Below are 72,089 nucleotides of genomic sequence, written 5' to 3'. Positions count from 1 at the left end.
GAGAATGTGAGGTGATTGGTGCTTGGTGTGATCACGTGACCTCTCTTGAGAATGTGAGGTGATTGGTGCTTGGTGTGATCACATGACATCTCTTGAGATTGTGAGGTGATTGGTGCTTGGTGTGATCCGTGACATCTCTTGAGAATGTGAGTGATTGGTGCTTGGTGTGATCACATGACATCTCTTGAGAATGTGAGGTGATTGGTGCTTGGTGTGATCACATGACATCTCTTGAGATTGTGAGGTGATTGGTGCTTGGTGTGATCACATGACATCTCTTGAGATGTGAGGTGATTGGTGCTTGGTGTGATCACATGACATCTCTTGAGATTGTGAGGTGATTGGTTCTTGGTGTGATCACATGACATCTCTTGAGATTGTGAGGTGATTGGTGCTTGGTGTGATCACATGACATCTCTTGAGAATGTGAGGTGATTGGTGCTTGGTGTGATCACATGACATCTCTTGAGATTGTGAGGTGATTGGTGCTTGGTGTGATCACATGACATCTCTTGAGATTGTGAGGTGATTGGTGCTTGGTGTGATCACATGACATCTCTTGAGAATGTGAGGTGATTGGTGCTTGGTGTGATCACATGACATCTCTTGAGATTGTGAGGTGATTGGTGCTTGGTGTGATCACATGACATCTCTTGAGATGTGAGGTGATTGGTGCTTGGTGTGATCACATGACATCTCTTGAGATTGTGAGGTGATTGGTGCTTGGTGTGATCACATGACATCTCTTGAGATTGTGAGGTGATTGGTGCTTGGTGTGATCACATGACATCTCTTGAGATTGTGAGGTGATTGGTGCTTGGTGTGATCACATGACATCTCTTGAGATGTGAGGTGATGGTGCTTGGTGGTCACATGCATTGGATGTGAGTGATTGGTGCTTGGTGTGATCACATGACATCTCTTGAGATTGTGAGGTGATTGGTGCTTGGTGTGATCACATGACATCTCTTGAGATTGTGAGGTGATTGGTGCGTTGGTGTGATCACATGACATCTCTTGAGATTGTGAGGTGATTGGTGCTTGGTGTGATCACATGACATCTCTTGAGATTGTGAGGTGATTGGTGCTTGGTGTGATCACATGACATCTCTTGAGATTGTGAGGTGATTGGTGCTTGGTGTGATCACATGACATCTCTTGAGATTGTGAGGTGATTGGTGCTTGGTGTGATCACATGACATCTCTTGAGATTGTGAGGTGATTGGTGCTTGGTGTGTATCACATGACATCTCTTGAGAATGTGAGGTGATTGGTGCTTGGTGTGATCACATGACATCTCTTGAGATGTGAGGTGATTGGTGCTTGGTGTGATCACATGACATCTCTTGAGAATGTGAGGTGATTGGTGCTTGGTGTGATCACATGACATCTCTTGAGAATGTGAGGTGATTGGTGCTTGGTGTGATCACATGACATCTCTTGAGAATGTGAGGTGATTGGTGCTTGGTGTGATCACATGACATCTCTTGAGATGTGAGGTGATTGGTGCTTGGTGTGATCACATGACATCTCTTGAGAATGTGAGGTGATTGGTGCTTGGTGTGATCACATGACATCTCTTGAGAATGTGAGGTGATGGTGCTTGGTGTGATCACATGACATCTCTTGAGATTGTGAGGTGATTGGTGCTTGGTGTGATCACATGACATCTCTTGAGAATGTGAGGTGATTGGTGCTTGGTGTGATCACATGACATCTCTTGAGATTGTGAGGTGATTGGTGCTTGGTGTGATCACATGACATCTCTTGAGATTGTGAGGTGATTGGTGCTTGGTGTGATCACATGACATCTCTTGAGAATTGTGAGGTGATTGGTGCTTGGTGTGATCACATGACATCTCTTGAGATTGTGAGGTGATTGGTGCTTGGTGTGATCACATGACATCTCTTGAGAATTAGTGAGGTTGATATGGTGCTTGGTGTGATCACATGACATCTCTTGAGATGTGAGGTGATTGGTGCTTGGTGTGATCACATGACATCTCTTGAGAATGTGAGGTGATTGGTGCTTGGTGTGATCACATGACATCTCTTGAGAATGTGAGGTGATTGGTGCTTGGTGTGATCACATGACATCTCTTGAGATTGTGAGGTGATTGGTGCTTGGTGTGATCACATGACATCTCTTGAGATTGTGAGGTGATTGGTGCTTGGTGTGATCACATGACATCTCTTGAGATTGTGAGGTGATTGGTGCTTGGTGTGATCACATGACATCTCTTGAGATGTGAGGTGATTGGTGCTTGGTGTGATCACATGACATCTCTTGAGATTGTGAGGTGATTTGATGCTTGGTGTGATCACATGACATCTCTTGAGATTGTGAGGTGATTGGTGCTTGGTGTGATCACATGACATCTCTTGAGAATGTGAGGTGATTGGTGCTTGGTGTGATCACATGACATCTCTTGAGAATGTGAGGTGATTGGTGCTTGGTGTGATCACATGACATCTCTTGAGAATGTGAGGTATTGGTGCTTGGTGTGATCACATGACATCTCTTGAGATGTGAGGTGATTGGTGCTTGGTGTGATCACATTGACATCTCTTGAGAATGTGAGGTGATTGGTGCTTGGTGTGATCACATGACATCTCTTGAGATTGTGAGGTGATTGGTGCTTGGTGTGATCACATGACATCTCTTGAGATTGTGAGGTGATTGGTGCTTGGTGTGATCACATGACATCTCTTGAGATTGTGAGTGATTGGTGCTTGGTGTGATCACATGACATCTCTTGAGATTGTGAGGTGATTGGTGCTTGGTGTGATCACATGACATCTCTTGAGATTGTGAGGTGATTGGTGCTTGGTGTGATCACATGACATCTCTTGAAAATGTGAGGTGATTGGTGCTTGGTGTGATCACATGACATCTCTTGAGAATGTGAGGTGATTGGTGCTTGGTGTGATCACATGACATCTCTTGAGAATGTGAGGTGATTGGTGCTTGGTGTGATCACATGACATCTCTTGAGATTGTGAGGTGATTGGTGCTTGGTGTGATCACATGACATCTCTTGAGATTGTGAGGTGATTGGTGCTTGGTGTGATCACATGACATCTCTTGAGAATGTGAGGTGATTGGTGCTTGGTGTGATCACATGACATCTCTTGAGAATGTGAGGTGATTGGTGCTTGGTGTGATCACGTGACATCTCTTGAGATTGTGAGGTGATTGGTGCTTGGTGTGATCACATGACATCTCTTGAGAATGTGAGGTGATTGGTGCTTGGTGTGATCACATGACAACTCTTGAGAATGCCTACTTTAGGTCTGAATTAAAAAAAATAAAATGGATCTATAGATATATCTGTATATTATTATTATGGTTGTTGTCTTCTACTTAACACTGTTGTTATTATATTATTATCACTATTGTTGTTATTATTATTATTATTATTATTGTTGTTATTATTACCATTATTATTATAGTAATTATTATTATTATTATTATTATTGACCATCGTTATCATTTCTATTAACACTGTTATCATGAATTAATGTAGCTCCAATTTGTTCAATTTTGGACGCCAGTCTTGGATTTCTGCTGTACTCGTGGCTTTTGTATCCAAGACTGACCCAAGCTTCTTATTTGGTATTCCAGGAGCAGGCACAGCATTGCTAGGCAAGGAGGCAGCCATGGCCTGTACAGTGGCCGTGGAGGAGGTCATAGGTCAACACTACAACAGTCAGATACGGGAACTGGTGGACGATGACCCAGTATTACACGCAGACCTGCTGGAGGTAAGGACTCGTCTTACCCAAGGACACAATGCCAGGGCCAGTGGTTTAAAAAAATTTTTTATTTTATTTTTGCTTTCCTTGTCATCCGTCCAGTCCCTGATCACACTCAATAATGCTTGGCTTTGACCTAAGATAAGATAGCATTCTGATCATTCAGTGCAATGTCGTTTGTTCTGTCTGGAGTACCTCCATAATGGCAGATAAATCGAGTGAAAAGGATTGGTCTAGTTGACACAATAAGACATATTGTTTTTGTTTTTAAGGGTTTTACCGCGCTTGCAACACATTAACTCACTCAACCCTAACACCGACTATATCCGTTGTTTACCACTTTCACCCCATGCCTATTTATTACATTTTTCTGAGACAAATTACAGGCGTAGTATCAAAGTTAATGTTTTTAGTTTTTACATGTTAATGATATTTGAATAAAACTATCTATGTAAATGCTCATTTTTAATTGTATTTTTCCAATTTTGAAAAGTAGCAAAAATCTCTAGGATTGAGTGAGTTAAGGTCATATAAGCGCCAGTAAGGGGGAAGAAAATCGGATAGCAAAAAGATGAGGTCTGAGGATTTGAGATGGCCATTGGATACTTCAGTGTCAATGAAAAGGCATTTTGTATGCCGTATCATCATCATGTCTTATATAGGTTTTACATTCAAAGGTCTCTCGAGTGTAAAGCAATGCCGTCCGTGTAGGGAAATTATTCTAGCCACCAAATGATTGCATATTTTGCCCTGTGTCCTGACTCTGCCCTATTCCATGCCCTATTCCATCATCACAAGATTAAAACAACTCGACCCATAAAATGTCTGACGATTGGTTGTAAAAATAGAACAAAAATAATAAATATCAATACAGGGCTAATCCATGCCAACGTTTGTTTTGTTTTTAAGGGGTTTTACGGCGCTTGCAACACATTTAGGTCATATCAGCGCCAGTAAAAAGGATGAAAATGGGATAGTAAAAAGTTCTAGAATTACAATTAAAGCACCCCAAAAAAGGTAACACAAGGGGAATTTGTTCAAATAGGAAACAGATGCAGATTCCAAGAGCACACTGTCAATGTACTTAGTTTGAGATCACCTAAAAGTCTCATCCAGACACAAGCACAAATCCCACTAAGAGGAATACACTCATATGTTTACAAATCATATGTTTACAAATCATATGTTAAAAATGAAAAAATAACATTACATAACAGAGAAATCATTTACAAGGAAAAATATATTATCTCCCAAAACTATAACTATACATTCGACTGTTTTCCTCCCAGCCAAGGACTCTGGCCAGGGTCAGGACAAAACCAAGTAATCTCATTCCAAGACAAAGACAGAAAGCAATTGAAAAACAGACATGAGGATAGTAGACACAGCAGGGACCTCCCTGTCCGCTATGGGAGGTCGGGAACCCCAGCCAGTAATCCATGGTAGAGTCATCACAGTGCTGGGAGTACTTCAATTGTTCAGACCCCAAGGTGGTAGTTTAAATTGGATTCAATAGTCTGCTGTCACGTCGCCCAGCAATGGCGAGCAGCTTGGTTCTAAACAAAGAAAATTGGTACTTTTTATTCTTCATGCTGGCGAGAACTTTTCATATGTCATGTAATCAGAATATATAAAAGTCAAAACATGATCAGATTTATAATGCTTTTCTCCTCTGGATACGCTTTTATGCTCATCGGAGAAATATTTCATAAGGACGTCCGCCATTGTTCTGATAGTTTAGAGCCAGTTACTAAGTTACTATGCATCATTACGAGGGAAGTGACGTCATGACTGTTGAAGCCAATTGTCTTTGGACTGTACTGTACCGATGTTTGAAGTCAATCTGCTTGCATAAAGTACAGAATGATGATGAAAAATGATGATATAGTAAAATTGTCTATCAACTCTTAATTTTTAAATTTGTTATTCCCCAGTTTTAAATCAGAAATGGATACTATGGTTTTGACCATTTGTTGAAGACAACCAATCAAATAGGTGGACATTTAACTACGACTCGTTTACTTTTTTCCTTTTAGATCCTGAAAAGATTTCGAGACGATGAACTTCACCACCATGAACTTGGCCTAGAGAATGATGCGGAAAAGGTGAGTCTTTGACCTTGACCTTGTACACTCGGCCTTGGAACATTGGGTGTCTTTTGTCAACTCAACCAACAATGTCAGGCTTAGGTTCAACGGTTTTCCAGATGGGGGGGGGGGGGGGGGGTAAGGGTATGTTTGTAAAAAATTTTCTTTGGACAAGAACGGATTGTGGGTCAAATTTTTAGGGGACGTTGGATGTTTCATTCCAGCCAACCACGGTAAGCATGGAGGAGATGACAATCATGATGATAGACTTAACCAATCTGCGAGATACGAATGTATTCATACAACAGCAACAGTGTGTCAACCTCTAGTTCATTGCTAGGTTCAGACTTGGAATAAAGATAAATATTTTTTTTTTTTTGTTAAAAAAATCTGACTAGTTTATTTCTCTGTCCACAATCAGACCTATTTGACTTCCAATGAAAATCCGGATCAAAATCAGACGTTGCAACATCCATGTACACCCTGTCACTGATAACACCATGTACACCCTGTCACTGTCAATTATAACACCATGTACACCCTGTCACTGTCAATTATAACACCATGTACACCCTGTCACTGTCAATTATAACACCATGTACACCCTGTCACTGTCAATTATAACACCATGTACACCCTGTCACTGTCAATTATAACACCATGTCGACCCTGTCACTGTCAATTATAACACCATGTACACCCTGTCACTGTCAATTATAACACCATGTACACCCTGTCACTGTCAATTATAACACCATGTACACCCTGTCACTGTCAATTATAACACCATGTACATCCTGTCACTGTCAATTATAACACCATGTACATCCTGTCACTGTCAATTATAACACCATGTACACCCTGTCACTGTCAATTATAACACCATGTACATCCTGTCACTGTCAATTATAACACCATGTACACCCTGTCACTGTCAATTATAACACCATGTACACCCTGTCACTGTCAATTATAACACCATGTACATCCTGTCACTGTCAATTATAACACCATGTACACCCTGTCACTGTCAATTATAACACTGTTTGTCTGCCATTGACTTTTGGATAAGATAAACTTAGAATGAATTCTTTCACTTCCTCCATAAATTAACTGACCAGTCACCGGTGATTTGCATGGTGAAGAAGACCAAAGGAGAAGAAACAAATATGATGCAATGTTCCTGAAAGTTTGCAGAGCATCTTGTGAACAGTCTCAATGTTGCTCCAAATCTTGATTGCAGCAGGTTGGGTGAAGTGACTTTGATTGCCTCCCTTAGATGGAGGGATATTTAGGTTGGCTTTGTCAGTTTCTATTTCTTTATTTCTCCAGGCACCCATGTACAATGTGCTGTCATCTGTCATCAAAGCTGGTTGTAAGGGAGCTGTCTGGATATCGGAGAAAATCTAACACTCACAGTCTCTTGTACTCAAATTGTTTGTGTGTGTGTGTGTGTGTGTAAATATGTGTGTGTGTGTGAGAGTGTGTGATGCACTTGTCAACTTTAACCTGCACACAAGTGCTTGAAAATGAAGTGAGGGGTCAGAGGTGAATACAATAGTGTTCTTTTATTAAAATAAATGTCATGGCCTTTCATGGCTAGAATAAAACTGTTTTGTGTGTCTATCTATGGCCTGACCTTAAACTGTTTTGTGTGTCTATCTATGGCCTGACCTTAAACTGTTTTGTGTGTCTATCTATGGCCTGACCTTAAACTGTTTTGTGTGTCTATCTATGGCCTGACCTTAAACTGTTTTGTGTGTCTATCTATGGCCTGACCTTAAACTGTTTTGTGTGTCTATCTATGGCCTGACCTTAAACTGTTTTGTGTGTCTATCTATGGCCTGACCTTAAACTGTTTTGTGTGTCTATCTATGGCCTGACCTTAAACTGTTTTGTGTGTCTATCTATGGCCTGACCTTAAACTGTTTTGTGTGTCTATCTATGGCCTGACCTTAAACTGTTTTGTGTGTCTATCTATGGCCTGACCTTAAACTGTTTTGTGTGTCTATCTATGGCCTGACCTTAAACTGTTTTGTGTGTCTATCTATGGCCTGACCTTAAACTGTTTTGTGTGTCTATCTATGGCCTGACCTTAAACTGTTTTGTGTGTCTATCTATGGCCTGACCTTAAACTGTTTTGTGTGTCTATCTATGGCCTGACCTTAAACTGTTTTGTGTGTCTATCTATGGCCTGACCTTAAACTGTTTTGTGTGTCTATCTATGGCCTGACCTTAAACTGTTTTGTGTGTCTATCTATGGCCTGACTTTAAACTGTTTTGTGTGTCTATCTATGGCCTGACCTTAAACTGTTTTGTGTGTCTATCTATGGCCTGACCTTAAACTGTTTTGTGTGTCTATCTATGGCCTGACCTTAAACTGTTTTGTGTGTCTATCTATGGCCTGACCTTAAACTGTTTTGTGTGTCTATCTATGGCCTGACCTTAAACTGTTTTGTGTGTCTATCTATGGCCTGACCTTAAACTGTTTTGTGTGTCTATCTATGGCCTGACCTTAAACTTGTCGGTATATAAGGCTTTTAATTGAAGCAACTTTTACTCAGTGTTTCTCATCAAGGAAATACTAGGCCACTGTGTCATGTATTTTTTTTGTTTCTCATCAAGGAAATACTAGGCCACTGTGTCATGTATTTTTTTTGTTTCTCATCAAGGAAATACTAGGCCACTGTGTCATGTATTTTTTTTGTTTCTGATCAAGGAAATACTAGGCCACTGTGTGATGTATTTTTTTTTTTCTGATCAAGGAAATACCAGGCCACTGTGTCATGTATTTTTTTTTGTTTCTGATCAAGGAAATACTAGGCCACTGTGTGATGTATTTTTTTTGTTTCTCATCAAGGAAATACCAGGCCACTGTGTCATGTATTTTTTTTGTTTCTCATCAAGGAAATACCAGGCCACTGTGTCATGTATTTTTTTTGTTTCTCATCAAGGAAATACCAGGCCACTGTGTGATGAATTTTTTTTGTTTCTGATCAAGGAAATACCAGGCCACTGTGTCATGTATTTTTTTGTTTCTCATCAAGGAAATACCAGGCCACTGTGTGATGTATTTTTTTTGTTTCTGATCAAGGAAATACCAGGCCACTGTGTGATGTATTTTTTTTGCTTCTGATCAAGGAAATACCAGGCCACTGTGTGATGTATTTTTTTTGTTTCTGATCAAGGAAATACCAGGCCACTGTGTCATGTATTTTTTTTGTTTCTGATCAAGGAAATACCAGGCCACTGTGTCATGTATTTTTTTTGTTTCTGATCAAGGAAATACTAGGTCACTGTGTCATGTATTTTTTTTGTTTCTGATCAAGGAAATACTAGGCCACTGTGTCATGTATTTTTTTTGTTTCTGATCAAGGAAATACTAGGCCACTGTGTCATGTATTTTTTTTGTTTCTGATCAAGGAAATACTAGGCCACTGTGTCATGTATTTTTTTTGTTTCTGATCAAGGAAATACTAGGCCACTGTGTCATGTATTATTTTTGTTTCTGATCAAGGAAATACCAGGCCACTGTGTCATGTATTTTTTTGTTTCTGATCAAGGAAATAACAGGCCACTGTGTCATGTATTTTTTTTGTTTCTGATCAAGGAAATACCAGGCCACTGTGTCATGTATTTTTTTTGTTTCTGATCAAGGAAATACCAGGCCACTGTGTCATGTATTTTTTTTGTTTCTGATCAAGGAAATACCAGGCCACTGTGTCATGTATTTTTTTTGTTTCTCATCAAGGAAATACCAGGCCACTGTGTCATGTATTTTTTTTGTTTCTCATCAAGGAAATACCAGGCCACTGTGTGATGTATTTTTTTGTTTCTCATCAAGGAAATACTAGGCCACTGTGTGATGTATTTTTTTTGTTTCTCATCAAGGAAATACCAGGCCACTGTGTCATGTATTTTTTTTGTTTCTCATCAAGGAAATACCAGGCCACTGTGTCATGTATTTTTTTTGTTTCTCATCAAGGAAATACCAGACCACTGTGTCATGTATTTTTTTTGTTTCTCATCAAGGAAATACCAGACCACTGTGTCATGTATTTTTTTTGTTTCTCATCAAGGAAATACCAGACCACTGTGTCATGTATTTTTTTTGTTTCTCATCAAGGAAATACCAGACCACTGTGTCATGTATTTTTTTTGTTTCTCATCAAGGAAATACCAGACCACTGTGTCATGTATTTTTTTGTTTTCTCATCAAGGAAATACCAGGCCACTGTGTCATGTATTTTTTTTTGTTTCTCATCAAGGAAATACCAGACCACTGTGTCATGTATTTTTTTTGTTTCTCATCAAGGAAATACCAGGCCACTGTTCATGTATTTTTTTTGTTTCTGATCAAGGAAATACCAGGCCACTGTGTGATGTATTTTTTTGTTTCTCATCAAGGAAATACCAGCCACTGTGTCATGTATTTTTTTTTTCTGATCAAGGAAATACCAGGCCACTGTGTGATGTATTTTTTTTGTTTCTCATCAAGGAAATACCAGGCCACTGTGTCATGATATTTTTTTTTGTTTCTCATCAAGGAAATACCAGGCCACTGTGTGATGTATTTTTTTTGTTTCTCATCAAGGAAATACCAGGCCACTGTGTGATGATTTTTTTTGTTTCTGATCAAGGAAATACCAGGCCTGTGTCATGTATTTTTTTTGTTTCTCATCAATGGAAATACCAGGCCACTGTGTGATGTATTTTTTTTGTTTCTCATCAAGGAAATACCAGGCCACTGTGTGATGTATTTTTTTTGTTTCTATCAAGGAAATACCAGGCCACTGTGTGATGTATTTTTTTTGTTTCTCATCAAGGAAATACCAGGCCACTGTGTGATGTATTTTTTTTTGTTTCTCATCAAGAAATACTAGGCCACTGTGTGAATGTATTTTTTTTGTTTCTCATCAGGAATACTAGGCCACTGTGTGATGTATTTTTTTGTTTCTCATCAAGGAAATACCAGGCCACTGTGTGATGTATTTTTTTTTGTTTCTCATCAAGGAAATAACCAGGCCACTGTGTCATGTATTTTTTTTGTTTCTGATCAAGGAAATACCAGGCCTGTGTCATGTATTTTTTTGTTTCTGATCAAGGAAAACCAGGCACTGTGTCATGTATTTTTTTTGTTTCTGATCAAGGAAATACTAGGCCACTGTGTTCATGTATTTTTTTTGTTTCTGATCAAGGAATACTAGCCACTGTGTCATGTATTTTTTTGTGTTCTGATCAAGGAAATACCAGCCACTGTGTGATGTATTTTTTTTGTTTCTCATCAAGGAAATATCAGGCCACTGTGTCATGTATTTTTTTTGTTTCTGATCAAGGAAATACCAGGCCACTGTGTGATGTATTTTTTTTGTTTTTCATCAAGGAAATACCAGGCCACTGTGGTGATGTATTTTTTTTGTTTCTCATCAAGGAAATACCAGGCCACTGTGTCATGTATTTTTTTTGTTTCTGATCAAGGAAATACAGGCCACTGTGTCATCTATTTTTTTTTGTTTCTGATCAAGGAAATACCAGGCCACTGTGTGATGTATTTTTTTTGTTTCTCATCAAGGAAATACCAGCCACTGTGATCATGTATTTTTTTTGTTTCTGATCAAGGAAATACCAGCCACTGTGTCATGTATTTTTTTTGTTTCTGATCAAGGAAATACCAGGCCACTGTGTCATGTATTTTTTTTGTTCTCATCAAGGAAATACCAGGCCACTGTGTCATGTATTTTTTTTGTGTTCTGATCAAGGAAATACCAAGGTCACTGTGTCATGTAATTTTTTTGTTTCTGATCAAGGAAATACTAGGCCACTGTGTGATGTATTTTTTTGTTCTCATCAAGGAAATACCAGGCCAACTGTGTCATGTATTTTTTTTGTTTCTGATCAAGGAAATACCAGGCCACTGTGTCATGTATTTTTTTTGTTTCTGATCAAGGAAATACCAGGCCACTGTGTCATGTATTTTTTTTGTTTCTGATCAAGGAAATACCAGGCCACTGTGTCATGTATTTTTTTCATTTCTCATCAAGGAAATACTAGGCCACTGTGTCATGTATTTTTTTTGTTTCTCATCAAGGAAATACTAGGCCACTGTGTCATGTATTTTTTTTTGTTTCTCATCAAGGAAATACTAGGCCACTGTGTCATGTATTTTTATCTTTCATTTTTTCCACCAATTAATGTTTATTAGGCACAAGCAAAAGATCCCAATTATGTAGGATACACTCAATGTTTACAAAGTAAAGTATCACAACTAAAAACGAAAACAGAACATAATAGAGAAATGATTTGCAAGGACAACAAATATCATCTCCCAAAACAAAAGAACCCATGGAGAATAAACTTTTAAAATATGAGCATGGGTTTTAGTTTGGGGGGGGGGGGGGGGGGGGTGAGAGGGAGTAACGGGGCTCTTTATTTATTTTGGGTATTCGTGACTGATCTTGAGGAGGACATAGATGTGGAGTTGCATTGCGCAAAAATCAAGGAAGTCTACAAACAAACTTGTCACGAGGTATTGGGGGTAAAGAAATCGGAACATAAAGAATGGATAAGTCCAATCACCTTGGACCTTATTGAAAAGAGGAGAACAAGGAAGGAACAAGTGAATGCAAGTGGAACAAGGTCTTCAAGACTGGATGCACAAGAGCAGTATCGAGCCACAGCTAAGGCAGTCAAAAGATCTGTGAAGAAATACAAGGAAGCATTCATGAACAGACTTGCAGAGAAAGCAGAAGCAGCACGACAGGAGGACACATGAGGATCCTTTATCAAATTACCAAGACACTTGCTGGAAAATATGGGAAACCAGAGGTACCAGTCAAAGACAAAGATGGGAAAACTATTTTTGGAAAAGAGGCTCAATCTAAGCGATGGAAGGAACGTTTCAACTGCCTTCTGAACAGACCGCCACCAGACAACCAGCCGGAAATTTTGCCTGCAAGGAATGAGTTACCAATTAGCTGTGATCCACCATCGATAGCAGAGATTATGGGTGCCATTAATAAGATGAAAAGGGGGAAAGCTGCTGGACCAGACCAGATTCCACCGGAGGCTCTAAAAGTTGATGCTGAAACAAATGCTGAGGCCCTGCACCCACTATTTGAGAGAATCTGGAATGACGGGATATTCCCAAAGGATTGGAAAGAAGGACATCTTTTCAAGCTTCCAAAGAAAGGGGACCTCAGTAATTGTAATCATTATCGAGGCATCACTCTTCTTTCTATCCCAGGAAAGGTTTTCAACCGTAATATTTTAGAGAGAATTAAGAATGCAGCAGATGCTAAACTGCGGGACGAACAGGCAGGTTTTCGGAAAAACCGTTCAACCACCGACCAGATTGCCTTTCTGTGAGTCTTAGTGGAACAGTCTATAGAATGGAACTCTCCTCTTATTGTCAACTTTCTGGATTACAAGAAGGCGTTCGACAGTATTGACAGAGCAACATTGTGGAAAATTCTGGCACATTATGGACTCCCTGAAAAGATAGTAAACCTCATAAAGGAAATGTATGAAGGATCAAGTTGCAGGATTGTACATGAAGATCAGTTTACTGACAGCTTTGAAATTAAGGAATGCTTGCTCTCACCATTCCTGCTCATCCTTGCCATTGATTGGCTAATGAAGGAAACCTCCAAAGGGTGAAGAAATGGGATACAGTGGACCCCCTGGACACAGTTGGACGATCTGGATTTTGCAGATGATTTGGCTCTTTTGTCTCTCAACCAGGACCAGATGCAAGCAAAAACCACAATTATAAACAGCCTCTCGGAATCAATTGGTCTAAGAATTCACCCTGCAAAGTCAAAGGTCTTGAGGATAGGTACGCGTCAAAGGGAGCAGATCAAAGTAAAAGATCAGGAACTTGAAGATATAGACACTCTGCTATCTCGGGAGTATAATTGACAAGGATGGAGGCACGGAAGCAGAGGTGAAAGCACGGAGAGGAAAGGCACAGGCTGCATTCACATCCTTGTTTGTTTTTGTTTTTAAGGGTTTTACGGCACTTGCAACACATTAAGGTCATATCACTGATATTATCAGCGCCAGTAAAAAGAAAGAAAACGGGATAGTAAAAAGTTCTAGAATTACAATTAAAGCACAAAAGAAAAGGCAAGACAAAGGGGAATAGGTTCAAATAGGGAACAGATGTAGATTCCAAGAGCACACAGTCAAAGTACTTAGTTTGAGATCACCTAAAAGTCGTATCCAGACACAAGCACAGGTCCCAACTAAGAGGAATACACTCAAATGTTTACCAATCATATAATATAATATGCAAACTAAACATAATACAATGCATAACAGAGAGATGATTTACAAGGAAAAAAATATCATCTCCCAAAAGAATAACTATATATTCGACTGTTTCCCTCCCAGCCCAGGAACTCCGACAAGGATCAGGACAAAACTAAGTAATCTCATACCAAGACAATGACAGGAAACAATTGGAAAATGGGTATGGGGGGATAGAAGACACAGCATGTACCTCCCTGCCCACTATGGGAGGTCAGGATCCCCACCCAGCATTCACATCCTTGAACAGAGTTTGGAGAACTAAAGATATCTCCCCCTCGACTAAAGCTAAGACTTTTCAACTCAAATGTGAAGTCTGTCCTACTGCATGGATGTGAAACTTGGAATGCATCACAGGCATGTATAAGGAGGGTACAGATTTTCGTAAACAGGTGCATGCGTAAGCTACTCAGAATAAAATGGATGGATATAATAAAAAATGAAGAAGTATGGAAAAGAACACAGCAGAAACCAGTGGGAGAGGAAATAGGAAGAAGACGGTAGAGGTGGATTGGACACACGCTCAGAAAGAATGACTCCACTATAACAAAGAAAGTATTGGACTGGAACCCTCAGGGCAGAAGATCAAGGGGAAGGCCACGGGGAACATGGAGAAGAATTAAAGAAGCTGATATACAGAGAAAAGATAAGACATGGAACGAGATAAAGAAGTTAGCTCAATATAGAGAAGGATGGAAACTGTTTGTCTGTGGCCTATACCCTGACCCAGGGTGAAAAAGGCAATGATGATGATGATGATAGAGAAGGATGGAAACTGTTTGTCTGTGGCTTATACCCTGACCCAGGGTGAAAAAGGCAATGATGATGATATGATAGAGAAGGATGAAAACTGTTTGTCTGTGGCCTATACCCTGACCCAGGGTGAAAAGGCAATGATGATGATATGATAGAGAAGGATGAAAACTGTTTGTCTGTGGCCTATACCCTGACCCAGGGTGAAAAAGGCAATGATGATGATGATAGAGAAGGATGAAAACTGTTTGTCTGTGGCCTATACCCTGACCCAGGGTGAAAAAGGCAATGATGATGATATGATAGAGAAGGATGGAAACTGTTTGTCTGTGGCCTATACCCTGACCCAGGGTGAAAAAGGGAAAATGATGATGATAGAGAAGGATGGAAACTGTTTGTCTGTGGCCTATACCCTGACCCAGGGTGAAAAAGGCAATGATGATGATATGATAGAGAAGGATGGAAACTGTTTGTCTGTGGCCTATACCCTGACCCAGGGTGAAAAAGGCAATGATAATATGATAGAGAAGGATGGAAACTGTTTGTCTGTGGCCTATACCCTGACCCAGGGGAAAAAGGCAATGATGATGATATGATAGAGAAGGATGGAAACTGTTTGTCTGTGGCCTATACCCTGACCCAGGGTGAAAAAGGGAAAATGATGATGATAGAGAAGGATGGAAACTGTTTGTCTGTGGCCTATACCCTGACCCAGGGTGAAAAAGGCAATGATGATGATATGATAGAGAAGGATGGAAACTGTTTGTCTGTGGCCTATACCCTGACCCAGGGTGAAAAAGGCAATGATGATGATATGATAGAGAAGGATGGAAACTGTTTGTCTGTGGCCTATACCCTGACCAGGGTGAAAAAGGCAATGATGATGATGATGATAGAGAAGGATGGAAACTGTTTGTCTGTGGCCTATACCCTGACCCAGGGTGAAAAAGGCAATGATGATGATATGATAGAGAAGGATGGAAACTGTTTGTCTGTGGCCTATACCCTGACCCAGGGTGAAAAAGGCAATGATGATGATGATAGAGAAGGATAGAAACTATTTGTCTGTGGCCTATACCCTGACCCAGGGTGAAAAAGGCAATGATGATGATGATAGAGAAGGATAGAAACTATTTGTCTGTGGCCTATACCCTGACCCAGGGTGAAAAAGGCAATGATGATGATGATGATGATATGATAGAGAAGGATGGAAACTGTTTGTCTGTGGCCTATACCCTGATCTAGGGTGAAAAAAGACAATGATGATGATGATAGAGAAGGATAGAAACTATTTGTCTGTGGCCTATACCCTGACCCAGGGTGAAAAAGGCAATGATGATGATGATAGAGAAGGATAGAAACTGTTTGTCTGTGGCCTATACCCTGACCCAGGGTGAAAAAGGCAATGATGATGATGATAGAGAAGGATGGAAACTGTTTGTCTGTGGCCTATACCCTGATCCAGGGTGAAAAAAGGCAATGATAATTGGTGACTTTCCCCAATCTATGGTGTTTCCAGTAATCTTGCCTCCTGGTGACTTTGTTTTGTTTTTAAGGGTTTTACAGCGCTTGCAACACATCAAGGTCATATCACGCCAGTAAAAAGGAAGAAAATGGGAAAGTAAAAAGTTCTAGAATTACAATTAAAGCACTAAAGAAAAGGTAAGACAAAGGGGAACTGGTTCAAATAGGAAACAAATGTAGATTCCAAGAGCACACTATAAAAGTACTTGTTTGAGATCACCGAAAAGCCTCATCCAGACACAAGCACAGGTCCCCACTAAGAGGAACACACTCAAATGTTTACAAATCATATAATATACTATGTAAACAAAACATAATACAATACATAATAGAGAGATGATTTACAAGGAAAAAAATATCATCTCCCAAAAATTCAACTATACATTCGACTGTTTCCCTCCCAGCCAAGGACTCTGGCCATGGTCAGGACAAAACTGAGTCATCTCATTCCAAGAAAACGACAGGAAACAATTGGAAAAAGGGTATGGGAGGATAGAAGACAGAGCATGTACCTCCCTGCCCACTATGGGAAGTGACTTTGTCAATTGAAAATTAACACTGAAATTATTACCAACAACAACAATAACAACAACAACATGTCCATTTGAAGTAACTGAATAATAAAATCAAAAAATTCTGACAAAAGAAAAAGAAAAAGGAATTTAATGAAAATCACAAGGGAGAGAAATGTGAAGTAAAACAATGAGCTGTAGGGTATTACATGGATTGCGCTCATGATAGCCAATAAATAGTTAAAAATAAATAAGCATCTAGAAAAAAAATGTACAGTCATAAAATATGGAGCTTGTTGTAAACCCATGGCTGATTCAAACCAACTATCGTGGTCATGAATATATGAATATATTATATTGGAATTTATTGACATAATATACACAGCCGCACTGCCACACACACACACATGAATTATAAATAGGTAAAGTAGACCAAATGGTCAATTGTAATGACAATAGGGCTATCCCACATTATAAGAAGATTTACCAAAAGTGACTTGAACACCAATTTTCACTACTCTCTTTGTTTTTAAGGCTTTTACGGCGCTTGACACTTGCGACACATTTAGGTCATATCAGCGCCAGTGAAAAGAAGGAAAATGAAACTCCATGGGGAGATAATTAATTATTTTCAGATTGAAAAAGCTCAACCTGAAAACCCAGACGCTGTGACTGTGAGCTGAATCAAACTTGGCTTGGACATTTTCTCAACATTTGATGGGATGGACGTTGTTTCCTATTAACACAAATGTTAGGTCCAATTAACACAGTCCACCCTTGCCCTCTACCACAGTGCTAGTCACTCTCCCAAGAGATTTTCAGTACATTTTAAAATTGGAAAACAAAAATACTCAGTTTACTGAATCTAAAATAAAAATGACATATCGGTACATATAGTCTTATTCAACTACAAATATCATGCAAAACTTATAAACTGTAGAATTAATAAAATGCATATATATATATATATATTATATATATATATATATATATATATATATATATATATATATATATATATATATATATATATATATATATATATATATATATATTGTCTCAGAAAACTGTATATAAAGATGGGATAAAAGTAAAGCAGTCCCAGTCAGACAATTACGGGGATGGTCGGTGTTAGGGAAGAGGGAGTTCAAGGCCAAATGACATACTGTATGAAATAGGAAATATTAGGGAAGAGGGAGTTCAAGGCCAAATGACATACTGTATGAAATAGGAAATATAATGATAGGTTAGAAGGACGTGTCCAATTGCCACTTGTCAGTAATCGCAGACACAAGGAAATGACGATTACTGACCGGGTGACCTTTGACCCCCACTACCATCCAATCATCGGGTAAAACGATGACCACCATTTTGTTTTATACAAATAAATAAATGATCAATCGATTCATTCTATCGTCAACCAAATATACTCTGTGGCCAGATAGGACTGTATGATGAGGTTTATCGGTCCAATTATTTGGACGGCCATTTCAAGGGACCACAATGCTTTGGGAGGTCTACACAGCAAAATATCAGAAGCATTTTCTGATTTATGGGTGTAGTCTTTTGTGTTAATTTTGTTTTATTCTTCAAACAGGAATTGCCATCAATCTCTCCTAGAGATCACCTGGTCGGTATGGACCATCACAGTTGTTGTGTTTGTTTTTAAGGGTTTTACGGCGCTTGCAACACATGCAGGTTATATCAGCACCAGTAAAAAGGAAGAAAATGGGATAGTAATAAGTTCTAGAATTACAATTAAAGAAACCAAGAGAAAGTAAGACAAAGGGGAACTGATAACAAATATGGATCAGATGTAGATTCCAAGAGCAAACCACCAATGTACTTAGTTTGAAATCACCTACAAGTCTCATCCAGACACAAGCACAAAATCCAACTAAGAGGAATAAACTCAAATGCTTACATTATACATTCAAAATAACAAATATAATAATACATAACAGAGAGATGATTTACAAGGAAAAAAATATCTCCCAAAACAATAACTATGCATTTGACTGTTTCCCTCCCAGCCAGGACTCCGGCCAGGTCCAGGACAAAACCAAGTAATCTCATTCCAAGACAAAGACAGAAAGCATGTTGGAAAACAGATATAAGGGGATAGAAGACACAGTATGTACCTCCCTGCCCGCTATGGGAGGTCAGGATCCCCACCCAGCCACTTAGAGGGATACACTCAAATGTTTACAAATCATATATAATATGTAAACAAAACAATACAGTGCATAACAGAGGGATGATTTACAAGGAAAAAAATATCATCTCCCAAAACTCTCACTATACATTTGACTTGTTTCCCTCCCAGCTATGGTATCCAGCCAGGGCCAGGACAAAACCAAATAATCCCATTCCAAGACAAAGACAGAAAGCATGATGGAAAACATAGGGAGGATAGAAGACACAGTAAGTGCCACCCTGCCCACTATTGGAGGAACACCACAGTAATCAAGTGACTGGGACCACCAAGTTGATAGACTTCATGACAAGTCAAAATGAACAAGATATAATATTACAATAATAAAAAATAACCAACCTTGAGCAGAACCCACCATTTCCTGTCTTACATCAGGTCACCATGACCTGACGCATTAGGACTTTGGAAATTATGTTTTTTTAAACCAAAAAAACAACAAAACAAAGTAAGTGAAAATCACTCACAACACAGCCATAGAGAGACTCCATTCACAAACCGTACCAGATCCCCGAATAGTTGACATCTGGAAGACAGGAGGGGATACGATTTTGGTTTCATGAGGATCTAGTTGACCACATACAATATATGACACAGTTGCCATGACAACAACCACCATGAGGTCATACACAGATCATACCAATGCTTGATGACACAGTTGCCATGACAACAACCACCATTAGGTCATACACAGATCATACCAATGCTTGATGACACAGTTGCCATGACAACAACCACCATGAGGTCATACACAGATCATACCAATGCTTGATGACACAGTTGCCATGACAACAACACCATTAGGTCATACACAGATCATACCAATGCTTGATGACACAGTTGCATGACAACAACCACCATTAGGTCATACACAGATCATACCAATGCTTGATGACACAGTTGCCATGACAACAACCACCATTAGGTCATACACAGATCATACCAATGCTTGATGACACAGTTGCCATGACAACAACCACCATTAGGTCATACACAGATCATACCAATGCTTGATAGTTCAAATTAAATCAAAAAACAAACCATTGTGCCCAAGTAAAACATTTCAACATTTCAGCACCCAAAAGTTTCATATCTCCAATTTTTGTTTCCAAACCCAAATCTTCAAAATCTGGCAGGATTTTATTCTCAGGCCGATGGCCAGCATTGACTAATTTGTGATGAATCAGACTTTGTTTTTAAGGGTTTTACGGCGCTTGCAACACATCAAGGTCATATAAGCGCCAGTAAAAAGGAAGAAAATGGGATAGTAAAAAGTTCTAGAATTACAATTACGGCACCCAAGAAAAGGTGAGACAAAGGGGAATTGGTTCAAATAGGAAACAGATGTAGATTCCAAGAGCACACTATCAAAGTACTTAGTTTGAGATCACCTAAAAGTCTCATCCAGACACAAGCACAGGTCCCCAACAGAGGAATACACTCAAATGCTCACAAATCATATAATATAATATGTAAACAAAACATAATACAATGCATAACAGAGAGATGATTTACAAGGAAAAAAATATCATCTCCAAAAACTATACATTTGACTGTTTCCCTCCCAGCCAGGGTACCCGGCCAGTGCCAGGACAAAACCAAGTAATCTCATTCCAAGACAAAGACAGAAAGCTAGTTGGAAAACAGATATAGGGGATAGAAGACACAGTAAGTACCTCCCTGCCCACTATGGGAGGTCAGGAATACACATTCCATCAGGGACAAGCTATCCACAAGATTGCGTTGCCAAAGATGAGGTCATGAGAAGGGACAGTAAATCTGACGTGATCTGTTCACACACGAATTGATCCTTATGAGATGGTCATGACTGGGTCGTTGAGAATAACAAAGCACACACACACACACACACACACACACACACACAATAGAAGTCATCAAATTGTGAAAATTAAAACAATGACAATGTCTATTTGAACCAAATATCCCTGAAGTCTTGTGTATGCATAACGTTATCAACATAAATGATTCCACATTCCTATCTGTAGAAATATCACAAATAATAAATAGTCCAAAAGGGTAGTTGCTGTTGTCCTTTCATATTATATTATTTTTCTTGAATATATGACAATTATGATACATTGTTTTAATTTTTTTTTTTCTTTCAATTCAAATTATCTATCTTGAAAATAGAACACTCGTTATTACATTCTGCTGAAGGTTTTTTTCCCCTCTATTTTCTATTGTTTTATTATGTGTTTGCAATGGATGTTTGACATACAAAAAGGACACGCCCCTAGCCAACCATTGGACGTGAGCTAGTAACAACCAATCCATCACAGAATGGTCCCACACACGTGTAACAACCAATCCATCACAGAATGGTCCCACACACGTGTAACAACCAATCCATCACAGAATGGTCCCACACACGTGTAACAACCAATCCATCACAGAATGGTCCCACACACATGTAACAACCAATCCATCACAGAATGGTCCCACACACGTGTAACAACCAATCCATCACAGAATGGTCCCACACACGTGTAACAACCAATCCATCACAGAATGGTCCCACACACGTGTAACAACCAATCCATCACAGAATGGTCCCACACACGTGTAACAACCAATCCATCACAGAATGGTCCCACACACGTGTAACAACCAATCCATCACAGAATGGTCCCACACACGCGTAACAACCAATCCATCACAGAATGGTCCCACACACGTGTAACAACCAATCCATCACAGAATGGTCCCACACACGTGTAACAACCAATCCATCACAGAATGGTCCCACACACATGTAACAACCAATCCATCACAGAATGGTCCCACACACGTGTAACAACCAATCCATCACAGAATGGTCCCACACACGTGTAACAACCAATCCATCACAGAATGGTCCCACACACGCGTAACAACCAATCCATCACAGAATGGTCCCACACACGTGTAACAACCAATCCATCACAGAATGGTCCCACACACGCGTAACAACCAATCCATCACAGAATGGTCCCACACACGCGTAACAACCAATCCATCACAGAATGGTCCCACACACGTGTAACAACCAATCCATCACAGAATGGTCCCACACACGTGTAACAACCAATCCATCACAGAATGGTCCCACACACGTGTAACAACCAATCCATCACAGAATGGTCCCACACACGTGTAACAACCAATCCATCACAGAATGGTCCCACACACGTGTAACAACCAATCCATCACAGAATGGTCCCACACACGTGTAACAACCAATCCATCACAGAATGGTCCCACACACGTGTAACAACCAATCCATCACAGAATGGTCCCACACACGCGTAACAACCAATCCATCACAGAATGGTCCCACACACGCGTAACAACCAATCCATCACAGAATGGTCCCACACACGTGTAACAACCAATCCATCACAGAATGGTCCCACACACATGTAACAACCAATCCATCACAGAATGGTCCCACACACGCGTAACAACCAATCCATCACAGAATGGTCCCACACACATGTAACAACCAATCCATCACAGAATGGTCCCACACACGTGTAACAACCAATCCATCACAGAATGGTCCCACACACGTGTAACAACCAATCCATCACAGAATGGTCCCACACACGTGTAACAACCAATCCATCACAGAATGGTCCCACACACGCAACGATTCAAATAAACCTTTAGGATTCTAGAAAGAAGAAGAAAAATATGAGCAAATAAAATTCTACATGGTAGAAATGTTTTCATCAACCCTATGAATTCATGACTTCATTAAACCGGTCTAGTAAACAAACACTCACACACACACATACGCAATTCTTGTTTACAAAAAAACAAAACAGGCAAAGTTTTAAAATGAAATGCAGAAAAATCCACAGACTAAATTGACAAAATAATACAAATATTCCGTAGACACAAAATGCTTGTGTCAAACTCCGCATCCAAGTCAAAGCCAAATCAAAATGGCTTCCGGATAACCACATATTTCCTTCAGTCTATGAGTTGAGAAAAGCAAGTGGATCAGACACTTGTGTTGATAATAACAAGAAATGAAGGGAGTTAAAAAGTGATAGAAGGCAACAGAGAATAAAAACGTTTGGGGAGATGGGGAGATGAACCCACGAATGGACGGTTACAACACGTCTCTCTGGCCATATCAAGGATGCTCTGAAATCGGCGCCTTCCACAACTCCACAGAATGGAGGGATGCCGTAACACTCAATGTCAAGGGTTCAATTCCTATGTGGTCTAGTGGTATGACACTCACTTTCCGATCTGAAGGTCCTGGGTTCGAGCCTTGCTCTGTGCATAGTGGAAACCTTGGAAAAGGCTCTTTAATCACATTCTCTCACCGTACTCTGGTGTAAAATGAGTACCTGGCCGTTAACAGCTTTGTCTCTGTCCGAAAAAAATTGTAATATCGCCTCACAGATGTCACGTCCCATCCTACATGTTAAGTGTTGCTATTGGCCAGGGACCAATTGTAAAGGCTTGAGCACGTTTAGTGGATATTGCGCTATATAAAAGCTCATTTAACTCCTATCACCAAAAAATGTTTATTCTCTATTATCTCCTGGCATTTCTCTACTCACCTCATTTCATGTTCGAATCAATAGTAGGAGAAATCCTGTCTGAACCGCCGTTATCTATATATCCATTGGCGACCCCTTCCACCACCACTTCTCTGACAACCCCTACCACCAGCAACTACCACTACGTGCTACCAACCATCTATACACTACCACCACCAAAGATCATAGAATACCCCTCATTCCGACTAAAGTCACCAACATTCTCATACAGAGAGTAGCATTATTAATAATAGAAATACCTTTATAATATCTGGATCAAAAAATAAATGGAATACATACATAAATTAAATGAAACTTTTAACCTTGTTTTCTCCTAATACCACTGAATTGACCTACAAATCATAAATAAACAAGCACACACACACATATATATGTATACATATATGATGATTCAGCCAAAATCGAGGACATCGGTAGGTAATACTGATTCTCCCATCGTAATTCAATAAATACGATCATAATAAATAACAATGTTATGAAAAATAAACATATAGATAAAAATCTGATATATAAAACGGTTACATTGAGAGACGACTAAAAATCCTACAATAAAACATCATGTAATATCAAGCGTTTACCAAAATCAATTCTTACATCCCCTACACATATGGGCAGCCCTGAAAAATACCCCTTGACACAGTCGAATGACACATTGAAAAACAACTTCATTACTCAGTGTGCTGATGGTGACACAAAAGTGAAAAAAAATGAGGAAAATTTTGAAGGATTGATTTTGTAAACTTCGCCGAAGTCCCGGGTTTGAGAGTTTTTGCCAAGATGAGAGTCATTTAAATCGATCGATATATGAAGGACGACTTTTCTGGCCTAATTTTTAAATATGTGTTTTTCCAGAGAACCGCAGCACCGTCATTGAGATGCTAATACATCTTTGATACTCTAACTAACTTGTGAGGAATGGAAAACTTAGGCCAATTTGTTCCAGCACACACATCACGTCTCTCACTGCCAGTACATTTGATTGGCGGAGGGGACATTCCTCCCATGACCACCGAAACCCTTTGATTTCCACGGATCTAAAGTATAACCATCAGCACGGATAACTACTTGTATCCATCATTATTCTATGTTTATCCAGTTTTAAAGGTTGTGGAAGCGAAGATGAATCAAAATCTAACCAAAATTAAGACAGACTAATTTTTGTCTGTGTCTCCAAAACGACCCTTTGTATGTTCCGAAGGCACAAGCCACCAGTAAAACACAAACGTTGTCAGAATGGTTATAGTTCTAGTGACACATCATCCACATTCCATCCGGTCTTCATCACAAAATGACAAGGTCAATCATTGGAATCGAACCTCAACCACGTCGATCCAGTGATACGGAGTTGATAGACAGCTTGTACCATGTCCAAATTTCCACATTGTATGTCAAGCCAACAAAACGGGTCAAAATACTTTTCTGCCGTCTGGAATTTAAGTGATGTTATTATTGTTTTTGTTACTGGATGAGGAAGGGTTTTAAGCCCGAAACATTCCACGTTTGGTATTTTGTTTTTTCACAAAGATGTTATTTAAATTGCTGTTGATGACTTTTGATGAAAGGGTTGTTAGTTTTTTTTGTTAGTCAACTGTGTCAATACAGCCCCAATGTCTGGCCACATCTGTGTGACTCTTTCTATCTGTCAGTGTGTTTAGGCTTGAGCATTCTCCTTCTCCCTTTCCTTCTCCTGGAGATATTGCATAATCTTCATCTCTTTCTCCTCTTTCTTCTTGTTACGTGTCTTGTATTCCAATCTGTGGGGTAGAAAGGTGGAAGGGTTGTTGATGATGTCGATGATGATGATGATGATGATTAGGATGATGATAATGATAATGATGATGATGGTAATGACAATGATGATGATGATAATGATGAGGATGATGATAATAATAATGATGATGATGATGACAATGATGATGGCGATGACATACACACACACACACACACACAAACAAATGCCACAACATACCTGTGTTTGATAATCCTTTCAATGATAATGGCTGTGGTCAAATCATTCTTACTGTCAATCATGTGGAACTTGCCTTGACTTTTGGGTTCCTGTGACATCACAGAGTAAAACAATACACATCATGTAACACGCATGGATATCATCAGCATTACAAGGAGAATCCCTAGACAAGATAACAGAAAACCCCATTGACAGATACGCCACAAACAATTCGAACTGCTTCAAAATCCCACAGACAAGAACACAAAACTACAGAAATTCTTTCTTCATTAGAACTATCTTGGAGTGGAATGGGCTGGATGAACTGGTCATCATGGCACCACACCTAAACGATTTCAAGGCCCGACTGACATGGGCCCGCGCCCAATGAGGACGCCACTGAAATACAACCAGACCATTGGTTTCTTCAGCGCCAACCATACAGATACCATACAGAAGACTAGAAGAATGTTTAGCGTCCCATTTAGACGTACAGACTTTTCAGACACGGTCCGACGGATGTCGACAAATTGTGGATAATGGACCAAAACTCGTGAAAACTGAGCGTGTAAACGAGGAATTTCAATCAATCCGAACAAATGTGATAATGGACCAAAACTCGTGAAAACTGAGCGTGTAAACGAGGAATTTCATCTCATCCGAACAAATTGTGGATAATGGACCAAACCCATGAAAACTGAGCGTGTAAACGAGGAATTTCAATCAAATCCGACGGATGTCCACCCAAGCTCCGGATGTCAGGAGCTGCCTGATATTTTCCTGTCTTCGAGTTGATGGTTCATCGAAGTCTAGTGGGTGATTAGTTTTCAAGTCCCTCTTACTTCACACTATGGAAGGGGGTCTCTCTCTATTGAGTAAGTGAAGTTTACGGCACTATGGAAGGGGGGATGGGGGGAGGAACCACACACAAATACACACAAACACACAACGTTTCCCAAGATTGACAATGGAAGTACAATGTCCCATATCCGATGCAATTAACTGCCTGTCTAAACGGAACTTCTCGATTCACATCTATCACGTCTCATCTATGTTCGTCGAACCATGTACGAAGGCTATACGTCTAAATGGGCCACTAGAGATGAGTGTTCTATCCTTCAATCCCATCCACGACTTCCTTCACATTTACACGGTAGCCTCACCAGTTAAGGAACAGTTATCATTAAGCCCTGCCTACATTTTTTTTTCTAACCCTCCTGTCCATACAAGTCATTGGGTGGCTGGGTCTTTTACATCTGGCGGAAAGTACTTTGATACAGGCTTACATTTTATCAAAATGGTAAAAACAATCCATTCAACAGTGTAATAAAATAAAAGTCTCTTTATTCTGCCGTTGTTTTTAAGAAAACATGTCTGATGTTCTTTGTCTAGAGTGTGGGGAAGGGGGAAATCTATCAAATGATATACATTTCACCATATTTGTGTAGTGTCATTTTCAAACTGGTGGGGGGACATTTTCATTTAGGGGGCTCGTCTTAGTCCCTCCCCAATTCCAGGATATCACCCCCCACTATTCCAGTGAATCACAGACAAAACACTTACAGCATAGGGATCCGTGCCGTCCACGTCTGGGCTGATCTTGGTCATCCCATGACAGACTATGTCTACCTGGAATAGACAACAGGGGAAGGAGGGGGGGGGGGGGGATGTGGTGTACAACGGTTTTTATCACGACACAAGCAATGTCAGACACCGAGTATAGCAAGTCATTTCAAACAAAACAAAAAATGAATTTGTGTGTGTTTCACTTTATAAAAGTTTTTAATTATCTGTGATTATTTAAATACACACACACACACACACAAACACACACACACACATATTCATGCATGCACATACACCTAGAAAAAGCCACACACACACATATTTTCACATATACTTATACACCTACACACAAACACATATATGCATTCACATACACCTACATAAAAAGGCACACACAAACACACACACACACACACATAAAATACATCCAGACACACACACACATACACACACAATAATACATCCAGACACACACACACACACACACAATAATACATCCAGACACACACACACATACACACACAATAATACATCCAGACACACACACACACACACATAAAATACATCCAGACACACACACACAATAATACATACAGACACACACACACACACACACACACATAAAAATACATCCACACACACACACATAAAATACAGCCAGACATACACACACAATAATACATCCAGACACACACACATAAAATACATCCAGACACACACAACACAATAAACATCCAGACACACACACATAAAACCGACACACAACGCACACACATAAATACATCCAACACACACACACATAAAATACATCACACAACACCATAAAATACATCCAGACACACACATACGCACACACATAAAAATACATCCAGACATACCCACACATAAAATACATCCAGACACACACACACGCACACACATAAAACATCAACACACACACGCACACACATAAAAACATCCAACACATCACCGCACACACATAAAAATACATCCAGACACACACACACATAAAATACATCCAGACACACACACACGCACACACACATAAAATACATCCAGACACACACACACGCACACACATAAAAATACATCCAGACACACACACACACACACGCACACACACATAAAATACATCCAGACACACACACACACACACACATAAAATACATCCAGACACACACACACACACATAAAATACATCCAGACAACACACACACACATAAAACACATCCAGACACACACACACAGACACACCCACATAAAAATACATCCAGACACACACACATACACACACACACACACACACATAGACACCAACCTGGTCGAAAGACCTACCTTAAAGTGTTCCATCAAATCCTTGGTGACAGAATACGGAGCTCCAATCACCACCTCTGACACAAACTGTCAAACAAACACACAAATATTCACATACAATAGGGTTCAACAGTTGTAAAGTCACTTCCTCCGTTCTAAACTATGGAACAATGGCGGACGCCATTATCTCCATCACCGCCCTCATTAAATACTTCTCTGACAAGCTTAAAATTGTATCCAGAGGAGAAAATCATTAGAAATCTGATCATGTTTTGACTTTTATAAATTCTGATCACATGACACATGAAAAAGTTCTAGCCAGCATGGAGAATAAAGAGTACCGGTTTTCTTTGTTTAGAACCAAGCTGTTGGTTGCTAGGCGGACGTGACATCAAGACTATTGAATCCTATTAAATTAAAGCAGATTGATTGGGTTATTGATAAACACAATTTGTAATCTCAGATCCTCACAAGCTTGACCAGTCAAAATCTAAAACACAATCAAGTGGATATAACCCTATAAATAGAATAAAGTTGGCATCACTCAAGTACTTGCTATTGTTTTTTGACATCCGCGTTTATGAGTAATTCTCACTAAACTGTATTAACCAGACTATAAGCGTTCAAGGTTACACACAGTTTTGTGTGTTGGTCCATTATACTTCTGGATGGCAATGTTGCGAGCTTCATACCAAGCGCTTACTATCTATAAACGTGATTGTACACCTGTACGAGTCATCATACGTTAGAAATCCATAAATACACCTGTATGAGTCATCATTCACAGAAATCCATAAATACACCTGTATGAGTCATCATACGTTAGAAATCCATAAATACACCTGTATGAGTCATCATTCATAGAAATCCATAAATACACCTGTACACCATCATCGGCATCAACAACAATGGATGCACTATAGACTGTCTTCAGGCCCTTTGTCACCATCATCGACATCAACAACAATGGATGCACTATAGACTGTCTTCAGGCCCTTTGTCACCATCAGCGGCATCAACAACAATGGATGCACTATAGACTGTCTTCAGGCCCTTTGTCACCATCATCAACAATGGATGCACTATAGACTGTCTTCAGGCCCTTTGTCACTATCAACAACAATGGATGCACTATAGATTGTCTTCAGGCCCTTCGTCACCATCAACAACAATGGATGCACTATAGACTGTCTTCAGGCCCTTTGTCACCATCATCGACATCAACAACAATGGATGCACTATAGACTGTCTTCAGGCCCTTTGTCACCATCAGCGGCATCAACAACAATGGATGCACTATAGACTGTCTTCAGGCCCTTTGTCACCATCACGCATCAACAACAATGGATGCACTATAGACTGTCTTCAGGCCCTTTGTCACCATCATCGACATCAACAACAATGGATGCACTATAGACTGTCTTCAGGCCCTTTGTCACCATCATCGACATCAACAACAATGGATGCACTATAGACTGTCTTCAGGCCCTTTGTCACCATCATCGGCATCAACAACAATGGATGCACTATAGACTGTCTTCAGGCCCTTTGTCACCATCATCGCAACAACAATGGATGCACTATAGACTGTCTTCAGGCCCTTTGTCACCATCATCGCATCAACAACAATGGATGCACTATAGACTGTCTTCAGGCCCTTCTGTCACCATCTCTATATTGAACACCACAAGGTATATAACTGTCTTCAGGCCCTTTGTCACCATCATCGACATCAACAACAATGGATGCACTATAGACTGTCTTCAGGCCCTTTGTCACCATCAGCGGCATCAACAACAATGGATGCACTATAGACTGTCTTCAGGCCCTTTGTCACCATCTTTCGACATCAACAACAATGATGCAACTAAGAAAATGTTTTAAAACGTGGTTACATGACCAATGTCTCCAACTCACCCGACAAGCCAGAACACTTAGAGTCCTTTCGTGTAGATTCATGATGGGGTAGTTGGATCCCTTGTAACGATTTACAACCTGGAAAACACACACATATGTTTGGTTTTTTGTTGATAAGGGTTTTACGGGGCTTGCAACACATTAACGCCATATCAGCGCCAGTAAAAAGGAAGAAAATGGGATAGTAAAAAGTTCTAGAATAACAATTAAAGCACAAAAGAAAAGGTGAGACAAAGGGGAATTGGTTCAAATAGGGAACACCTGTAGATTCCAAGAGCACACCATCAAAGTACTTAGTTTGAGATCACCTAAAAGTCTCATCCAGACACAAGCACAGGTCCCAACTAAGAAGAATACACTCAAATGTTTACAAATCATATAATATACTATTAGTATGTAAACTGAACAAAATACAATACATAACAGCGAGATGATTTACAAAGAAAAAAATATCATCTCCCAAACTATAACTATACATTCAACTGTTTCCCTCCCAGCCAAGGAACCTCAGCCAGGGTCAGGACAAAACTAAGTAATCTCATTCCAAGACAACGACAGGAAACAATTGGAAAACGGGTATGGGGGGATAGAAGACACAGCATGTACCTCCCTGCCCACTATGGGAGGTCAGGATCCCCACCCAGGAACACACACATCAACTAGCGATTCAAAATCCTATGTAACGATTTACAACCTGGAAAACACACACATCAACTAGGGATTCAAAATCCTTTGTAACGATTTACAACCTGGAAAACACACACATCAACTAGGATTCAAAATCCTATGTAACGATTTACAACCTGGAAAACACACACATCAACTAGGGATTCAAAATCCTTTGTAACAATTTACAACCTGGAAAACACACACATCAACTAGGATTCAAAATCCTTGTAACGATTTACAACCTGGAAAACACACACATCAACTAGGATTCAAAATCCTTTGTAACGATTTACAACCTGGAAAACACACACATCAACTAGGGATTCAAAATCCTTTGTAACAATTTACAACCTGGAAAACACACACATCAACTAGGATTCAAAATCCTATGTAACAGATTTACAACCTGGAAAACACACACATCAACTAGGGATTCAAAATCCTTTGTTAAGACAATTTACCAAACCTGGAAAACACACACATCAACTAGGGATTCAAAATCCTTTGTAACGATTTACAACCTGGAAAACACACAATAACTAGGATTCATGACAATTACAACCTGAAAAACAACATCAACTAGATTCAAAATCCTATGTAACGATTTACAACCTGGAAAACACACACATCAACTAGGGATTCAAAATCCTTTGTAACATTTACAACCTGGAAAACACACACATCAACTAGGATTCAAAATCCTTGTAACGATTTACAACCTGAAAACACACACATCAACTAGGGATTCAAAATCCTTGTAACGATTTACAACCTGGAAAACACACACATCAACTAGGGATTCAAAATCCTTTGTAACAATTTACAACCTGGAAAACACACACATCAACTAGGGATTCAAAATCCTTGTAACAATTTACAACCTGGAAAACACACACATCAACTAGGGATTCAAAATCCTTTGTAACAATTTACAACCTGGAAAACACACACATCAACTATGGATTCAAAATCCTTTGTAACAATTTACAACCTGGAAAACACACACATCAACTAGGATTCAAAATCCTTTGTAACAATTTACAACCTGGAAAACACACACATCAACTATGGATTCAAAATCCTTTGTAACAATTTACAACCTGGAAAACACACACATCAACTATGGGATTCAAAATCCTTTGTAACAATTTACAACCTGGAAAACACACACATCAACTAGGATTCAAAATCCTTGTAACAATTTACAACCTGGAAAACACAACATCAACTATGGATTCAAAATCCTTTGTAACAATTTACAACCTGGAAAACACACACATCAACTAGGATTCAAAATCCTTTGTAACAATTTAAACTGAAAACACAACACAGATCAATCCTGAACATTACAACTGGAAAACACACACATCAACTAGGGATTCAAAATCCTTTGTAACAATTTACAACCTGGAAAACCCCATCAACACACCTAAACAACTATAGGGATTCAAAATCCTTTGTAACAATTTACAACCTGGAAAACACACACATCAACTAGGATTCAAAATCCTATGTAACGATTTACAACCTGGAAAACACACACATCAACTATGGATTCAAAATCCTTTGTAACAATTTACAACCTGGAAAACACACACATCAACTATGGATTCAAAATCCTTGTAACATTTACAACCTGGAAAACACACACATCAACTATGGATTCAAAATCCTATGTAACGATTTACAACCTGGAAAACACACACATCAACTATGGATTCAAAATCCTTTGTAACAATTTACAACCTGGAAAACACACACATCAACTATGGATTCAAAATCCTTGTAACAATTTACAACCTGGAAAACACACACATCAACTCGGGATTCAAAATCCTATGTAACAATTTACAACCTGGAAAACACACACATCAACTAGGATTCAAAATCCTTTGTAACAATTTACAACCTGGAAAACACACACATCAACTATGGATTCAAAATCCTTTGTAACAATTTAACGAAACACACCATCACTAGGATCAATCTTGTAACAATACACCTGGAAACACACACATCAACTATGGATTCAAAATCCTATGTAACGATTTACAACCTGGAAAACACACACATCAACTAGCGATTCAAAATCCTATGTAACGATTTACAACCTGGAAAACACACACATCAACTAGGGATTCAAAATCCTTTGTAACGATTTACAACCTGGAAAACACACACATCAACTAGGGATTCAAAATCCTTTGTAACAATTTACAACCAGGAAAACACACACATCAACTAGGATTCAAAATCCTATGTAACAATTTACAACCTGGAAAACACACACATCAACTAGGGATTCAAAATCCTTTGTAACAATTTACAACCTGGAAAACACACACATCAACTAGGGATTCAAAATCCTTTGTAACGATTTACAACCTGGAAAACACACACATCAACTAGGGATTCAAAATCCTTTGTAACAATTTACAACCTGGAAAACACACACATCAACTATGGATTCAAAATCCTTTGTAACAATTTACAACCTGGAAAACACACACATCAACTAGCGATTCAAAATCCTTTGTAACAATTTACAACCTGGAAAACACACACATCAACTAGCGATTCAAAATCCTATGTAACAATTTACAACCTGGAAAACACACACATCAACTAGGGATTCAAATCCTTTGTAACGATTTACAACCTGGATAACACACACATCAACTAGGGATTCAAAATCCTTTGTAACAATTTACAACCTGGAAAACACACACATCAACTAGGGATTCAAAATCCTATGTAACGATTTACAACCTGGAAAACACACACATCAACTATGGATTCAAAATCCTTTGTAACAATTTACAACCTGGAAAACACACACATCAACTAGGGATTCAAAATCTTGCTCAAGAGAATAAAAAAAAAAAAAAAAGAAAAGAAACTACAAACAAAAGTGTTAAAGGGTTCGAACTTGAGAATCCTAGGATTTAAAAAAAAAAAAGAAAAAATCTTTTATATAGTGCAATTTCCAAGCGCTTTACAAGGGTTCCCTGGCCAACAGCAACATTTTACATTTAGGACGGGACATGATGCCTGTTAGGAAATGTTACAATTTTTTTCAGACAGAGACAACGTTGTTAATGGCCAGGTACTCATTTTACAACTGAGTACGGTGAAAGATTATGAGTAAAGAGCCTTCTCCAAGGACTCAACCAGGTGCCGAGCAAGGCTCGAACCCAGGACATTCCAATCCAAAAGCGAGTGGCATACCACTAGAGCACATAGTCGAGAATCCTCGGATCCAATGCAATAGTGATTTACTTTCCCACCTCACTGAGAAATTATTTAAAAGAAGAAAAAAATAAATAAAAAAAGTCAAAACAAAAGTGTGTTCAGTTGGCAGAGTAATGGCTTCACAAGCAAAAGGATCAAGATTGATTCCCCCCCCCCCCCCCCCCCCGAATTCAACCAGCAGTGATTGGGTAGTTAGTTGGGTCTGTTAAACCCGGTGAAATGTACATTGTGATAGACTAGCATCCTATCCAAAGGGTAACATGCAATTGCTATTGTCTGTTTGATGCCATGGTAACAGGGATAAACTCCATGAGACGAAGGGCTCTGACTCTGAGGGAATATTTCAAGTCCTAGAATGTGAAGGAGATTCCATGCCAAAGATACTTACAGGGTCGGTGTGGAGACCAACAATGACGAAATCTCCAAGGGCTGCTGCCTTCTCTAGGAAATCCAAGTGTCCGACATCTTGTCTTGGTTAAGGTTGGGGACAATGTCTATAGTATTATATTATAGTCTGTCGTCTTTTATTGTGGTCAGTGGTCAGTCAACAAACTTGATTAGAAATATAAGATCGTATCTTAAGGTTGGGGATTATCTCTATATTATAGTCTGTCCTCTTTTATTGTGGTCAGTGGTCAGTCAACAAACCTGATTAGAAATATAAGATTGTATCTTAAGGTTGGGGATTATCTCTATATTATAGTCTGTCCTCTTTTATTGTGGTCAGTGGTCAGTCAACAAACCTGATTAGAAGATCGTATCTTAAGGTTGGGGATTATCTCTATATTATAGTCTGTCCTCTTTTATTGTGGTCAGTGGTCAGTCAACAAACCTGATTAGAAGATCGTATCTTAAGGTTGGGGATTATCTCTATATTATAGTCTGTCCTCTTTTATTGTGGTCAGTGGTCAGTCAACAAACCTGATTAGAAGATCGTATCTTAAGGTTGGGGATTATCTCTATATCATAGTCTGTCCTCACTTTTTTTTTTGCAGTCAGTGGTCAGTCAACCCTGACTGGTTAAAAGTCCGACAACAAATTAAATATTCCTGCTGACCAATGTAAGAAATCAGAAAACGGGCACTGGTGTCAAACAAACATCCCAAACAGGTTTCTATCAAGCAGTGCCAAGTCATGAAGAAAGAAAAGTACGATGAAAACTCGTGCAACAATATCAGCCTGCCTCAAATGAAGCACTTTACAAACAGTACCAAAGCCAACAGCAACACTTAATGTGAAAGACGAGATATCATGCCTGTTAGGCGGTATTACAATTCTTTTTTTGACAGAGACAACGTTGTTAATGGCCAGGCCAGGTACCCATTTTACACCTGAGTATGATGACCCACTGGTTTGAGTGTCATACAAGTAGATCACGAAGCCATACACAAAAACAAAATTAGGACAAGAGCCATTCACACAAATCAATGTGTCAAGACCCATCAAAGGGAGCCATCAGTGTGTCATGACCCATCGATGTCACTGTGTCTGTCATGACCCATCAAATCAGTGCCTGATGTCATGACCCATCACATGTCTGTGTCATGACCCATCAAAGTCTGTGTCATGACCCATCAATGTCTGTGTCATGACCCATCAAAGTCAGTGTAATGACCCATCGATGTCTGTGTCATGACCCATCAAAGTCAGTGTCATGACCCATCGATGTCTGTGTCATGACCCATCAAAGTCTGTGTCATGACCCATCAAAGTCTGTGTCATGACCATTCAAGATGACCCTTTAAAGTCTATGTCATGACCCCTTAAAGCCTGGGTCGTAACTTATCCAAGTTAGTGTCAAGGATACGGAAGAGATCAAAGGCTCCAGCCACATAGACAATCTTATCTCCAGGATTGGGATCTCGACCTGAGGAAAACTGGATGATCTTTCTAGAAGTTGTCAGGAACTGTGACACGCCTGTCCATGGGCTGTGGCTGCTGGGACACTGTGGGGAACATCAAGGATTGGATGATGATGATGATGATGATGATGATGATGATGATGATGATATGGTGGTGATAGTGATGATACTGGTGGTGATAGTGATGATCATGACTGATGATGATGATGATGTGGTGATGATGATGATGATGGTTATGACAATTATGGTAATGAAATGGCGATGATATTGGTGGTGGTGGTGGTGGTGGTGGTGGTGGTGATGGTGGTTTTGATGCATGGGTATGCTTACATTAAAGCCCAACCTTTCCCATACCCTTTTGACCACCAGAGACTAATCACAATCCAGACAATATTTAGAAGGACTAGTCGTGTGATCTAAGACTACACACACAACTAGTCAATAAGATTAAATTATGAATTGTTACACTATTGCTGAACACTCTGGACAGAAATAGTTGAACACAGTTTTAGTTTTAGTAGAGGCGATTTAAATCTTAAGATTTGATATAATGAATTAGGTAAAGATGAAAATGCTAGTCTAAACATTATTGTTTCTTATATTTCAGGTTGTAACCCTATTAATCACTTTATTTGAACCAAATGATTTTACGAAAAAAAAAAAGACCTGATGTGAATATTTATTGAAATGGCGACTGAAACTCCTGTCTCTTTAAAGAGAAAAAATAAAAATAAACAGCTGAACAAGACTAGAACATGTATTATTCATAATCCAGACTTTACAAACTGTGACTAGAACATGTATTATTCATAATCCAGACTTTACAAACTGTGACTAGAACATGTATTATTCATAATCCAGACTTTACTAACTGTGACTAGAACATGTATTATTCATAATCCAGACTTTACTAACTGTGACTAGAACATGTATTATTCATAATCCAGACTTTACAAACTGTGACTAGAACATGTATTATTCATAATCCAGACTTTACAAACTGTGAATAGAACATGTATTATTCATAATCCAGACTTTACAAACTGTGACTAGAACATGTATTATTCATAATCCAGACTTTACAACTGTGACTAGAACATGTATTATTCATAATCCAGACTTACAACTGTGACTAGAACATGTATTATTCATAATCCAGACTTTACTAACTGTGACTAGAACATGTATTATTCATAATCCAGACTTTACAAACTGTGACTAGAACATGTATTATTCATAATCCAGACTTTACAAACTGTGACTAGAACATGTATTATTCATAATCCAGACTTTACAACGAAACTGTTGGACTAGAACATGTATTATTCATAATCCAGACTTTACAAACTGTGACTAGAACATGTATTATTCATAATCCAGACTTTACTAACTGTGACTAGAACATGTATTATTCATAATCCAGACTTTACAAACTGTGAATAGAACATGTATTATTCATAATCCAGACTTTACTAACTGTGACTAGAACATGTATTATTCATAATCCAGACTTTACAAACTGTGAATAGAACATGTATTATTCATAATCCAGACTTTACTAACTGTGGAGACGTTACAATATTAAGTGAAATTGGATGGAAAAAAATTCAAGAGGTGAAATCTAGACGACTGCTTAGTGACGAACCACGGTATAGACTAACTTCCATATGTGATCAGATTCCCCTAATCTCCGTTTTTAAGTGAACGTTTGTGAAATTATCTTCAAAAAGCATTTTATAATGATCATTGGGTCACATTATGTCTTCACAATAGTACAATAACTATTTCTCTCCATATTTATGAAATTATATGACGTTATCGTTGATATCTTTTATTTTACACGTGATTTCAAAAGTCTATGCCAAAATTTGCACTTAATGACCTTTCAAGGGCAATAACGCTATGATGGCAACACTTAATTTTTGGCAAACAAGTGAAAATCAACTCATCAGAGGTTCTCCTTCAATAAAAAGTAGGTGGCATAAATTCCCCAGGGGGGGGGGGGGGGGGGGGGGGGGGGGGTTGGGGGTCCCAGTGGCCCACGGTATAAACTGTTACTAGTGTGTTGTTTATTACTCTCAAAACCACCCCTCTCACAATTACACAGTTATAGGCCCTCGATAAACATATTTATAGAACATTATCACACAATAACACAATAATAATAATAATAATAATAATAATAATAATAATAATAATAATAATAAATCTTTTAAAAACCAAACCCCCCCCCCCCCCAAAAAAAAAACCCCATATATTATATATATATATATATATATATATATATATATATATATATATATATATATATATATAATATATATATATATATATATAATATATATATATATATGTTGTACAAATAAAACTGAACTATTCTGTTCTAGGACAAAGGATTCCATATTGGTAATAGGGTCAAATTGAGTTATTGACATTGCTGTACTGATGTCTACATACGATCTTTGCGCAATATCCCTTCCATAAGATGTATCCGTCACCTGTCAAAAACATTGGTTTTTTTCCAATGTCAAGTTTTAAGAGTTTTTGACAATCAGTATTTAAATTTAAAAAAACAAACAAGCAAACAAAACAAAAATACCCCTTTGCCCCCCCCCCCCCCCCCCCCCAACAAAGACAAACCAGGAATTTGTCAAAGTGGGACAAAGGTAGCTTAAGAGTTCACTTCCTGTGTTTGAAACCAAAGATTAAAAACCCCCCCAAAAAACTACAGCATCTATGTAGCGCAATATCCACTAAACATGCTCAAAGTGCTTTACAAGGGGTCCCAAGCCAAGAGAAACATTTAACATATGTAAAACATCTCCATGTGTCAAAATACACGAGAGTCAAACTATTTTATTGTGGAATGTCATTTTGTGTGTGCCACCTTCTGACTAATAGATCACAGGTTTGAGTCTCGCTCTGGGTGGTGCAAAATTGAATACTTGGAAAAGGCTTGTTACTCACATTCTCCCACTGTAATCATGTGTAAAGAGATTGAACAAGTGTTATCTCTGTCCAAAAAAAATTTCTAACATCACCTCACAGGAACCAATTCTCCTTTTACACATAAGTGTTGCTGTTGGCTTGGGAAACTGTGTAAAATGCTTTGAGCATGTTCAGTGGACATTGTGCTATATATAAATGGGGAAGTAGAAAAATAGGGCATGGGGAAGTGCCGGATGAAAACAGAGAACAAAAAGTCACGGGGTCAGTGCCAGACTCAGGGTCAAAGTGACAAGACACCTGGCAGGGAGAGAGGGGACAGCGAGTCTTGTCTCGTTGTGGTCATGTCATCACAGTAGAGGGGTGCATGATTGGTACTAAGTTTGAAAGCCATAAGTTTTGTGTGGCTGGATAGCTCATCGGTTGTGTGACCGCTCGCTGTCCCCCCCCCCCCCCCCCCCCCCCCTCTCTCTCTCTTTCTCTCTCTCAGTCAGCCAGGCGGAGGGTGTCGTGTCAATTGAGCCTTGAGTTTGGCACTGACCCCGTGACTGTTTATTCCTTGTTTTCATCTGGCCCATCTCCATACCCTATTTTTCTCATATTATGGATACAAACGCCCACTCCACACTTTTTATGAGTATTTATAAATGCCCGACATTTGTTTTGATTATAAATTATAATCTACATTTAGAACCTTCTCTGTGCCTTGTTTTAATTTTCTAGTGAAAAAAAAAGATAATTTGATAGCCCTGGGGACGTGCAAGGTTCATTTTCATATCAATAAACCGTTCATTGTGTTTATAAAATTAAATTTATTCTCCAGGGTGCCAAATGGGGACAGTCCTGATGTGATCAGGCCAGTTGGCCGCTATGGGCTATTGTGGACAGTCCTGATGTGATCAGGCCAGTTGGCCCCTATGGGCTATTGTGGACAGTCCCGATGTGATCAGGCCAGTTGGCCGCTATGGGCTATTGTGGACAGTCCCCATGTGATCAGGCCAGTTGGCCACTATGGGCTATTGTGGACAGTCCCGATGTGATCAGGCCAGTTGGCCGCTATGGGCTATTGTGGACAGTCCTGATGTGATCAGGCCAGTTGGCCCCTATGGGCTATTGTGGACAGTCCCGATGTGATCAGGCCAGTTGGCCGCTATGGGCTATTGTGGACAGTCCCCATGTGATCAGGCCAGTTGGCCACTATGGGCTATTGTGGACAGTCCCGATGTGATCAGGCCAGTTGGCCGCTATGGGCTATTGTGGACAAAATTCTATAGCAAAAGCAAGGCTGGCTCTTTAGGCACTATAATTCCCTACTTAGTGTTTTGTCTCTATGGACAATGTATAGCCTGCGTTAGAAAAAGTGAGTGGAGCAAGCATGATCGGGGATAGCTCATATGCTAGAGTCACGCTCTTCCAGGCCAGGCAGAGTTGTCGTACCAGTAAGGTTGTGGATTCAAACCCCCATCACCGCCGCGAAATTTTTATTCTCTATTGTCTTCTGGAACTTTCCTACTCACTTCATCTCTCATAGCTTGATTACCTGCATTGCTAATTTCTGCAGCTGTGTTCAAACATGTTTAATAAAAAAAAACTGCTAGATATCATCATCCATCATCACATTTGGTTTCAGCCAAACTTAAATCTTTGAACTCTTCCAAATTTACCTTAGGATCCAATCAAAGCCAAATGGGAAACAACGGAACGTTTGAATAAATCATAGAAGACAAGTGATTGGGGGTGGTTCGAGTTTCCTCTTTATCAATACATGATTTTCATTGGTTGTTCTGATAAAGGGGAAACCCAAAACGTTCATCAATCATTAGGACATTATCCAGGTCATCGAGGTTATCCCATCATTGACTCAAAACTTGTGTGTCCACTTTGTCTCACTTTTATTTTCATAAAGTCAAAGCCAAGTTTGGATCAGCACAAAATGTCTGGCTCTCACTGTTAAAACCTTCATCAAAGAGGTCTACAGTCCAAAATGACCTCCTGGTAACTTTAGGAAAACCTTCATCAAAGAGGTCTTCTACAGTCCAAAATGACCTCCTGGTAACTTTAGGAAAACTTTCATCAAAGAGGTCTTCTACAGTCCAAAATGACCTCCTGGTAACTTTTGGAAAACCTTCATCAAAGAGGTCTTCTACAGTCCAAAACGACCTCCTGGTAACTTTTGGAAAACCTTCATCAAAGAGGTCTTCTACAGTCCAAAATGACCTCCTGGTAACTTTTGGAAAAGCTTCATCAAAGCGGTCTTCTACAGTCCAAAATGACCTCCTGGTAACTAGGAAAACCTTCATCAAAGAGGTCCTCTACAGTCCAAAATGACCTCCTGGTAACTTTTGGAAAACCTTCATCAAAGAGGTCCTCTACAGTCCAAAATGACCTCCTGGTAACTTTAGGAAAACCTTCATCAAAGAGGTCTTCTACAGTCCAAAATGACCTCCTGGTAACTTTTGGAAAAGCTTCATCAAAGAGGTCTTCTACAGTCCAAAATGACCTCCTGGTAACTTTAGGAAAACATTCATCAAAGAAGTCTTCTACAGTCCAAAATGACCTCCTGGTAACTTTTGGAAAACCTTCATCAAAGAGGTCTTCTACAGTCCAAAATGACCTCCTGGTAACTTTAGGAAAACCTTCATCAAAGAGGTCTTCTACAGTCCAAAATGACCTCCTGGTAACTTTAGGAAAACCTTCATCAAAGAGGTCTTCTCAGTCCAAAATGACCTCCTGGTAACTTTTGGAAAACCTTCATCAAAGAGGTCTTCTACAGTCCAAAATGACCTCCTGGTAGATTTTGTAAAAGCTTCATCAAAGAGGTCTTCTACAGTCCAAAATGACCTCCTGGTAGATTTTGTAAAATCTGTTTATAAAGCGGAGTAAACTTGTAGCCTACAAACCCATCAATTGCTTTATGATGTTACTCCATCACCCTTTACATTACTTCATTTTTCTATTCATGGTTAATTCTTTTTTTTAAAAAAAGCATTTGTTAACGATTCTACTCATTTCTATAATTTTCTCAAACAGTTATAAAAGTCTTTGCTAAAAGCTAAAAAGCAGACAAATGCAATATTATGAATAACTACATTGTTGATGTAAATGATATCTAAAAACTGCTGTACATTGTCATTGTAGAAATAAATATTAAACCAAGTAAACAATCTCTTAAAAAAAAAAAAAAAAAAGGAATGATGATAAAATGTAATGTATAATTTGGCCCGGTCTTCCAGCAATTGGTACCATTTGGCAACACTCTATCTCCCTTTGTGTAATGTCCTACTTTTATACCATTTGGCAACACCCTATCTCATTAAACTAACTAAAATTAAATCTTTCAGCGAGGGAATATTTTGTACTTTTGGCCCAAAAACTTGGAATTCATTTCCTGAACCAATTAGATCCTCTACGTAACGTTTTGAAGAAAAATCTGACAACATGCCCTGTCAATGAATATCTCGTATCTTAGTCATTTATTATTCAATCCCTGATATACCTTCAACACAATTTGACTGAGTCATGTAAGAATATAGAGAATGTGTGCATAGTGCATATTATGTCCACTGTAGTTCAATGTATTTTAAATATAATTAGAATGCAGTCCCAATAGTTGTAACATTGAAGCACTTTGATGCCTCGGCATACAGCGCTATTTCAGTCTCTTTTATTATAAGGTACCACAATAGACGTCATTTTTCTGGCAGGAGAAACCCTATGTCTTTTGCGTCATGCGTCGAGAAAAGGACTTATTTTAAACCGGGTCATTCAAGCATTATTACCTCAGCCATTAAAAAACGTCCAGAGCTAAATTTGGTATCGTCTTAAAGAAGAAGGTTTCAGCTTTATTCCTGTACCACTTCAAGAATAAAAAATGGGCATAAAAGGTAGAAAAATGTCATTTTAAAACTAAACGGCAGCAAAAAAATCCCGATATATTATTGATATAAAATTTGAACTGAGTCTATCTAAAAGACAAACATCTTGTCTCTATGTCTACCAATTTGTTTTAATGAAGGTTGTTTAATGGCCGAGGCATCGCATTTTTAAAAAGCCCACCAAATCCTTGTTTTCAGCTTTGAGTGTTATTGAATTTTTTACACCTCATTATAGTTTGTAACAGCATATAAAATGCCGTGAGAATGAGATCTCAAATTATTGACAAAAAGAATGGAGTTCATGAATACCACATGAATATTTTATTAAAGTGCCTTTTAGATTATTTGAAACAAAATAAATACGATATATATCGTTATTTCAATAGATAACTCTGGTCATTAAGTGAGTATGTTTTAATGATGGAACAGCCTCAATAAACCCCTATTTTTTTTGTTTTTTTATTAACGTGTAATTTTTAAAAATGACTTTCTAGCCTTGGTTTTTATTAAACGACATTTTGTTTTTATCAATTTATACATGTAAATTTTTTTCATATCTGGTTTGTCTCTCGATGTCTATGTAATGCCAAACAAACAACAAGTGCTGAATTTACACACGCACTCTCTACACTCGTGGTGGCCATGTTGTTGCTATGACAAAATGATTGTTTGACCTCGTTATAACAGTAGTAGATTTTTACGGTCGAAAGTGTGATGTCGTTTTTATAACAATTGCATAGGAATACCCACTAGTTGTAGTTTATAAATAGACAAAAGACACACACTGATTCGTCCCAATGTGTTAGAAAATGGAAAAAGCATTGCTATTGTTTATTTTATTTGGGAAAAGTGGTACTTGTAATAGTTAGAAGACTGGAGAAATAAGACTAACCATTTTTTTTCTCTAAAGCTTTCATGATACATTATGTATAGGAACAATAAGAATTATTCGTGGCTAATAAGCAGTGTATCTGTAGAAGTAAAATAATCATTCTCTACGCCATTAAAACTGGATCAAAATGGATAATAGAATGACGTGTATTTTTTTGTTTGCTTTTGTTTTAAATTGGGAAGAGATGAGAAAAGAAGCAAATAAAGAGATCAATGGGTTTTTTTTTTCAGTTTTGGTTTTGGTGAGATTTGCAAAACCTCAGTTTGCACAATACTTGCCTCTCAAGCAAAGGGAGTTAATCAAAAATAATTGGGTGGCTAGGTCTTTATGGAGTGTGTGGTGGAAAGACAAGCATCCTATCTAAAAGGTAGCAAACAATTCATTAAGTAACACAGAAATCAGGATACAGTCATGCGTCATAGACCTTAAGGTGCTAAAAGACTTTGGGGTGGTAGGGGGTTGAGGGCACACACAAGCACATGATCCTGTATAAGAGGGAAGTACTCCACCGCCAACGGATATATATATCGATATCCCCCTAATAACATACAAAGAGACAATTTACAATGGAAAAAACATCCTACATAAAAGGAATAATAGGTTTTACTGCACCCTTTCGGGTAAGGATCCCAGAGAGAGCCAAGGGCTTTAGTTTAAAGATGACAAAAGCAAACGGAAAAACTAGAGGCACCGAAATGAGTCAATAAGATGGAGAGATAGAATAAATTTTACTCATATATATATAAGGGAACAACACAAAGCAAACGACGTTTAGGCCACATATTTGGTGTTTACTGGAAGAGGACCAAAGACTGAAATGTCGTGTGTTTTGTGTTGTTCCCTTGGATAAGAGTCACATTTACTCATTTTATCTTTCTCTCCAAACATTCTCTTGAAGGGTGTGTAGTTCTACAGTAATGATTAAAGGTTATCATGTATAGAGTTATGCAGTAATGATTAAACGTTATTGCTGTGCTGTATCTCTGGCATGGCACTCTTTTATTTGTGGAGTTAGAATTTTTAGATACACGCTACACATTTTGACAATCCATGAGTTTAATAATCATGTTTTTTTTGGAGGTTTTTTTAAAGGTTTTTTTTTTCCTGCTATTTTTATTAGTAGTAGAATAGAGCATAACATACAAACAAGCCATACATTAACAATTTTATACTTTCAGTTATTATGACATTAATTGTTCACAATCTGCCGTACATTTTATTCCAAATGAATGAAAGAATTGTCAGTTATTATAATGTAAGTAAATTTGTTGATGTTTAGTGTTTACCTGTTAAATATTTTGTTTGTTTCTATTAAGCAATGGGACAATAATCTAAGCCAGTCATAGTTTTACTACTATTAAGAATGAAAGATTATTATGACGTCATCCAAAATTGACGCTTTTGTTTTATGACATTAAAAACAATGTCAAGGTCAAAAGTATGGTGGTGGTTTAAAAATAAGCATCATAATATGATGACTATAATTATGAGAAACAAAATCTTAAGCTCTAAAAAAAAAATAGGACAGTTTTTAAATGTGTGTGGATACATCATTGTTCAAAAATGTATATCATTATAATAATTATTATTATCATTATTATTATTATTATTATTATTATTATTATCATTATTATTATTATCATTATTATTATTATCATTTATTATTATTATCTATATTATATATTATCTATTATTATTATCATTATTATTATTAATTATTATTATTATTATTATTATTATTATTATTATTATTTATTATTATTATATATTATTATTATATTATTATTATTATTATTATTATTATTATTATTATATTATTATTATTATTATTATTATTATTATATAATTATTATTATCATTATCATTATTATTATATTATTATTATTATCATTATCATTATTATTATTATTATTATTATATTATATTATTATTTATTATTATTATTATTATTATTATTATTATTATTATTATTATTATCATTATTATTATTATTATTATTATTATTATTATTATTATTATTATTATTATATTATTATTATTATTATTATTATTATTATTATTATTATTATTATTATTATTATTATTCAACAAGCTATACTCAAAGTTTGTAGAAGTGCCATGAAAACGTGATCCCCCACACAGATATTGAGTGCTAGGGTTGGTTTAAAAAGGCGGAAATGGAAAGAAAGGAAACAAAATTAAAAAGCAAATTCTATACAATGTCCAATGTGCTTCCGGCATTGGTTTTCACACTTACATTAGCAGCAGCCCCTGAAATCTGAAACAACGCAAGTGTGGAGAAGTGATACATCAAAGTTCACATGCAACAACACGCTAAGCAAGGCAAGACTAACTAACACACAGCAATGACCAAGAGAAATGAATGGGGAATGTCATGAGCTAGATTGAAAACAACAACAACAACATGGGGGCATGCTGACACATAGAATATGACATGCATGATGGGAAGGAGGTGGGAAGAGGCATAAAGAATAAGGGGAGGAGGAGAAGAAGAAGAAGAAGAAGAAGAAGAAGAAGAAGAAGAAGAAGAAGAAGAAGAAGAAGAAGAAGAAGAAGAAGAAGAAGAAGAAGAGAGAAGAAGAAGAAGAAGAAGAAGAAGAAGAAGAAGAAGAAGAAGAAGAAGAAGAAGAAGAAGAAGAAGAAGAAGAAGAAGAAGAAGAAGAAGAAGAAGAAGAAGAAGAAGAAGAAGAAGAAGAAGAAGAAGAAGAAAAGGAAGATGGTGATGGTACTGAAAACGTGTGCATCCGATGATTTCAATAAATGAATAAATTGGTCCTTATAAAGAAAAAGATATAGAAACAGGCATGTCCAATGAGATGGATATATATATATATATATATATATATATATATATATATATATATATATATATATATATATATATATATATATAGAAAGCTTCTATTGGAGACTGAAAATGATGACTTGAGACATTGGTCATGTGACACTGTATTCAATGGGAAATTGACACACCAAGACACATCAACACAGTTAGTGTTTACCTTACTGATGTCCCCGACCTGTGACGAGTCAATGTTCTGCTCATCTCTCTGATGATGTGACTTAGTCATCAACAACATTCTGTCAGAAACAACACAAAGATATGAGGCTATGTCAGAAACAACACAAAGATATGAGGCTGTGTCAGAAACAACACAAAGATATGAGGCTGTGTCAGAAACAACACAAAGATATGAGGCTGTGTCAGAAACAACACAAAGATATGAGGCTGTGTCAGAAACAACACAAAGATATCAGGCTGTGTCAGAAACAACACAAAGATATGAGGCTGTGTCAGAAACAACACAAAGATATGAGGCTATGTCAGAAACAACACAAAGATATGAGGCTGTGTCAGAAACAACACAAAGATATGAGGCTGTGTCAGAAACAACACAAAGATATGAGGCTGTGTCAGAAACAACACAAAGATATGAGGCTATGTCAGAAACAACACAAAGATATGAGGCTGTGTCAGAAACAACACAAAGATATGAGGCTGTGTCAGAAACAACACAAAGATATGAGGCTGTGTCAGAAACAACACAAAGATATAGGCTGTGTCAGAAACAACACAAAGATATGAGGCTGTGTCAGAAAACAACACAAAGATATGAGGCTGTGTCAGAAACAACACAAAGATATGAGGCTGTGTCAGAAAACAACACAAAGATATCGAGGCTGTGTCAGAAACAACACAAAGATATATGCTGTGTCAGAAACAACACAAAGATATGAGGCTGTGTCAGAAACAACACAAGATATGAGGCTGTGCAGAAAAACACATAAATATGTGGTGTATCAGAAGAAAACTCAATGATATTGAGCTATTCAGAAACAACACAAATAATGTGAGTGACTGTTTAGAAAAACACAAGAATGTGGTTGTGTCAGAACAACAAAATTAGGCTGTGTCAGAAGAACAACAAAGAATGAGGGTGTCAAACAACACAAAGAATTAGCATGTCATAAACAACAAAAGAAAACGAGGCTGTTCAAAACACGAAAGATATGAGGCTGTGTCAGAAGAAACAACAATGTATATTGAGGCTGTGTCAGAAACACACAAAGAAAGAGGGATACGATGACGTAGGCTGTGTCAGAAACAACACAAAGATATGAGGCTGTGTCAGAAACAACACAAAGATATGAGGCTGTGTCAGAAACATCTATTCTGTGACATTTGCCACAAAATTACTCCATTATTATTTTGTAAAACTAAGGAGAAAATTCGTTTTCATTGTTGATATTAGTTAATTATGTAAAATAAACCAAATAATTGGTGATCTCGCTCCGATGGAATAGCAGAAATCGTTTTTGTTTTTTTGTTTGTTTTGCTTGCAACATATTTAATTTAAAGTCATTTCTGCGCTAGTATAAAGGGAAAAAATGGGATAGTAAAAAGTTCTAGAATTACAATTATAACACCCAAGTAAAAGGAAGACAGAGGGGAACTGGTTCAAATAGGGAACAGATGTAAATTGCAAGAGCATACCATCAATGTACTTAATTTGAGATCACCTAAAAGTCTCATCCAGACACCAGCACAAAATGCCACTAAGAGGGATACACTCAGACGTTTACAAATCATATATAATATGTAAACAAAACATACCACAGTGATGATTTACAAGGAAAAAAAACCATCATCTCTCAAAACTATACATTCGACTGTTTTCCTCCCAGTCAGGCTCAGAACAAAACTAAGTAATCCCGTTCCAAGACAAAGACAGAGAGCAATTAGAAAACAGACAGGGGGACAGAAGACACGGCTAGTACCTCCCTGCCCACTATGGGAGGTCAGGAACCCCACCCAGGGGGATAGAAGACATGGCTAGTACCTCCCTGCCCACTATGGGAGGTCAGGAACCCCACCCAGAGACAGGGGGATAGAAGACACGGCTAGTACCTCCCTGCCCACTATGGGAGGTCAGGAACCCCACCCAGAGACAGGGGGATAGAAGACACGGCTAGTACCTCCCTGCCCACTATGGGAGGTCAGGAACCCCACCCAGAGTTAATAATGTAAAATAAACCACACAATGGGTGACCCAGCTCCAATAGAATAGCAGAAATTGTTTATAAAAGGTTAAAACAAAAGGTCTGGGCAGACGATCAATTTTGCCAACACTGAGAAAAAAACAATTTTAATGCTAGATCGTCTGTTTTTTAGTTTATTTTTCATTATTTCACCCAGAGAAATGGATGAGAGTAGATGGCGAATATCACAAAATGTACATTTTGACACAACCTTGCATACACATATTGTACTGGCCACACACATCCATAGACACACATAGAGTTCTTATGAGATACTGACCACCATTTTGGTAAAATAATTAAATTTGGTATTTACTACCATACACAAATACCCTAAAAATGTTATCTTGGGAGTGACTTTGATGTCTTATTCATGTTATTCATGTTTCTAGGGGTCCAAATAAATCAATTGATAGAGGATTTGCCTCACAAGCAAAGGGACAATGTTTGATCCCTGGTGTAGTTGACATTTTGATCTGAGATAGAGATACTGGTGGGCACAGGCAGCAAACAAACAAAAAGTTTTAAAATATCTATTTGGAGAAAAAAGAAATCTGAATTTCATGACAAACTATGTTTATCAACCAAAAACGAGTAACTACTATAGCATCTGACAGCACATATTTTCCACGGTCAGTTGCCCTTCTTTCAATATCCAAAAACATCTGTGCCTTCACATTGGCAGAGAAATGTGTGAGTTCCTGACAAAATCCCTCTGATGGACAACACTTAAGTAAAGAAGGAAACAAGCTAAAGTCCCATTGCTTTTTCAAGATAGTGGACGGCCTTGTGTATCAACAACAAGACAGATTAAAACCTTTTCCAACTTTGGCAGTAACTAGAGGACCTGATATGAGATTCCATAATCCACTGTCAAACTTAAACTGGGACATGATATGATAAGTGATTCCATAATCCACTGTCAAACTTAAACTGGGACATGATATGATAAGAGATTCCATAATCCAATGTCAAACTTAAATTGGGACATGATATGATAAGAGATTCCATAATCCACTGTCAAACTTAAATTGGGACAGGATATGATAAGAGATTCCATAATCCACTGTCAAACTTAAACTGGGACATGATATGATAAGAGATTCCATAATCCACTGTCAAACTTAAACTGGGACATGATATGATAAGAGATTCCATAATCCACCGTCAAACTTAAACTGGGACATGATATGATAAGAGATTCCATAATCCACCATCAAACTTAAACTGGGACATGATATGATAAGAGATTCCATAATCCACTGTCAAACCTAAATTCTCACACACAACCGTTTTTTCCAACTGCAATTCAATCCCAGAATAAATTGTCACAAAGTGCAGTAGGAGAGTATGACGTTGAACGTTATAAATTGTTGATAAATGAAATTGGATGAATGAATGGGAACGTGAGCTGAATAAGTATTGTTCAATCCTTATTGTTAAATCTGTTACTATACCATAGACGAAATTGGATGAATTAATGGGAACGTGAGTTGAGTCAGTATTGTTCGATCCTTATTGTTAAATCTGTTATTACAAAACCAGAGGTGACTTGAAATTTAAAGAAGGAAGAAAACCAAAGAACCCAACCAGAAGTGGGAACTATTCCAATGTTGTGTCTTGATGAAGCCAGGGTGAGCAATAATTTAGTACAATGCAAATGAGATTTTTACCACATCTTAATTAGGAACAGAGTTGTGGCCATATTAGCTCACCCAGTGGGGAAAAAAGAAACAGAGAAAACCAGCATTTTTTAAATTTTAGAGTCTTTACATGAGACATCAAACAAAAATATTTGTATATGTGTGGCTATGTGGTTCGCTTTCGGATCGGAAGGTCCTGGGTTTGAGCCTCGGTTGGCGAATAGTTGAGTCCTTGGAAAAGGCTCTTTACTCATATTCTCTTACCGTAAATTGTAATATGGCCTAACAGGCGTCATGTCTCGTTCTACATGTTACGTGTTGCTGTTGGTCAGGGACACTTTGTAAATCACTTTGAGCACATTTAGTGGATATTGCGCAATATAAATTCTTAAGTTTTATATGCCAATAAAATCTGTTTCTGTGACAAGAGATTTGACAAGTGTGTTATGTCCCCTTGATTTGACTGTGATGTACAAGCTACACACGACACGCTGTCAGTCTTACCTTCCAACTAGATCTGTGGTCGACACACCGGCCGTCCTCTTGCATTCCCTGAAAGGATTTGGGATAGGAACACATCAGTGATAGACAAGGCCATGATGATGGTGGTGGTGATAATGATGATGGTGGTAGTGGTGGTGATGATGATGGTAGTGATGATGATGGTGGTGATGATGATGGTGGTGATGATGATGATGGTAGTGGTGATGATGGTGGTAGTGGTGATGATGATGGTAGTGGTGATGATGATGATGATGATGATGGTAGTGGTGATGATGATGGTGGTAGTGGTGATGATGATGGTGGTGGTGATGATGATGATGATGATGGTAGTGGTGATGATGGTGGTGGTAGTGGTGATGATGATGGTAGTGGTGATGAAGGTGGTGGTAGTGGTGATGATGGTGGTAGTGGTGATGATGGTGGTGGTAGTGGTGATGATGATGATGGTAGTAGTGAAGATGATGATGGTAGTGATGATGATGATGGTAGTAGTGATGATGATGATGGTAGTGGTGATGATGATGATGGTAGTAGTGATGATGATGATGGTAGTGGTGATGATGACGATGACAGTGGTGATGATGATGATGGTAGTGGTGATGATGATGGTACAGGTAGACAGACAAACAAACAATTGTAAGAGAGAGAGAGAGAGAGAGAGAGAGAGAGAGAGAGAGAGAGAGAGAGAGAGAGAGAGAGAGAGGGGGGGGGGGGGGGGGGAGAGGGAGAGAGTGAAAGACCAACAAACAGACAGACACGCAGACAGAGAGTCATACTTGTATCGTTCAGCAGACTTGACCAGATGGTATGTGTCTTGTCCATCTGCTGTAGTGGTGATGTCATCTAAACAACACAAAATATACAACCAGATGGAGTCATCAAGAAAACTAATAGTATTTACAGCTATCACCTCACCACACAAATCACATGCACATATATCATTGTATACATTGGTGGTATGCTCTTGGAATCTACATCTGGTCCCTATTTGTTCCCAATTCCCCTTTGTCTTACTTTTTCTTGCCTGCTTTATTTATAATTCTAGAACTTTTTACTATCCCATTTTCTTTCTTTTTACTGGCGCTGATATGACCTTAATGTGTTGCAAGCGCCGTAAAATCCTTAAAAAACAAAAACAAAACACAAACCACACACACACACACACATATATATCATTGTATTATCTGTCCCTCTACTCCAACCATGGGTGAGAGTTAACGGGGATCAATTTCCCTGAAAGACAGACCAGTGAAGCCACTTTGCCTGAAAAAGATGCGAATTTAATTTTTTGATGCTAGTGTTGGTATAGGTTGTAGTAGCGATGACGCTGTAGTGGTCCTGGTGATAATGATGATGATGTGGTGGTAGTAGTTGTGGCAGGGTCAATGCTGTGATGGTGGTTGCAGCAGTGGTGACTACTACCAACGGACTACTTTTAGACCTGTCCATGAGGACACATCTGCTCCAACGGACTACTTTTCTTTTTGTTTTTTAAAAGTATCATTATTGTGATTATAATAATTATATTACTATTATTATTTTTATTATTATTATTATTATTAATTACTATTATTACTATTATTATCATTATTATCATTATTATTATTATTATTATTATTATTATTATTATTATTATTATTATTATTTATTATTATTATTACTATTATTATCATTATTATTATTATTATTATTATTATATTATTATTATTATTATAACTATTAGTATTATTATTATTATCATTATTATTATTATTATTATTATTATTACTATGATTATTATAATAATTTTATGACTATTATTCAGTAAGAGATGAGAGTTGCAAGTTGAAGGCATTACCTCCATGGACACAGAAATCACAGTCGTACTCATCTAGGGTTTCCAATGTCGTCACATATGGGGCATCTTCAATCACCTGAAGGGAATCAAAATACACAAACATACAACAATATAAGATCATGGAACAAGCACACTTAACAAGGTACCTACACTTTTTAAGGAATTAAGAAAATAAACAAAAAATTCCTGTAGTCATAACATCCATTAATATGGGCTTACCGTGTATAAATCATCATTAATGACAAACATCCATTAATATGGGCTTACCGTGTATAAATCATCATTAATGACAAACATCCATTAATATGGGCTTACCCTGTATAAATCATCATTAATGACAAACATCCAATAATATGGGCTTACCGTGTATAAATCATCATTAATGACAAACATCCATTAATATGGGCTTACCCTGTATAAATCATCATTAATGACAAACATCCATTAATATGGGCTTACCGTGTATAAATCATCATTAATGACAAACATCCATTAAATGGGCTTACCGTGTATAAATCATCATTAATGACAAACATCCATTAATATGGGCTTACCGTGTATAAATCATCATTAATGACAAACATCCAATAATATAGGCTTACCGTGTATAAATCATCATTAATGACAAACATCCATTAATATGGGCTTACCTGTATAAATCATCATTAATGACAAACATCCAATAATATGGGCTTACCGTGTATAAATCATCATTAATGACAAACATCCAATAATATGGGCTTACCGTGTATAAATCATCATTAATGACAAACATCCATTAATATGGGCTTACCCTGTATAAATCATCATTAATGACAAACATCCATTAATATGGGCTTACCGTGTATAAATCATCATTAATGACAAACATCCATTAATATGGGCTTACTGTGTATAAATCATCATTAATGACAAACATCCATTAATATGGGCTTACCGTGTATAAATCATCATTAATGACAAACATCCATTAATATGGGCTTACCCTGTATAAATCATCATTAATGACAAACATCCATTAATATGGGCTTACCGTGTATAAATCATCATTAATGACAGTCTAACACCAAAAGAAAGAGAGGTTACAAAGCATGCGTGAGAGAAAAAGGTGAAAACTTGACCTCAGATATAAATATAGATGAGAAATGGAATCAAGTATCGAACTGCATCACAGAATCTGCAAGAGAAACTATTCCATCTGTGAAAAAACACGAACCAAAACAAAAATGGATGAATGACAAGATCTTGGAAATGATGGATGAAAGAAGAAAACAAGAACACAACAGCAATGAATATAAAGAAGCTAATAAGAGTAAGAGAGCTAAGAAAGATTACATTGAACATGATTGTCAGTACAAGATCTATATTGGAAAACGACCAGCCATGGCAAGACAATGCATTGAATATGCAAAGGGTAATATAATCATCGACAACAATGAAATTTAAGATGTTCACAGCGTCATATTTTCGACTCTGAGCGCTACTTCAATCGCCTCACATCAGGCTGACCACCTGATACCCGATACCCTTGCTCTCGGGAAAAACGTAATTGACCATGACACGATAGGTATGCAAGCCGGACGTTGGCGTGGCATGCGCGTGTGGTGCAACACTGTGATGCAATTATTTGCTTTGAAAATCCCTCTTTTTCACCCTTCCCCCCACCAAACCTTCAGAACGATTCATTTTATTTTCATTATTCATGTTATCACCAAGTTCAGATTTGTTTCTGTGTAATTTTTATTGTTTCTTGGTTTTCAACTTGGAAAATAATATTAGTTAAAATACGACTGCTTATCGCTCTTGGAATGATATCAAATTTGATGTGAGTGATGTGATTAATTTAATTAATAACTCTGGTTTGGATCCATGAAGTTTTATTTTTTTTCGTCATTCCCTATTTTTAAGTATTTGTCTTTAATATAAGTTTTAGAATAAGTTCGCGATATGAGCGATTTAGGGATAAATGTTAAATATTCACATTTGTGCTCAAATGTATTATCTCAATGTGTTCTCGGGGGAGGTGGGTAGGGGGGCCTGTGACAGGCTTGGAACAGTAGTAGTAGTAGTAGTAGTAGTAGTAGTAGTACTAGTAGTAGTAGTAGTAGTAGTAGTAGTAGTAGTTTTAGAAGTAGTTATGTTTAAAATTTCATATTTGGATTATTGAAAATCATTTGTATAAAGTAAGATTTTATAAAATTGACAATTCCAAGATTATTGTGAAGCTAGCTTCAGTAAACCTCTATGCAGACTTTCAAAAAATTCAGTAATGGGATATAGATAACTACTTCAAGAGCATTTTTTGGATTAACTATGAACTTCGCAAGAGAAATTGAGGGTGAGTTATAATTGTAATAGTTTTAAGAGTAATATAAAACAAAAAAAATCAGATGTCCATGGATTCATTGTCTTGTAATCGACACTTTAATTGAAAAGTGTTAATGATAATCAGTTTAAAAAATGACCTACATTTGTTTCGTTCTAACTATCATTCCATCATTCATAGACTACTGAAACTTCTCATGTCACAACCATACATCATTACTAACAGTTTCCACCCTACATGCTTTCAATGGCATGTTTTGATTTAACGGGAATGCCCAACTGTTGATTGCATACAATTACTAGAACATGCATGTCCAGCAAGCGCGCCGTTCGTTTTCTCGCCGAAACTGGGTGAGTCATCACCTGGCACATCTGGCATCGATTAACCGCGGTAGGGCTGTGGGGAGGCCGCGGTATTAAAGTATCGCAATTTGGACACTGTGTGTTGGGCAGTATATATAGAAAATCTTTACACAGATGACAAAAGAGGTGCATATTAGGATCCTCCACTGTGAACATGGGTCCCCAGATGATAAGAGAAGAAGTAGAAGCTGTTTGCAAAGAGATTGAAAAGGGGAAAGCGGTAGGCCAAGATAGTTTCTCAATAGAATTGATTGACGCCCTCGACTATCTGGGAATAGACATTCTGACAAAAGCCTTTAATGTCATATATTTTTTAAAAGGTGTCCTGCCTAACGTTTTAAGACATTCTGTATTCATTACCATCCTCAAAAAACAAGGAACTATTGATTGTGACCAACACAGAACAATCAGCATAATGAGCCAGGCCACAAAAATAATATTAAGAATACTTATGAAAGAATGAGGAGCAAGATCTCTCCAGAGATAAGTGACGAGCAGTTTGGTTTGGTTAAAGAAAGGGGTACGGTAAATGCAAGTTTTACATTGAAAACAAGAATGTAACGGTCAATCAAAAAACAAAAATAATCTATGCTTCATTGATTGTTCCAAAGCTTTTGATTCAGTACAACATGAAGCGTTTTTCAAAATCATAGAAAAGATTGGAGTAGACAGTAAAGACCTTCAAATTATGAAAAACATAAACTGGAATCAAACAGCGTGTGTCAAACGTGATAATGAAACATCAGATAGACTTCTTTAAAATCGAGAAGGGAGAAGGACAAGGTTGCGTCTTATCACCAGACCTTTATAACATATATAGTGAAATAATATTCAAAGAAATAGAAGATATGAAAGTATGAAAGGTGCCGTTCTTGGAGGGGGAAGAATACAGACGATGGTACTCTGATGGCATACTCTTGAATTAAATGTTAAGAAAAGTGAATGCATGGTGGTCTCAAAGAATGACAACACCACCACCTTTCACTGGTCAAGTAAAGGAGAGTCTATCAAACAAGTAAAGAAATTTAGACATTTAGGCGCTACCATTACCATAGGAGACATAGAGGATATAAAAAAAGAATAGAATTAACAAATAATGTGTTCATAAAATGCGACCAGTCGTGTCAAACAACCTGAAGTTGAAGACCAGAGAAAGTAGAAGAAACATAATATGTTATAAGTTCCTTTTTATATGGTTGTGAAACGTGTAATCTTGACAAAGAATGTACTAGGAAGGTGAGAAAGAGAAGAATATTGATCAATACCATGAGAAAGAGTCAGTTACGGTTTATGGGACATAACTATAAGACACAACTATTAGACATGTCCTTGGGTAAGGAACTATAAGACATGTCCTTGGGTATGGAACTATAAGACATGTCCTTGGGTATGGAACTATAAGACATGTCCTTGGGTATGGAACTATTAGACATGTCCTTGGGTAAGGAACTATTAGACATGTCCTTGGGTATGGAACTATTAGACATGTCCTTGGGTATGGAACAATAAGACATGTCCTTGGGTATGGAACTATTAGACATGTCCTTGGTATGGAACTATTAGACATGTCCTTGGGTATGGAACTATTAGACATGTCCTTGGGTATGGAACAATAAGACATGTCCTTGGGTATGGAACTATTAGACATGTCCTTGGGTATGGAACTATTAGACATGTCCTTGGGTATGGAACTATAAGACATGTCCTTGGGTATGGAACTATAAGACATGTCCTTGGGTAAAGAACTATACACACATTATTACCATTTGTGAATGAATACCTGGCTATAGGCCGTGACAGATATTGCAAGAGTGTTAACAGGTGACTGGTACTGTATGAAATGTTCATATGAATCCATGTGTACTGCTGAAGGAATAAATAAAACACTGTGAAATGCATAGAGCATGGTAAACCCAAGGAAATGTGCTATATAAATGTTGATATGAATCTATTTGATGAAAATCTCACCTCATCCACCCATTTGATGGCTCGCACCATTTTGTACCTTTCTTCCTCTGAGTAGACAGGGGGGCCCTTGTGTTTGGCTACCTCAGCTGTCAACAACAACAGCAACATAAATAGAAATACATCAAAGAATACAATATCAACACAACACTGAGTTGTTTTGTCAAGCATGTTTTATGTAGACTTAAATTATTGTTAATTGCTATTATATCAATACTAGTTGTTGTTGAATTGTTGTAGTTGTACAGTTATGGTTAATTGCTATTATATCAATACTAGTTGTTGTTGAATTGTTGTAGTTGTACAGTTATGGTTAATTGCTATTATATCAATACTAGTTGTTGTTGAATTGTTGTAGTTGTACAGTTATGGTTAATTGCTATTATATCAATACTAGTTGTTGTTGAATTGTTGTAGTTGTACAGTTATGGTTAATTGCTATTATATCAATACTAGTTGTTGTTGAATTGTTGTAGTTGTACAGTTATGGTTAATTGCTATTATATCAATACTAGTTGTTGTTGAATTGTTGTAGTTGTACAGTTATGGTTAATTGCTATTATATCAATACTAGTTGTTGTTGAATTGTTGTAGTTGTACAGTTATGGTTAATTGCTATTATATCAATACTAGTTGTTGTTGAATTGTTGTAGTTGTACAGTTATGGTTAATTGCTTTTATATCAATACTAGTTGTTGTTGAATTGTTGTAGTTGTACAGTTATGGTTAATTGCTATTATATCAATACCAGTTGTTGTTGAATTGTTGTAGTTGTACAGTTATGGTTAATTGCTATTATATCAATACTAGTTGTTGTTGAATTGTTGTAGTTGTACAGTTATGGTTAATTGCTATTATATCAATACCAGTTGTTGTTGAATTGTTGTAGTTGTACAGTTATGGTTAATTGCTATTATATCAATACCAGTTGTTGTTGAATTGTTGTAGTTGTACAGTTATGGTTAATTGCTATTATATCAATACCAGTTGTTGTTGAATTGTTGTAGTTGTACAGTTATGGTTAATTGCTATTATATCAATACTAGTTGTTGTTGAATTGTTGTAGTTGTACAGTTATGGTTAATTGCTATTATATCAATACTAGTTGTTGTTGAATTGTTGTAGTTGTACAGTTATGGTTAATTGCTATTATATCAATACCAGTTGTTGTTGAATTGTTGTAGTTGTACAGTTATTGTTAATTGCTATTATATCAATACCAGTTGTTGAATCGTTGTAGTTGTACAGTTATTGTTAATTGCTATTATATCAATACCAGTTGTTGTAGTGGTACAGTTAAAATCTGCTGTCATATGGTAAAAGGAAGTAAGCGCCAATGTAAAAAAAAATTGAGTGATTTTTATTATGTGAATCCCAGTTTCACAATGCACAATACTATCTGTGTCATGTGGTTATATACCATTTTTTCATCTCTTTGTATTTATTAAACAAGTTATTTTTATCGTTTCCAATAACACAACAAGCTTGCGAGTATGTGTTATTGCACGATGAAAATATACCGAGTTTAATAGTGACCTTTTTACGAACCCAGTTACTGTGTACTCCCATTGACCTCAATACGGTACAAAACCAATAAAATGAAGTGGAGAAAGACAAAGAGAGAGAATAAGCACAAGGAGGCAGGAAAGAAATATATATATATATATATATATATATATATATATATATATATATATAAAATATATATATATATAGAGAGAGAGAGAGAGAGAGAGAGAGAGAGAGAGAGATTATGACAGCATAAAGCAAAATTATTAGAATTATTACTTTTAGAAATTCTCCATCTCTCCCATTGATGAATTTGGTTCATTGTAATAGCATTTCCCCATTGACAAATATCACTGGTCCAAATGATACGACCAGGGAAATAATGCATACAAGATAAATAAATAAACAATATCAAATGTTGATTAAAAAGACTCACCATCCGAGTGGACCCCAACGCACAAGTAGTCACCAAATTCTTTACCCTGAAGGATGAAAAAGGAAGTCAATTAAAATAATGTCACAGACGTCACCATCATCAAAAATATCAGCATTTCTATGGTTGGTTTGAAGAACACGTGTGCTATATCTGCAATATAACGTCCTCTAAAATATCAGCATTGCTATGGTTGGTTTGAAGAACACGTGTGCTATATCTGAATTATAAAGTCCTCTAAAATATCACCATTTCTATGGTTGGTTTGAAGAACACGTGTGCTTATATCTGCATTATAACGTCCTCTAAAATATCAGCATTTCTATGGTTGGTTTGAAGAACACGTGTGCTATATCTGCATTATAAAGTCCTCTACAATATCAGCATTTCTATGGTTGGTTTGAAGAACACGTGTGCTATATCTGAATTATAAAGTCCTCTACAATATCAGCATTTCTATGGTTGGTTTGAAGAACACGTGTGCTATATCTGCAAGGTTTTAACAAAGATACTCATAAACCGTTATCAAAACTATATTTGAGCTCTTCTTTACTCCAAAATCATTCATTTTACAAGATTATAAAGTCTAACATCAAAAACTGACTGGAGTGGTAGACCAAAATTGACTGGAGATTATTTTTTTAAAACCAAGAAAACAAGTGATATAAAATTAAAAACCACAGCCCTGTGCTAAGATTATATGACAGTTTATTTTCAAACTACAAATCTAATTTTGACAATTTCAGTTGAATATCAAATGATAAATGGCTGGTGTGGGATGGAATGAGTGACCTTGACCTACCTGCCTAACAGCGTTGGCATGTCCAAAATGTACCATGTCAAAGCTGGGAAAAGAGAAAGGGTTTACACATGTCACAGCCATTAAAACAAACTACACATTGGTTGAATCTGGAGAAACACATTTGATTGTTGAGAAGTGCAGAGAACCTCAAGTTGCATAAAGCACTATAACTATAAGTACACGATTTTGTAACGAACCAAAAATTCTATTTAAAAAAACAAACAATGCAATGAGGCTGACGCCTGCGTTATTCCAGTCTTCCCTTGGAATAGACCCTAGAGATAAATTTCCCCTATGGGATGAATAAAGGGAATTTAATTTATTTATTATTTTAACAATGTGAAATTGAATGTAAGCTTCAATTTAATATACGAAAACAGATATAATGGACGTTTCAGGTTTCCCCTTTATCAAAAAATCAGGATAAATGAATTTTCTTTTTCTTTTTTGTTCTTCAATTTTCTCTTATGTAGTTCCAAAAATCCATTTACTTTTCCGGGGAAGGGGGAGGTTACTTATTCTTGAGTACAATGCACTTCAACGACGAATACAAAACCTTTGTTTGTAAGGGGTTTACAGCACTTGCAATCACATTTAGGTCACTTCAGTGCCAGTAAAAAGGAAGAAAATGGAAAAGTTTTTTTAAAAAAACATCCAAGTGCAGCTGCAGCAGCTTTTTCTCTTTGATCTCGTACAATGGTCTCCCCTGCACCCAACACCTTGGTCGTTTGCGGGTCCCCTCCCACCATCTTCCCCCATCATCAGTTTATAATTTTCTCTCCGTATCTAGGACAGAGCTCCTCATGCACTATTATCTAATATTAAATGACACTGACCCTGCCCCACCCCCTAATGCATGGTAGGATGAGGCCTGAGGTAGTCTCCATTCTATCGTCATTCTCTGTTTCTTACTAGCTGATGCCGACAGCAGACCTTTGGTTTTTTTGAAGTTCAACTGATTGTCTCAGTAGAAAACAGAAACATTTTTAAAAAGTGAGTCTGCCTATACTACTCGTTGGATCAGAGATTGAGTCTGAGATAAGTTCGTTTGAGAAGAGGTTTTTCACTGAAGTCAATGAAGAAAAGAAAGGGAAAAAAAAAAAAAGGGAGGGGGGTCTCTGTTCGCAGATTTTAGTTGCACGATTTGTCCGAATTGTTTATTGCATTTTATTGAAGCCTGCATATTTCTTTTTGCATATTTTCTTCCTTTTTGAATGCATATTCATTTAACCGTGATGCAAATTTTTCATTTTTAAAATGCATAAAACCACTGGGCCAGATATGGTGCAAGAATTTTAAAAACAAAAAAAATCATGCCGCTATTTTTAATACGAGTTGGAAATCAGAGATATACGTACAAGCAACAAGTACAAGACCTCGTGATAATTTCTGTCAAGTTTTATTATTTAAAATGCTCTATTGGTTAAAGAAACTAGTATATTATGCCATTAGTCCCAGTTACTCTTAATTACTTTCCTTTTGTTTCACCATTGATTCCAGTTATACTTATTACTTTCCTTTTGTTTCACCGTTCCAGATATGATGGTCTTTGGTTTATGATAACGTTTGATTGAACCAATACCGACTTCGTGGTTATTTAGAAACTATCCAGTTATACGAAAGTTGTATAAAAATCACGACATTACGAAGACCAATCGGTATTATTAAATATTAGATAACAATGCATGCGGAGCTCTCTTTAGATAGGGAAAGAAAACTGGTGATGGAGGGTGGGGTGGGGGGCGACCCACAAGCAACCGAGCTGTTGGGCGCAGGGGAGATGATATAAAATCAAAATGAAAAAAGCAGCCGGCATTTGGATAATAGTACAAGAAACAATTCCATAAATGAAAACACGGCTTTACTCGGGAAGCCAAAATCATGGTCTATCTTGCCAAAATTGAATTTAAAAAAGAAGAGTACAAAAATTAATTTCGTATGCGGAAGAGGGGGGGGGGGGGTAGGGATATGATAATAATGTTAGCTACAAGGCCTAAAAACAAACCAATAAATAAAAAATAAATTTAAAAAAAAAACAAAAACAAAACACTCCACAGCTACAACACGAAGAAGCAGTTCCATAAATGAAAACACTGTTAACCTTGCAAAAATCTAAAAATATAGTTTTAAAAAATAGGCAGTGTCTACGTACACGGTAACCGGGCACCTAGCTGCAGGATCTACGTACACGGTAGCTCCTGTAACAATTGGTTTGCCGCTACAATACAAGCTATGGATAGACCTCGCTCTGTATGTATGTGTGTGTGTGTGTGTGTTTATTTTAAAAATCAAACAATACAATTTAACCCATTAAAGGCAAGATTCAAGGTTACTGTGTATAAATGTTACTGTGTACGTAGATCCTGAGGCTAGGTGCCCCGTTAGTCAGTAACGAAAATAATGATACCAAAATATCTGCGATATTTCTGTTTATAACGAAGTTATGCATCTTTAATTGAACCCCTCTAAAACTTTTAGTAAAAGCGAACAGCAATTTCCAGTCATAACTTTCTTATGGGCGAGTTGGGCCACAATTTGACTCCCACTGCTGCTGCTCACTAAACTGCCTAAAGTTACCGTGTACGTAGACACTCAGTAAAAAATAAAACTAAATTAAATATTGTGTAGACGGCCGGCCAATAACTTGCAATCTCTTTCCTGACTTTATTTTTGGTGGGGTGTGTGTGTGTGTGTGTGTGTGTGGGGGGGGGGGTTGTGATTATTACCTAAAAAAAACAGTCGAAAATACAGTTTTACACCAGGGAGCCAAATTCTTGGTCTCCCTAGACAAACTGGCCAATTATAGCTAAGGAGATCAAAATCTTGGTCCCCCTTCCCTAGATACTTCCATATAAATATCATTAATAAAATAATAATAAAATTAATATTGACGATTGTTATGATTTTTCAAAAACATTTTGTTTTGAAACTCTTAATCTAGTTTTATGTCTCATTATCAAATATTCTGAACTTGATTTTTCAATTTGGGAAAGAAAATTAAATTCTGACGTGGCATTTCCAACGTCATAGAAGTAGAAGCAAGCAGAATCACGCCATTCTTTTTTAACCCGTATTGAATATTTGTACACATCATACGAGCCGAAAAGGCCACGCCCCATTTTGGTGAAAATTACATTCGAAGGCATTGAAATGCATCATTGCAATAGAGTTCATACAGAAGAAATAAAATGAACAAACCAGCCATCCATCCATACTCGAACACCTCTTTTTTTCTTTTCTGGTGGTACTGATGAGTTGTTTGTACCCGCAGAACCCGGTTGCCGTTTCTCGGACGCCATTGTTGTTTGTTGTTCTAAAAGCAATGACTAGAATAAACGGCGGAAAGAAACATTCGATCACGGTCCAGTGACCTTTGCCCTCTTTCAATGGTAGTGTGTGTGTGTGTGTTTGTGTGTGTGTGTGGTAAACCAGAGAGAGAGAGAGAGAGAGAGAGAGAGAGAGAGAGAGAGAGAGAGAGAGAGAGAGAGAGAGAGAGAGAGAGAGAGATTTTTTTTAAAGACAACACTCCAAAACCTTGTTGATCTGGACATTAATTAAAAAAAAAAAAAGAAAAAAAAAGCGTTTGACCTTGTTCCTATATCGACAAAAATCCAACTGATTATAATCCAACTGATTATAGCAACATAACCCAAACATGAAGGGGAGTCCTTATTATCAGGATTCGCCATTCCCAAGCGCATTTTACACACATAGCAGTTGGCTTGTGACTAAATAAACAGTAGTCCCCCCCCCCCCCCCCCTTCTCAATACGATTGTAACTACTTGTAGACATCTATTCATAAGAGTACATTGGGAGTTAGGCCTGTCTTATCATTTCCTACATCCAGGGGCGTGGCTATATAGGTTGATTTGGTGCCTAGCACCGCGTCCATCTTTTAAAAATGGAGTACAGCATTAAACAAAAATAATACTGTGAAATGGTATATACTGCCTCTTACTTATTTGAATAAATCTTTTCTTTATTTTTTTCTTCTTTCTTTTGTATTGACAAATATAGCATTTCTAAGTCATTTGCTTCTGATTGTGGCACCACCTTGAACTGTAAGCATGTCACGCCACTGCCTACATCTATCATAAATTTAGTTCAATTAGAGTCAATTCTCGACCTTAATTTTTAAAATATTTTTTTAATGATCATTTATATAGCGCACTATCCACTAAAGTGCTCATAGCGCTTTACAAGGGGTCTATGACCAACAGCAACACGTAACATAGAACGAGACATGACGCCTGTTGGGCACTATTACATTTTTTAAACGATAGAGACAACGCTGTTAACGGTCGACGCTGTTAACGATCATGTACTTATTTTACACCCGAGTACGGTGAGAGAATATGAGTAAAGGGTCTTTTCCAAAAATTCAACTATGTGCCGAGCGAGGCTCGAACCCAGGATCTTCCGATCCGAAAGCGAGTGTCATACCCCAAGACCACATAACCGCACATTGAAATATCGCCTAACAGGCGTCATGTTTCGTTCTTCATGTTACGCGCTGCTGTTGGTCAAGAATCCTTTGTAAAATGCGATGAGCACACTTAGAGGATATTGTAATTGTACTATATAAAAGCTAAAGTTTTCACTTTTTATTAATAGATAGAGGCCGTATCTCCTGTTTCCATTTTAGGGTTTGTTTATGGCGATTTTGCGGCACTGGAGACAAGATGAGGCCATTTCAACACCAGTAGAACATTATATTATATATTTTTTTAAAATGCCTTCGACGTCATCAGATATCGTCATCTAGACATTCCACGAAGGGACAGCGTGGCTCAGCGGTATGGTCTTTGCTTCATACCCGAAAGGTACCGAGTTCGACTACCCGCCACGTTGTGTGGCCTTGAGCAAGTCACCTAGCCTTAGCTCACTTTGTGGCGCTGCACTGCCGCTGACGCCTGGGTTATTCCAGTCTTCCCTTGGAATAGACCCTAAAGAAAAATTTCCCCTTAGGGATGAACAAAGGGAATTTATTATTATTTATTTATTTTTATTTAAGGAATATAGATAATCCATCAAACAAGATGGCAACAAGGAATCACCCATGTTGTCCAAGTGAGCAAATGGGGGGGGGGGGGGGGGGGGGGGGCGGTTAATAATCTTGCTCAAGGAGAAAAAAACAATCGAAAGTGCCCCAAAGGGGGGGCTCGAACTCGGGACCTTCCGGGTCACAGTGCAATACCACTCGACCACTTCGCCCCCCCCCCCCCCCCCCCCCCCTCCGTAAAGTTAAGATCACCAAAGAAAAAGAAAGACAATGGATGGCGTGGGTCTTATTAAAGACCATGGATAGTATAGTTTTTATTGAAGACAATGGATAGTATAGGTTTTATTGAAGACCATGGATAGTATAGGTTTTATTGAAGACAGTGGATAGTATAGGTTTTTTATGAAGACAACGGATAGTATAGTTTTTATTGAAGACAACGGATAGTACAGTTTTTATTGAAGACAACGGATAGTATAATTTTTATTGAAGACAACGGATAGTATAGTTTTTATTAAAGACAACGGATAGTATAGTTTTTATTGAAGACAATGGATAGTATAGGTTTTATTGAAGACAATGGATAGTATAGGTTTTATTGAAGACAATGGATAGTATAGGTTTTATTGAAGACAATGGATAGTATAGGTTTTATTGAAGACAATGGATAGTATAGTTTTTATTGAAGACAATGGATAGTATAGGTTTTATTGAAGACCATGGATAGTATAGGTTTTATTGAAGACAGTGGATAGTATAGGTTTTATTGAAGACAATGGATAGTATAGGTTTTATTGGCGACATTGGACAGTAGATAGTCTTATGTTGGCATACTAACCTTTTATATTTATCATTGTATTTCAATTTTTTGTTTGTTTAGTACTGTTATGTGATGCTTGCGACGCATTCAGATCATGTCAGCATCAGTTAAAAGGAAGAAAATTAGATAGTAAACAAAAATATTTACAATCAAAAGTACACCAGAAAAGTGAGACAAAGGGGAGTGGTACAAATAGGGAACAGGTGTAGATTTAAAGAGCATGCTATCATTGTGCATATTTTAAGATCATCACGTAGTCTCATCCAGACACAAACACATGATCCAAGTCAGAGAAACACACTCAAATGCTTACATTATATACTCAAAGCAACAGATATAACAATGATAACAGAGACATGATTTATAAAGAAAAAAATATCATCTTCCTAAACTTCAACTATACATTTGACTGTCTCCCTCCCAGCCAAGGACAAACCAAGTATCTCATTCTAAGACAAAGAGAGAATTAAGTTGGGAAATAGATATAGGGGTATAGAAGTCATGCGAAGTGACATCCCTACCCACTATGAGATGATTATTTCAATGCAATGCCCTCTATACTCGGATTGCGATGCTCACTGAAAAGAAAACCCAAAATGACGGAGCTAGGCAAGACGTTATTTAGTTTGGCTCAAGGATAGAGGCAAATTGCAAGTCAGGTCCAGATATAAGACCCAGGTTGGCACTCGAGTTAGCCAAACTGACCGTCAAGGGAATGCAAGGGAGAGCCTCTTAAGAATAGTTTCGCTCACAGAATACGCCTTAAATCTAATTTTAATGTGACGTTTATTTCAATCCAGTTTTGATCTTAAGTTATGACCGACGATTTTTACTGAGTAACTGACCTTTTGTTTTGTAATTAATCAATTCAAGTGTCTCTCGTCAGAACAAGTTACTCATGTTAGTGAGTGATATTTGTGTAATTATGTTTGTATGTGTGTGTGTGTGTGTGTGCGTGCGTGTGTGTGTGTGTGTTCGTGTATGAATGTAAATGTATCTGTGCCTGAGTTTGTGTGTATGTGTTTGTTTCTTTATATTATGCATTCTCAAAATTGTCAAAGAATGAATGTTTGAATGACAATTAATAATGTAAAGTGCCGCTGAGCACTTATGTGAAAGTGACGCCAGATAAATAACTTGGTTCCGACAATTGTGGGGGAATAGAGGACAGTGTTGTATTGTGGAATGGTCATCGCTTCATACCTGAGTTTCATCCTGAGCCGTGCTGCTGTGTGGCCCTTAAGAAGTTGCCTTGCTCAAGCAAGCAACATTTGCAGTGCTATAATATGGAGTGTCATCCCACAAGACCACATAGATGCATGGAGTGTCATACCACTAGACCACATATGTAATAGAGTCAGACAACCGGGTAGCTGATGCCGGCGAGTGTGATAGAGACAACCGGGTAGTTGATGCCGGCGAGTGTGATACTGATGGAGACAACCGGGTAGTTGATGCCGGCGAGTGGTAGTAGTAGTATTGGCAGAGTGTAGAGGCCGTGGGAGTGGATGGATTCGGTCCCGGGGTCGACTTAAGAGTTCCAGACTGTAACTGCGGCGGTGGTGCTCAAGTGAGGAAGATAGATCGAGACAATGAAGTGACAGTTTAGTACTACTGTTAGTGATAGTAGCATGACTTCATGTGTCAGAAGTAGAAGTAGGGAGTTGATTTCATGAGCGAGGAGCACACACCACAGTCAAGTCCGGAGACACCATAGTCTACCCGAGTCCTAGCCCATCCACTCCAGGGTAGTGGAGGCGATCAAACAACAAAGGCCAGGATGTAAAATGATGAAGTCTTTATTCAGGAACAATGGAACAGATCATTCTTTTGTATCGTATTCTATAGGCGTGTAGCAATGAATGGATCAATGAATGAATGAAAAGAATCAATGGCAGAATAATCTCATATTAGCTATAGCAGTTAAAAATAGATCTAGCGCGGACGTCAGGGAAAGCACCTACGTCACTGGTCCAGGTAAAGTGATGCGTAGACTGAAGTGAGTAAACTCGATCGAGTTGTGTGCATCTTCATGATTTAAACAAATTAATGCAAATAACATGGGACATGTATGAAGGAACGAATAAGTCTAAACTAAAGAGTTATGCTACAAAATCAATCATAGTGAATTGCAGAGTTAAAGAGTAAATGTTTAGCTCGTAATTAGTAATCAAAGGCGTTAACGTTATGGCTGTATGAAATATTTAAGTAACAATTATTAAGTATACAGAAGAACAAAGTAGATTTAGATGACAAGTTATGTGGCTAAAAAGCTATGATTTGCCAGAATTAGTGAAATAAATTTGTGAATGATCATAGTTGTTAAAATGAAGTTATAACGATGTGAAGTGATGAAAGGAAGCACACAAAAAAAATATAGTATCAGGCCAGAAGTCACACCCAGCCGAAGATAAAAGTAGCACTACATCGAGAGACTACCTGTGTAAGGGCTTAACACACAACACACAGTGTACTATTGGTCATGGTAACACACACGAGTAAAGGAATGTTGATATCAACCACAGAGGCACACAGTCTTGCATTACTTGCATTTGCATACAATTAAATAGTGATGGTAGCGACAAGTAGTAAAGAGTAATAGAGTACAAAATCAAATAACATTAGATAGAAGGGTCATTCTATTACATATCCCCAACTCGAACCGTTCTATGTCCTCATAGAACAAATTATTTAATTATCAACGGTCAACTAGGCAGAGAGGATTCAATGTGCGAATTCAACTTGAAAGAAATGCAATCAATGTAAATTTACGTCGCTTCAGCAAAGCGGTATAAGTATAAGATGAGAAAAGCGTTAAAACTTGAAATACGAACGTCTCAAATATGAGGAGGCTCATGTCGAATATAGACATGGAAATATTAAGTGGACATCGCCTGTTAGCGGTAAAGGTAGAAAGAACTACACTACTATAATTATAAGCAATAGTTTAAACATTCCATAATTACATTGTATGTTTCATTATGAATCACGAGCATATTATTGCAAAATTAATGGGAACTAACGAGATATTGAATCAATATACATGAGAATCCTACAAAACATGGATTATCTCACCAACGTAGTGGTCAAACTCAGGCAGATCCTTGCATTTGGCGTGACGTCGTCTGGGCATATGTGTGCAGGCGGGATACTGTGACGTGGTTTCACTTTCACAGACGCGACTTTTAGGAACACCGGCCACCACTTGACGACGATGCCTTTGGATAGTTGCATGGCAGTAATAGGGACGAGGCTCCATCTGGTTGGTTAATTCACGTTGGTAAGACCCACGGGTCATCTCGGGCACAGACACACAGGTCATCACGGGCACAGGCACACGATCATCACGGGCACAGGCACACGGTCATCACGGGCACAGGCACATGGGTCATCATGGGCAAAGACACACAGGTCATCACGGGCACAGGCACAGGCACACGGGTCATCACGGGCAAAGACACACAGGTCATCACGGGCACAGGCACACGGGTCATCACGGGCAAAGACACACAGGTCATCACGGGCACAGACACATAGGTCATCACGGGCAAAGACACACAGGTCATCACGGGCACAGGCACACGGTCATCACGGGCACAGACACACGGTCATCACGGGCACAGACACACAGGTCATCTAGGGCACTGAGACACGGGTCATCACGGGCACAGGCACACTGTCATCTCGGGCACAGACACATGGGTCATCTCGGGCACTGAGACACGGGTCATCACGGGCACAGGTACACGGGGCATCTCGGGCTCAGGAACATGGGTCCTCTCGGGTTTGGCAGTCACACTGGTCATCTCGGGTTGGACAGGATACTCGACGTGTATGGTAGCCGGTAGCGGCAGTCTTGTTATAAATTCGGCTGTAAAGGGGCCGAGTGGCAAGTTGACGTCGATTGTCGTCTGTCGCAATAAAACATCGAGGTTGGTGGACAGGGACTGGCAGCGAGAGTGTAGATTCGTTCCAATTCCAAGCGGATGTCTGACTGATGAATAAATAAGCAGGTCTCCAAAAGGCTGTGGCTTCTGAAATTGAGATCCTGCTCGCAGCGCCAAATTTGTAATAGAGTCAGACAACCGGGTAGCTGATGCCGGCGAGTGTGATAGAGACAACCGGGTAGTTGATGCCGGCGAGTGTGATACTGATGGAGACAACCGGGTAGTTGATGCCGGCGAGTGGTAGTATTGGCAGAGTGTAGAGGCCGTGGGAGTGGATGGATTCGGTCCCGGGGTCGACTTAAGAGTTCCAGACTGTAACTGCGGCGGTGGTGCTCAAGTGAGGAAGATAGATCGAGACAATGAAGTGACAGTTTAGTACTACTGTTAGTGATAGTAGCATGACTTCATGTGTCAGAAGTAGAAGTAGGGAGTTGATTTCATGAGCGAGGAGCACACACCACAGTCAAGTCCGGAGACACCATAGTCTACCCGAGTCCTAGCCCATCCACTCCAGGGTAGTGGAGGCGATCAAACAACAAAGGCCAGGATGTAAAATGATGAAGTCTTTATTCAGGAACAATGGAACAGATCATTCTTTTGTATCGTATTCTATAGGCGTGTAGCAATGAATGGATCAATGAATGAATGAAAAGAATCAATGGCAGAATAATCTCATATTAGCTATAGCAGTTAAAAATAGATCTAGCGCGGACGTCAGGGAAAGCACCTACGTCACTGGTCCAGGTAAAGTGATGCGTAGACTGAAGTGAGTAAACTCGATCGAGTTGTGTGCATCTTCATGATTTAAACAAATTAATGCAAATAACATGGGACATGTATGAAGGAACGAATAAGTCTAAACTAAAGAGTTATGCTACAGAATCAATCATAGTGAATTGCAGAGTTAAAGAGTAAATGTTTAGCTCGTAATTAGTAATCAAAGGCGTTAACGTTATGGCTGTATGAAATATTTAAGTAACAATTATTAAGTATACAGAAGAACAAAGTAGATTTAGATGACAAGTTATGTGGCTAAAAAGCTATGATTTGCCAGAATTAGTGAAATAAATTTGTGAATGATCATAGTTGTTAAAATGAAGTTATAACGATGTGAAGTGATGAAAGGAAGCACACAAAAAAATATAGTATCAGGCCAGAAGTCACACCCAGCCGAAGATAAAAGTAGTACTACATCGAGAGACTACCTGTGTAAGGGCTTAACACACAACACACAGTGTACTATTGGTCATGGTAACACACACGAGTAAAGGAATGTTGATATCAACCACAGAGGCACACAGTCTTGCATTACTTGCATTTGCATACAATTAAATAGTGATGGTAGCGACAAGTAGTAAAGAGTAATAGAGTACAAAATCAAATAACATTAGATAGAAGGGTCATTCTATTACATATCCCCCAACTCGAACCGTTCTATGTCCTCATAGAACAAATTATTTAATTATCAACGGTCAACTAGGCAGAGAGGATTCAATGTGCGAATTCAACTTGAAAGAAATGCAATCAATGTAAATTTACGTCGCTTCAGCAAAGCGGTATAAGTATAAGATGAGAAAAGCGTTAAAACTTGAAATACGAACGTCTCAAATATGAGGAGGCTCATGTCGAATATAGACATGGAAATATTAAGTGGACATCGCCTGTTAGCGGTAAAGGTAGAAAGAACTACACTACTATAATTATAAGCAATAGTTTAAACATTCCATAATTACATTGTATGTTTCATTATGAATCACGAGCATATTATTGCAAAATTAATGGGAACTAACGAGATATTGAATCAATATACATGAGAATCCTACAAAACATGGATTATCTCACCAACGTAGTGGTCAAACTCAGGCAGATCCTTGCATTTGGCGTGACGTCGTCTGGGCATATGTGTGC

The 72,089-nt window shown here is 38.0% G+C and overlaps 2 protein-coding genes across 3 annotated transcripts in view; one reads left to right on the top strand and one right to left on the bottom strand.

Moving 5' to 3' along the window:
* The window catches only part of LOC144972235 (NADPH-dependent 3-demethoxyubiquinone 3-hydroxylase, mitochondrial-like), a 12,150-nt gene extending 4,697 nt beyond the window's left edge, over nt 1–7,453 (top strand). The window contains exons 4-6 of the mRNA XM_078913275.1: nt 3,626–3,765; nt 5,793–5,861; nt 7,176–7,453. Of these exons, the coding sequence (XP_078769401.1) occupies nt 3,626–3,765; nt 5,793–5,861; nt 7,176–7,253 (287 nt within the window). The 3' untranslated portion in view covers nt 7,254–7,453. The remainder of the gene's footprint in view (nt 1–3,625; nt 3,766–5,792; nt 5,862–7,175) is intronic.
* A 13,806-nt stretch (nt 7,454–21,259) lies between these two features.
* LOC144972234 (ethanolamine-phosphate cytidylyltransferase-like) lies at nt 21,260–63,744 on the bottom strand. Of its 2 annotated transcripts, XM_078913273.1 has the most exons (16): nt 63,610–63,744; nt 60,412–60,454; nt 59,613–59,658; nt 57,671–57,756; nt 53,015–53,090; nt 51,954–52,020; nt 51,178–51,225; nt 46,993–47,071; nt 46,227–46,247; nt 36,202–36,340; nt 34,783–34,859; nt 30,474–30,551; nt 28,578–28,643; nt 27,240–27,305; nt 25,698–25,786; nt 21,260–25,482 (listed from the first exon to the last, which is right to left on the bottom strand). In XM_078913273.1, exons 1-16 carry the CDS (start codon nt 63,708–63,710, stop codon nt 25,380–25,382), a joined length of 1,185 nt encoding a protein of 394 aa, XP_078769399.1. In that variant the 5' UTR covers nt 63,711–63,744; the 3' UTR covers nt 21,260–25,379. The 2 variants fall into 2 exon arrangements, with proteins under 2 accessions (XP_078769399.1, XP_078769400.1); XM_078913274.1 differs by lacking the exon at nt 46,227–46,247 and having other exon boundaries at nt 63,610–63,732.
* Nucleotides 63,745–72,089: the final 8,345 nt, after the last annotated feature.

The sequence above is a fragment of the Berghia stephanieae genome, chromosome 5, assembly GCF_034508935.2.
Source record: "Berghia stephanieae isolate SIO BIC M18660-M18661 chromosome 5, UCSD_Bste_1.3, whole genome shotgun sequence".
In the NCBI taxonomy this organism is placed as follows: Eukaryota; Metazoa; Mollusca; class Gastropoda; order Nudibranchia; family Aeolidiidae; genus Berghia; species Berghia stephanieae.
This window is presented reverse-complemented; position numbering and strand designations above follow the sequence as displayed.

Coding starts and splice junctions, on each gene's coding strand:
- LOC144972234 (XM_078913273.1), bottom strand. CDS start 63,710: ATGGCGTCCGAGAAACGGCAACCGGGTTCTGCGGGTACAAACAACTCA. Junction 51,226..51,953: donor AAGTCTGCTGAACGATACAA/GTATGACTCTCT, acceptor AAATCCTTTCAG/GGAATGCAAGAGGACGGCCG. Junction 25,483..25,697: donor GAAAGGATTATCAAACACAG/GTATGTTGTGGC, acceptor TCTACCCCACAG/ATTGGAATACAAGACACGTA.